Genomic DNA, 72089 nt, shown 5'->3' with positions numbered 1-72089 from the left:
GAAAACTATAGACAAGTACATGTAGTAAATTTAAACTTTAAGATCTGTTCATGGACTATCTTTGGAAGCTTGATGTCACCCTCTAAATTTTGTATACCATTTGGATCGTTATCTATAGTACAGATTAAAAGTGAAATGCAAGATAATGAGTTTAAATAATAACCTAACTGGGCCAACAACATTTCTGATCCATTGATCCCATTTCCACAATCCTTGGCAAATCTCTCACTAACATTACCACTGACTTTCTTTAGAACCTCATGAACCATATTGTTGTACTTCTTAATGTAGTGGATTAGACATAGTTTATTAATTTATTTTACTGATGTGTTTATTAAGTGATTTAATTTTTTTCTGGTCAACTGGGAGTCTGTTCTCTGAGGCATCTCTGAGGTTTCATTACTGCTGGGAATAATTAGGAATTCTTTAGCAGGTAACACGACTGTAACAAATTTTGGTTTTCAGTGCTTTGCACTTTGACATTCACTTAAACTAGCTTTGAACAGCTGCTGCCTGATTAAGTAATATTTTGAATCCACTTTGCTAGGAGAGATGCTATCTTTGCACAGAAACAGGTAACTGAATAAGAACAGTTGGATATAGTCAAGAGGTACATAATGGAAGGAAACATCGTCCATTTACTGGTCTGGGTACATTGAAATGTCTATTGTATAATTCTCTTCATTAAAAGAGATTATTTTTAACATTGTATCTATTTGATTGCTGTGGGCATGCTAGTTTCTGGGACTGGTTAATGGACACACGCAGCACTCAGGATCTTGGTGAGGTACGCGTCTGAATGCATGAAGGATATCATTAAGGTGAAACTTGTACAAGGTTTTTTTAGTTATGGCAGTCACAGTTCTGATACACACAGGAAATTTTAAGAAAATTATCTTTATAATTCTGTCTTTGATCTTCTTCCTATTTTTAATCTGGTATTTCTTCTGTGTTGCCTTGCTCCCAAGGAGAATACATGTGTGAAATCTGAAATCAGTTGCTTTAATAGGCTTTGAATTACAGTCCTCTTGAACGTTCATTATGTATGCATGCACAGGTGTGTGTGATTACATTTGGCAGACCAAATCTTGTGGACATAGGAGTTAAAGCTGGTAACGGATTCACAGTTAAATTTTCAGAGAAGCATTCATGTATGTCAGCTCTGCTTTTAGTTAGAATTTTAAGAACCAATATATTTCCATCTTGAATTCTGTTATCCTAGTTTTTGTTGAAAATAATGGTTTCTAGTGTAGGAACATACAGTAGTGTACATTAGTTTATTCTAATATTTTAGAATATATTACAAATTTTTATGATCTTTTGTGATGTTAAATCGAGTAATTTCTTTTTGAGCCTTAAAATCACTATTTACTTCAGCTTACTAGCAACTTTTGAAAGTAAATTTGCCTCATATTTATCAGTAGCCTAATTTAAGTGCAAATGATCACAGCAAGTCATTATGATTAGTGAAACTGCAACCTACCGTAGTTTCGGACAGGAGTATTTTTTGAATCTGACATGTTCACAGTCTGCAGAAGTTTAATAAGAATGTCACATTCAGTGAGTAACATCTAGTGTTTCTCCTCTAACTGCAACATTTTGGATTACATTACATAAAATTTTAAATTTATGCTTTATCACATACGGCATCCTGACTTGATTAATTTTCTTAGGGGATAGTGTCTTAACTAGACAAGAAGAACCCAGGAAGATTTAAAGATAACAGTGTAAATGAAAGCATCTGCCATGATCAGCACTGGCTCTGAATTCTATAATTACTCACCATTTGATCAAATAATTTCATAACTTCAGCAGTGCAAAATTTTCCTTGTAGCTTATGTGGAGGATTTTATTGGTTATGTGAAATTGGTTTTAAAAAGACAAAGCAGGGGAGAGATATTAATTTTTAGGTGCATTTTGTCTGCATGTAATAACTCTGCTGATAGTTCACTATTTCAAAGAGTTTTAGACAGCCTATAGTGCAGATTTTAGCAAAGAAATAAGCCTTGTACAAAGTATCCACCACAATTTCCTTTTAATTTACTGAATCAGTGACTTAGTATGAGGTTCAAAGTTGCACAAGACAGAATGCATCTTGTGTCATTCTCATTTTGATAAGAAACTGTCTGACATTTTGAGAAATGACCTACTCTATAATCACAATCAGAATATATAAAAGCACTGTGATACAGAATTGTTTTCTTATTCAGACTGGACTCCTGTTCATAAGCTATTAACTGAGCTGTGAATTTCAGCTGATAAAGTCAGGCTGAGGGTTTTTTGTGAACTTGTCTTGAGGTATTGTAGAGAGCCATATCAGCAGGATATTCAGGTGCACAGAATGTGAATTCTCTTGGGAAAAAGTGAATAAAATGAATAGCATAATTAACCCTGTAAGAAATGGTTTCCAGGGGTGATTCAGACATTTGATTTTCTTAGGGGGTGGTATTTAATATTGTTGTTATCTTAGAAACAACATACTACAGTAAAATATAGTTACAGCATATCTGTGCACATCAGTCAATATAAACAGCATATTAGTGAGCTAGCAGAAAAGTCAAAGAAAATTCAGTGTCTGGTATAAAGTTGAGATCTGAACTAACATCTATTTGATGCAGCCTAAGTACCTCCCTCCCAACTTCAGCAAAATTTGAATCAGCTGCTTGCTTCCTCAAGTATTTTGACAGTTGCATAATCCGATATAGTGGCCCAGTTACAGATCCGAAGGCCAGCGCAGCGCTCAAAGGTATAGGACACTGGGAACTGTTAGAGGCTGCTGCACGTCGGTAAAGGCATAGGTGCTCCTTTGCCTTCCTGGAGGTGGCTGGGAGGATGACACAACACTCTGTCCACAGGAGATCCATCGGATCTCTGTGCTAGGTGGCAGTCACTCTGTGTTCATTCCTGATTTCCACAATCCTTTTGGACATGCCATACTTCTATTTTTTTTTGATAGACTCTTTTTGTTTTCTAGAAATGAGAGAAATGTGTCTTTATTGTTTGCTCTTGCATGGGTACATTTGTACTTGGGAATCACTTCTTTGTATACAGATTATGTATCTGAATAGAGAAGACCATCATTTAGATAAGTGGCTACATTCTTTTCATTTTCTTACTTTCAGGTAACTTAAAAATTCTTGATGTCAGTCATATTAGGTTATATCTTTCTATTGTCTTACTACTTTTTTAAAATGCATATCATGACGTAAAACATTAGCAAACTTGTAGTTGTGAATAAAATTATTAAAGGAATTTTGGCAACGGACAAATTATTCAAACTAGTGGTTTTGTTAATATATTTATCCTAACAACTTACGTAAGAGTTAACTTTAGCATTATTAAACTATTTTAACTGATGAGGCTTTCTTAGAAGCAGTACTAAAACTGCAAAGCTGTATCAGCAGAATGCAGGAGTCAATCTTCCATCAGTATTTTGCTGATTTGACAAGAAATAATGCTGAATAGGTGGTGTTAGGAAGACCCACCATGACTCAGAAGGACAATTACACAATTTATATGACCTAAATAAAAGAAATGTGATGGCTCCTTAAACTGGAAAATTGCTTTAGAGTTAGTGTGTGAACTTCGCTTGCCAAATGTATGTAACCATTCTGGTTTTGGAAGATCTAGTTTAACTTCAATACATGTTAAAAAAAGTTTCATATTTATAATAAATGGCAAAATGAAAATATTTTCAAAGACATCAAAGGAAAGCTTGATTTTTATAATTTTTTTTTGCTTTAAAATGTAACTCAAATACCTGTTCTTCAGCCTTCTAAAAGAAGACACTCAAGTGCAGAGATCCTTCAGAGCACAAGATAGGGTCTATGTACCCTGTTTAAGTATCTATACAAAGGTGTGATTAAAAAAAATGGAAATTGTGGTAGAGTCCTGTAAGACATTTTTGTTTTAATAACTTAAACTTTTAAATATAGAAAATTCCTCCTCCTTTCTCTTCCACAATCTGGAGTAGACCAATCGAACTTTGCTATGCTTCCTGAACAGGATTGCTGTTCTCTTCCTTGTATCTGGCACACAGTTATGAATCTTTGTGCTGTTTGTTTTTTTTTTTGTTTTGGGGTTTTTTTGGGTTTTTTTTGTTTTGTTTTGTTTTTTTGTTTTGTTTTCATTCTACAGAATTAATTGAATACACTGTCAATTTTCCCCTGTGACATCCATTATGACTAAGAACTGTTATGGATATGATTGCTCTTTCTGAATTATCCTGGGAACTAGAGATGTATCATTAGCCATTAACTGGTGAGAGTAATAGTGTACCTCTAATTCACTTGCACTTCTGCAAAGTTTCCACAATATCATGTGGAAATTTTTGAAAAATACTGCTGAATTAAAGTAATTACAAATGGCACTTTATGTAGAACAAGACTAGGGAAATATTATCTATTAATTAGTAGAGAACGTGTTTATGACACATCAGGCAGTGATTTAGGAAGCAGAAAGGGGAAATCTGGACACAATAGAATTTTGAAATTCTTTAAGAAGAAGAAGAATTTTTTGAAAAGACAGGATTGCTTGCTCACCAAAAAAATTTTGCTAACATGCCCTCCTAATTCATTGGATGTTCCAATTTCCAGTGGTGAAATTAAAAATAAAAACTGTAAAGAATAGAGAAAAATTGCAAAAAGGAGTATTAGATGTAAATTCATTTATATAAAGCTTGCTGTAGGAAATGAATATGGATAACCAAAGTTGACGGGACTATAAAAAGGAAAAAAAAAAAAAATAAAAGAGGACATCTTAGCATATGAATTAAAAAAAACCAGAACAAAACAAAACCAAATCAAAACAACAAACTAAAACCAAATAAAAAAAAATGACAAAAACCAAACCCACAGTACATTGTTCATAATTGTTTATGCTGCTTATCAGAAATAAATGGTCAAATTTCAAATATAGTTATAAAAAATAATAGTACCAAGCAAATATTCTATTCTGCTTTTCTGGTGATCATATTTTTATCATGTTAGGATGATGGATTTTTCTTCCCATTTCCAGCCAAAAGCTATGCAGAAAAAATATAGGTAAGTATTCCTAAAATACTGAAGATTACGGTTTTATACTGTAAGAAAAGTATTTCCATAACTATGCATTTCTTCCAATATAGAGTGAATATTGAGTTTTAAAGGGCTATTTAGTCCAGTGTGGAAAGATGTCACTAGAACAAATGGCTATTAATGGGGTGGCACCCAAATTTATGTTAGACATTGTTTATGGAAGAACAATTAAGCAGCAGAACAAACTATCAAGGAAAATATTGGACCTTGCATTTGATATATTCAAATAAAAAATGGATTTTTTTTCTGGAACGTAAGTCAGCTGAGGACAAGTTATGCTTCAGTTAAATATAAATTACTGATTTCAGTAGCTGAGGCAACCATGTGAGATTCTTGAGTGTCAAGGTTTGTTGCCTCTCATAGCTTTTGTATTATCTGTGAAGGATGGAAAAATACTTGATTTGATGTTTTCAGTCTTCATGTCTATTTATTTAATCTCTGTATTTTCTCCAGTACCAGGTACATTTTAAAATATGATTTAAATATGTTTACTGACATATCTCTTAGATTTCTTTTTTTCCAATACAACCATGTTATCATTGCGTTTTACAAGCAGCTATAGGTAAAGCATAGAACAGACAAGCGTTCTACGAAACTCTAGACATGTTGGTTGTCCTGCAGTTTACATACAGGGCAGCACAATGGTTGAACGTGCAATTCATATGTGTTTTTCCAGGCCTCCCTAGTATCAGCACTGTGGGATTGATTAATGTCCCTAATTTTAACACAGCTGTTATCCAATTACATACACAAAGCCATAATATTCATTTTAAAATAATGCATTGATTATATTTGATATCCATTGATGTTGTAGATGTTAATAAAACTGCTGTTCTGCCCATGTAAATGACCAAGCATTGCCTGTAGGGCATTAAGCAAACCCGCTGAAGATTAAAAAGAAGCTTGTGTTGTTTCCATAAGCTTTGGATCAGTGTGGAAATCCATGCAGTAATGTGAAAAGAGATCAAGCTCAGGAAGACTTTGAACTTAATTCTTTCACACTGGACTCTACAGTATTTATCTAAGAACTGTTAATTATAACTACTCGTGTTATATTGCCTGAGGCTTTTAAATCATTGCTTAGTTTGGAAGAAATCTGAACTTCACACAGCATAAAATAAAAGGAAAACAAATTATTTTCCCCTCCTTCAGTTCTCCAATTCTGCACAAAAGGCCTAACCAAGAATGCATCATTTGTCCTTGGTGTGAATTTAAGAAACAAACAATTGCAGACTGTTAAGAAAACTCATCAATTAGGATTTTAGAGAACAGTCCAATGTACTCCTGCAGTTAGACAACGTAAGGACTACTTTCAATTTTCACTTATCTGAGCCGTCCTTATCCCCATGAATAATGCCAGTGAATTCAATGAATTGCAGAGCCAAATGCTATATTAGTAAGGAAGTATTACGGAGTAAAAGGCTCAGGAAAAAGTATCCCTAACTGAGCGACTGAAACTTTGCTACATTGTGAACCAACGCTCCTACTTGCTGCAGAATACATCAGCAATAAATAAGGTTTGAGGATGTAATTTATTTTGATCTCCTTCTGTCACGCGTTGTTGGAGTCTTTTATTTTATGTTGCTAGTGTTTTGAAATCGTGGCAGATGATTATCATTACAGTGCATCCTAAACCATGTGTTACTGAATATCTATAAATTTCTGTTCTAATACGTTCCTATCACCGCCGTTATGGTTGCAAAGATCTTAATGTCACTTTAGTTAATTGTAGAAGCTGAATGATGTTGTCTAACTTCCAGTGATGCAGAAGAAAATATGCACTTGCATGCTGCTATTATTCGAATTGAATTTTCAAGCCGAACAGCAAAAAGTCTTTAGTTCACAGCATTTTTACACATAAATTTAAATAAGGTGCTGAACTGTGACATCCAGAACAAAAAAATTATGTGAACAGGTTGATAAGCTTGTAATCTGAAATACACTGGGCATTCTGAGACTATAAAGCAATACAATATTATAACCAACCTTTTTATAGTATCGAAATGATAATTTTTTTTTCAGTCTTTGAAGTTACTTCTTGGTGCATTGGTGAACTCCTGATTTACTCAATGTTGTGAAGGGAACATGCCAAGCAAATTTTTCTACCTTGCAGCATTAGCCACCTATGTCAGTTTTAATCCTATTCTCTCATCATTTTTTGTTTTCTTTCCCAAGCACTGTGAACTGAAGGAATTATAAATAACTTTTAGATGTTATCTGTTATATTTGTGATGATTTTTGACAGTCAGGCTTTGTATAAACTGTGTGAGAAAATAAAATCTTTCCTTTATATTTGTCTTATCTCTTGGATACCTTTCATGGATGTGGTAAGCCTTACTCTCCTTTTGGTCACATCCAGAACTTGCTAGTGCTACTTTCAAATTACTTATCTCATAAACCAGCACTTCCTGGACACCAGCTCAATATTTCATATGAAATCTTGCTTTCCTGAGTTTTTTATCTTGTGTTTGATAGTCTTATTCACACAAGAAGTTTAAAAATGCCAAAACATACTTCCCATGTTGCCTTGGTTTTGTTCGACAGCGATCTGCCGGTAGGTGCTACTTTTGGCTGGATCAGAAGACAGAAACACTTATTTCTGTGTTGGCAAGGACAATACCTGAGGAAGTGGCTGTATGTGGACTAAGATACAAATACTAAGAGGATTCATATTTTCTGAGAGTAACAGTTACTCTAACACAGTTCAAACCAGGTTTTATTTATTTCGCTCTGCTTGAAAAATTGAGTGAATCATCAGTTCTGGATAGCAAACGTTGTTTATGATTTGACAGAATAATTTTCAGAGATTAAGTATAAGCAGTAAAATGAAAATGCTATTTAGGAAGTTAACTACAAATCCATGGAACTTACTTCCTGATGGTTTTTTTTTTTTTGGTGTCATTAGTCTATTCATCCAGTTTCCACAGCTGAAAAATATTTTGAGTGTCAGTACAAAGGCAAGTGTTGTTTGAGGACTAGCACTACTGTTTTCAGCTTGTACATTGCTTGCTTGCTATTGTAAACCTTGATCTCGTTTACATGTAAACCTCATTCACGACTGAGGTTTTTGCTAGTCAGAAGGGTTTATGCCTTCTGTTCACACCTGGAAGACAAAACTGGAGAGGTGGCTGACATATACAAGGGTGCCAGTTTGTATTTACATTTTCCTAGTTAATTAATCCTAACAACATAGGAGGAGGTACCTTCTCCTTGTCAAGACTAGCAGAAGTGTAACATTTTTTCAGTTTGTAAGTGACAGAAGCATTTCAAGACTTTATTTTGATTGCCAGTTAGTTTTTGTCAGGCAGTAGTAGGACACTCTTACTGACTTTGACACCTTCATGCTTTTGAATGATGTAAACTATTTTTTAATTGAGTGAACTCAATTAGTGTGCTTTGGTATGCTGAATGATTTTGCACTATTGCCTCTACAGCATTCTTTACCGTCATAGCTATGACTCAAAAGAGATGCTCAAGACAAAGTTTCCTCTCTGTGAAACAGAGTGTTTTTGAAAGGTCATTCTCCTTCGAAACAGTTTGTGTCTCTTTTCCATCATCTGTTAGATAAGGGATTTGTCAACCTTCCAGGTAGTCTGTGTAGCTCACCGTCTGTGATGTGTGTTTCTGAAGGAGATAAAGGTTGTAATGATACTTTTTATAATGATTCAATTGTTATTAATTTGGGATGTGGCTGATGATAGGTTTAAGTAATTCAACACAACTCCTAACTATTGCATTTTTAAAAATTCTTGCCAGAGTTATGGAACAGTACTAATTTTCCTAAGTAAAATGTACTTCATCACTGAAATAAATGCCAAAAAAAAAAAAAAAAAAAAAAAAATCCCCCAGGCCGTTATGAAAGTGCAGGCTTGCCCTGGTTTCAGCTGCAGTAATGTTTATTTTCTTTCTAGTAGCCCGTATAGCACTGTATTTAGTATGAGAATAATGTTGATAACACACTGATGGTTTTAGCTGTTGCCAGGCAGTTGTAGTACCTACACTAAGTCAAGGACTTTTCAGCTTCCCACACCCTGCCAGGTGCAGCAGAAGCTGGGAGAGCCCAGCCAGGACACTGACCCAGACTGGCCAAAGGGATGTTCCCTGCCATACAACCTCATGCTCCAGATAGAACTGGGGAAGCGAGCTGGGAGGCGGGATCACTGCTCAGAAATGAACTGGGCATCGGGTTTTTTTCACAGGTGGTGACCAATTGCATTTGTGCATCATTTGGTTGTTGTTGTTATTATTATTTTATTATTATTCTCTTTCTTTGTTATCCTATTAAACTGTCTTTATCTCAACCTACAAGGTTTTTTTCCATTCTCCTCCCCATCCCACTGGGGAGGAGGGGTGAGCAAGTGGTTGTGTGGTGCTTAGTTGCTGGCTAGGGTTAAACCACGACAAGAGGCCAAATATCTTAAGAGTGTAGAGACCAAGGAACGATTGTATATACTAAACAAAATTAGCATGGTAATGCTCCCATACGTAAGTTGTGTGCAGATCTGATCAGATTCACATGTAAAGTTTTGGCATAGACACTGGAAGGTTATCTATATATGGTAACAAAAACTCTACTACTCTTTTCCTCTAATCTACACCTGGAGAAGCAGCTGCTAGGTTGTTACTACTCCTGAAGTAATTTATACTATGTGTAAATAGTGCATAAGTTATGCAGGGTAATGAGGTCCTCTTCTGGCTCCATAATCAACTATGAAACTTTTTCACCTTTTTTACTTTATAATAATCTCAGTAGTCATCACTTTATGGAAAGAAGCCACTTCAAAAAAATGCTGTTAAGTTAGCCTTGGTTAGCTTCCTTGCTCACCTACACTTTTTTTTTTTCTTTAGAAAACAAGCAGTTCTGAAGTGTCTCTGAAAGGAAACCTAACTGGATCACACTTTCTGCCAGCTGGCAGTTTATCATCAAAAAGATTGTTCTTTGATGATGTATTTAACGTGATGCGTTGTCCAAATCCTGTCTCCTTAGTGACATACTGCTGCAATGCATCATACTGCCGTAATACATCAAAGCATTCCTCACTTTGATGATGTTGTGTAACCACCAATGTATTTTTGTGACCAAAAGAACAATGAATCTTCATTAAAGTAGATGTATAATTCTACTGTTTATGAACTGCTTGCAAATGCAGACGACACACAGTTATTACATATCTAGTTTTTATTTGAAAAACAAACTGCATAGTACTGTCAGTGGCTTTTATAATTTACTTAAATGTGCTATTCAAACTAGATTGGCATGATGATTAGAACACCTACTCCTACTCCTTTTTTAATATGGCAGATTTCTGTTAAATTCTGTTTGCCACATAGCTGGCTGAGATGTACTGCTGCGTTGAGCTGTGCCAGTCCACATTTTTTTCAGATGCTTTGTTCTCTGCTCTGTGTGCTAGTGAGAAAGCTGTGCTTACCTTAAAGTGAACATATTGTGTCTTTTATACTTTCTCCTGTGTTCTTACAGCAATCATAACTGGATAATTGCTGCTCCTTAGACATAGTGTTGTAAGAGATGTAATCACATCAAATCTGTTGAGTGATTCTGTAATTATGTTTCATTTATTGTCTTCACTGAGATGTAGTATGAATATGCATAATCTTACTTTCCTTGATTAGCTGTTTGACCAATGTTGTTTTATAATCAATAGCTAAAATGAGAAGAATTGGAAAGTTTTAAAAGACAAGGGACAATACATTCTTCTTTTAGAAATCAGTATTCCAGTGGGGAAGTAGAAGAAAATGGGATTACAAAGTTGTAATGAGTAGCTTGGTATATATTGCTGTGCAGCTAAAGAAAAAGAAGTGAAAATATACGATAGAGTAAAGAACTTAAAACACACATTTGCTAAAGCCATCTATCATCACAGCATGGTTTCTGAAAAAAAGAAAATAATAGTAATAAAAACCCCCTAAATAAAACCAACATACCTGAGTATGAGGAAGTGTAAGAAGAGGAGAGAAAGAAGTGACTCTTATAGCTGAACCCATCTCTGAGTTTCTGTCAGAAGCTTGAGTCTGGATTTTGTAAAGCCCTTAAATTGTTTAAAAGTTCCTGAATTAGACATTTCCTCTTTCTGTGCTGCTGAACTGTTCAGTCTGAAGTCTATCAGTAGAAATAACAATTTTCTCACAGGCTTTGGTGTTCTGTTTCCACTGAGTCTGTGCTAACCTACTTCTGCTGACCTCTGTTGCCATGAGGAATCTGAATTAGAAAGAATAAGGTAGTATTTTAATAAAATGTTAATATAAGAAGATGTAGGCTTAAGTTGCTTGACTCAGTGATTTTGGATTTAAAATTCTGTAGTCTAATAGTATTACCTATTAGCAAGTGAAAGTCAATCAAATTGATGGTGCTTGGAACACCCTCTATAGCATACATGGAAACCTGTATATGGAAATAATAAAATAGATAAAATAGCTACATACTTGCATTCTAGTTTGCACACTACAGCGATGTTCCCTGTTTACTGTTTATACAAAACAATATTCTTGGTCTACCAAGATTCTCTTGGTAATTTTTTCCAAGATGACGACTATCCTGCTTTGTTTCAGTTTCTGAAATGCTGTTTGCTGGTATTTATGAAACAGCATATTTAGTCTTAGTATGCTTTTAAGGCAATTTTTTCTAGATTTGTAGCTGAATTCAGACTATTTCTATGAGATCTAAAGTAGTTCTTAATCTAATATAATCATGGCATTTGAAACAATGTAGAAATTCTTTTACCAAACAACTCACATTATTAATAAGGATGATTACCACCTGTAGCCAGCTCGAAAAAACCTCACTTTAAGTCACTGGCAATCTATATAAAAGGATCATTAAATGAACCATGGGATGGGTACCTGTTTTAGTGCTCTATTTACACTGAAAGGAAAAGGAAAAGAAAAGGGATGAGGCAGTAGTGGTATTTTTAATCTATAGCACTTTAAATTGGCTTTACGTTCATTCAGGTTAGAAACGCTATTTTAGTTGCATGAGAGTATTACGCCTGTATTCCTCATCCCTCCAATCGGTAACTGAGATTGAGATTTGTATCCAATTAAACTTGGTTTCTAATACCTGAAGATGTAAGATCTTGGAATTAATATGTAGCATGTCATTGGAACAATGTGCAACCCACCTACTTTGAGAATTTCTCAATATTTTAATAGTGGGAAGAGAAGAGGAAATGGATTCCTGCTGTGGTAAATATCAGCTTTTTCTTCTTTCTTTCTTTCTTTCTTTCTTTCTTTCTTTCTTTCTTTCTTTCTTCTCATTGAAGATCATGTTATATTTCTTGTATTTCCCTTTTAAGTTTCTTGGTGAGTATGGAGTACAGGAATTAATTTAATTTAATTTGTCTTCTAAGCCTTGTTCCTATGTGTAAATTTCTATCATCATCTCCTTATGGTTCAGCTGCTTTCCTCATTGATCTCTTCCACTCTGCATATTTAAATAATCTTGTATTGTTTCCATTCACTTCCAGAACAATACTGTAGTCACTGACAGTTTTACTTTCCTAATGAGATTTTAGAGCATTTCTGCTTGACTTCACCCTTGTCTCTTTAAAATTATGTATACTCAATTCTGTCATTCACTAACTTCTGCGTAACAGAAAATATACTGTGTCTCAGTAGGACTTGAGTGGTTACAACATCTAATTGATCTTAGATACTTTATTAGATTTAAATAGTTAAATACATCCTGAAACAGGATATGTATTCTCTGTTAAATCCCCTATTTTCTTCAAAATCTGTATTAGTAATTTCATTATCTCAATTAATTCTTTTCATTAATGTCAATATATTTCCGATATTTCCTCTTTCAAATTCTAGTGTTCTCAACTTTTTCCTGAAATAATAGATATATTTATTCAGCTATACAACTTAGCAATGTTTCTGAGTTCCAGTCGCTGGAAAATGAAAGATAGTTAATGAATGATGTAAAAACATTAAGCTCCAGTACTGCTACAATAAAGGTCATATTGTGGAACAGTTATCTGCAAGCCAGTGAGCTATTTAAATCATATTTAATGGTAAGTAATCAGATCACATGGAGAATAGTCAGGGTATCACATACGGCTTCTGAAAGCTGTGCAGTTTTAACCTTGAACTTGAAGGCAGGAAAACAAGTTGTTCTGCTTGCTCTCTGTTGTTCAAAAGCAGAAATGTTGAAAGAAAACTTCATTACAATTTCTTCATCATATAGGTCATTAACAATGATAAACGCTGAACATTTAATAGGCTCATTATCTCTAAATAAGGAAAAGTTTGGATATTCATTCCTCAGGCTTCTAATTCCTTATCAGGGTTTTTACTGCAGTTTGTGGGAAGGATACTGTCACAGTCAGTTCTTGCAGTAGATTTAACGTTCCTCAATCTGGTCAAACAGTGGACATGGAACTTGCCGCCATGGTTCAAAACACAGTTTCTAGAGATGAACTCTGTTTCCAATAGAGGCCATAAGCAGCTAGAGTACGAACAGGAAAGAGCATGTATACTTCTCCTTAATATTCTCCCCAAATCTGCCAGTTTTCAGAGTGGGAATTTCTAGGTCTGTAAGCGAGAGGTTACATAGTGCCATTGGTAAATCAGTTCATTTATCCCTGAGTTAGGTTCAGTTCTGGGGATTTGTTAATGTTCATTCTGTCTATTTGTACCATAGCATCTTCCGCAGCTATTTCAGCTTTAAACGGAGCTCTGCTGATTTTCCTGTCTTTCTCCTCTTCTCCAGCTTCCACCCTTCCCTGGAAGTAAAAAGGACCAGTGTCAGATTCTCCCTAAAAGCCTTCACAGTTAATGTTGATGTAAATAATTAATTTAGCTTTTCTACAATGGTTTTGTGCTTTCTTAGTGTGTTTTTATACTCTGGTTGCCAGCTGACCCTACAGATTCCCTGTCTAGTTTGTTATTTGTGATGTATTGAAAGGATTAGTTTTGATTCCTTTAGAATAGTGACTTCCTAAATTCTCTTTTAGCCAGTCTCACCATGTTTTTACATTTCCTCTGCTGCACTTCATGATCTTCTGTTATCTTCATTCGCATACAACTGCAGTACTTCATCCCTGGAAGTGTTCAAGGCCAGGTTGGATGGGGCTTTGGGCAACCTGCTCTAGTGGAGGGTGTCCCTGCCCATGGCAGGGGGGTTGGAACTAGATGGTCTTTGAGGTCCCTTCCAGCCCAAACCTGTCTATGGCTCTATGATTCTATGATCCTATGATCCTATAGCTTTCATAATCCTGGTATTCTCCATCACTTAGCCTTTACTGAAGCTGTTTTCTAATAAGTGGAGTGCACACACACTGTGCTTCCACATGGTTGTCCTTCAGTAGTCTCTACACTCCTTCTAAGGATTTATTTCTCCTAACTCCCCTTTAACCTAATTTTTATAATGTTCCTTATTTCCCATGGTTTTCCTTTTTGAAGATTAGCACACTTGGTCTTTGCTCCTAGAATCTGCTGCATATAATAAGATTTTGTGATCACTGTTACAAAGCTGGAACTTCTGAATGAGAGATTTGAAAGTGCTATGAGATTTTTAACTAGATTCCACACATCACGTAGATCCAAGTCAAGACTCGCTAACCAGCTCTTCTTTGATACAATCCTCAATAACATTTACAAGTTTTATCTCTGTTATGATGGTATCCTGACATGATATTTGTCCAGATTACAGAACAGTGAAAATTACCTGTTGGAATTTATTTGCCTCCCTTGATGCCTCACTGATATCTCTAAGCATATTGCATATAGTGTGTGTGTGTGACATGGATGGTTCATTGATGATATCATCCCTGAATCATATTTTTCAAATTTAGGCTTGGAATTGTACACCATGCAGATTTTGTGTTAATCGACCAGTTGGTTAATTTGTTAATTTGATTTGATATTAAACTTTCTTTAAGACAGAGGATTACTGTTCCTATAGTTTGGGTTACTCTGTCTTTCCTGTATATTTTGTATTCTGCTCTCATACTGTTACATTGATTGTCTGACTTCCATGAGCTTCCGACATGTCTGGTATATTAATATCTTAATTTGGATCACACATTCCAATTTCTCCATCTTAGTTCTTAGGCTTCCAACATTTACAAAGTGGCAGACATACTATTGATCGGTTACATTTCTTGACACTCTTTTAAAATGGCAATCTGTTTGTTTCCTATTTCCATATTTGATTATTTCTATCCCCTGACCTATCCTTCTCTTGAGAATACAGAATTTTTGTGTCTTCATCTTTACAAATGTTATCTTAAACCCTTGTACTTCTGTGCCTGTCAGCGTTCCCTCACTCCTCAATGTAAAGTTCACCCTCAGCCCTGTTTATTTTGATCATCAGCACCCTGGTTCCTTACAGCTGAGATCAGGTCCTTTCCTTACATCAGAAGTGCCTTCGGTTCCTGAAAAATTGAATAATCCTCCTTACACGTTCTGAAACTGCATTTCCATCGCTCTTCCTGGACATGTGTGGCTACTAAGAACACTTCAGAGATGCTAGCAGAGACCTTGGTTGTCTTTTCCAGAACTCTGTATTTTGTGTCTGAAATTTGTCTCTTGCCTATTTCATTAATATACATGGAGAAAACAATTACAGGCCTCTCACCATTGTTTCCAAGCTGGTTCCTTTTGAGGTCTGTACCTTCTTGCCTGGTAGGTATATTTTCTTCTTTGGACTCGGAAACCCAGAAGCCTATTTGCCTGAGAAAGGCGTCTTCCACCAATGCAATCTCTTTTCTGTTTCCACACAGGCATTCTTAGTGCTGGATGTTCTCCAGTGGAGATGTCTGTGCCTTGTGTTTGTTCCCCCTTTGCTAGCCTCTGATGTTTCTGAACTGTCCTCTGAACCTCTTCACTTCTCCATTCCCTTCTTGAGCAGGACTGCATCTGCCAGTTGGATCTGATCAGCTCTGCTGCCTGGCCACTGCTTGGGCTGAGGCTGAAGGGATTTCCTTGACCCTCTGTGTCTGTCTGAGTTCTTTCAAATCAAACAGGGCTGAACTTCTCCCTCAGGGGACTGTGTGAAGTCGGTACCATTCATTTATGCACATACACCCTTCTCCTAGATGAGGTAGGTGTTGATTTTGATGCTTGACACAGTAACTTGCATGTTTAATCCTATTGATGTTTTCTCTTTCTTTGACTGGACGCAAGAGCATTTCTCAAACTTGTCTTCCATCTCCAGTGGTTCTGTTCACCTCTCCTCCTGATGTTCTCCTCTGGACTGAAAGTTGCAGAGCCATCTGGCTCCTATTACCTGTCACTGAACTCCCGTTGCAATGAAACTGCTACTTACCTGCTCATTTTATTTAGTCTCTGCGCATTCACTGAAGATCTCTTTGCTTTGGAGAAGTACAGAACATTTTTGTTCTGGGAGAAGGAGAATTTATATTGATAATTAATCACAGGCTTTGTGTATGATCGTATGATACAGTAACTTTTTTAAGGGCAGATTTTTGTTATATGAATGCCATTCACACAAATTGTCTTCATGTTCCACCTCATATACTAAAGCCTTACTCAGCGCGTGATCCATGAATGGTAATCTGCATGAGAAACTGCTGCAGAATTGGAGCCAGAGGAGAAAAGCAATGCATTTAAATTTATAATAAAAAGCAAAGTAACGTAATGGAATATGTTGCAGGGAACTTCGAGTCCCAACAGGTTTTACTCCACTTTTTTTTCTTCTAATTTGAAGATAGTTGCTGTCTTTAAGTTTTCACTTGTAACAAGTATTTGAAACTCACAACCTATAATGATGTTTCCTTCTGTTCATATAGGTGTTTTTAGTGATAACAGTTATTTTTAGAGTTTTAAATGTAGACATTTATTTGCATACACTTCTTAAGTCATAAATGCAGATTGCTTATGTGTCTAAGCAAATTAGGGATAATTACACACAATAAGAACATCATCTGTACATACTAATATCTGTTCTGAGTATCATGTCCATTCTTGCACAAATAACTAGTGGGTATCTGCCTCATTGTGGAGCATCCATATGGTCTCATTTTGCACCTACATAACAGCAAGAAGCAAGAATTTTCCAATTTGCAACTAGGAAACCATGATACTTGATGCAAAAAGTAAAAGACTGTTTTCCAACTGCATTTTTTCTATTGCTTTACATTTATATAAAGTGAATATGAAGTAAAAAAAAAAAAAGTGATATTACTGTATCTTTTTAAAAAATGCAAACACATAAATGACTATATAAGGTGCAACAATTGATATGGAATATAATGTAGGGTTTTGCTTTTACTTTGAGAATGTGGTTATATTAATTGCTATATGTGAGTACATTAATGTATATAATTACATCAAAGTATATGTTTTAATTAATGATGCAAACTCCTGGTAACTACAGTACCTGGTCACATTTGTGAATATTTCAACATATACTTTCTTGCCTTAGTGTTATTGTCTCATAAAAATCCTGACTGGAAATATGTAGGTCCTGGTAATATACTATATGCTGTCAGAGTTTGTGTTTGAAGGACAACAGAAACAATCCTAGGATCTAAACTTGTATATGAAAATCACATAGGGTGTGGTGGTGGGGGTTTTTTTTTTTTTTTGTTTTTGTTTTTTTTTTTTTAAGATATCCCTGTTTTCTGCTCAAGATTGTCAATCCCAATTGGCAGAATTGCTCATTCTGGCAATCATCATCAATGGGCAGCCAGGGTAGTTTCAACAGCATTTGCCATTTTTTAAAAATAATTGGAAAAGCCTTTTGCTATTGGCAAATGATGAGGAGGCATGTCTCCCCTCCCCACTGTTTCTGTTGCAAATGTTATGCATAAACAATCAAATTACTAAGATTTGTTTGCAACATTATTTTAACTAATTCATAAAACCAAAGAAGGAATACTTCTAAATATCACTTATGCGAAGAAATTTTATTCACTTAGATATAGTATGTAATGTTGAGATCTTTGACATTTAATGACATTAGAAATCCCTAAATCCTATTCAACTTCTACCAAGTGATTAACATCTATGCTAATTAAATGGACATAATGGTAATATACTCCTTGGTAGCATAGTCATTAAAATAATACAGTTTCTGTTGGCCTGTTCTCCTAATATTATTCAATTACAGACAATTTAATTTTCAAAAGGAAATTCTAGTCTACTAAATCATGCATTTATAGAAATTCTCTCCTAATGAGGACATGTAGAGGAACAGTATTCACTGAGACCTTTTATGTGTGTGCATATTCACATCAATATGGACTTTCTTCAAAGATATGTCTATGTAATATAGGAGTGATTATGCTTAAATGCATGTTGTGGGTTTGTTTAGTAAACAAAACCACCATGTTTGCATCTTTTTAAAAAAAAAAAAATTGTTTTCCTTTCAAGAATAAATGAATGAATAGGATTCATAAGGACTCTTTTGGAAAGCAAATACGATGTTTCCATACTTGAGGAATTTTATACAACTATTGGTGAATACTCATCCTGTGTGTAGGATAGAGAAGGACACAGCTTGATGCCCTGCGTCCTTTCCAGCATCTGACTGACAGAACTGAGCACCGTAAGGAAGTGCACTTATTCTTCTCGATTAGGATGTGCAAATTAAGTGCAGACAGTTGCAATGTATCCTCGTTCTTTGCAGTCTGCCTGACTGGAGCTGGAAGGAAGGTGCCTCCAGTTTCTAAAAGAACAGTTTACTTCCAGTGCCATTCCTTGAGTCTGTCTTTCGGATTTACTCTGCGCCTCATCTATTGTCTGGTGATGCCCTTTTCAATATCTGTTGCAGTATAAAACATGGTCAGAGTTACTGATTATCCAAAGTTGAATTCAGAATGGCCTTTCTGTTGACATTTCAAATTTCAGCATACTTCAACGCACTTTAGCTTTTAACAACTGCACTTGGAAACTCATCAAGTTAATGTAGAAGAGAAGATACATATTGAGTTGCACCAGTGATAAACCCATTGATTTCATGGCAGAACTGACTCAGACTTTTGTACATGCCAATTTTTTAAGGGTGAATTGCTGAAAAATTTTAAATGTATCCCTTCTGCCAGTATTCTCTATGCTAGGTTTTATGATGGCTTCCAATACATACATAAAAGTTATGTCTGCAAAGGAACTCATAGGCTATAATCAGTTACCTCAATTTTCTGCTTCTTTTCCTGTCGGTGTTGCCACACATATGTCAGCAGTTAAAGTTGCATGGAATTCTTTGAAAGAGAAAATAAATCCTTGATATGTCTGGTCATCGGCACTTAGCATTAGCAGCACCACTTTTGTAACCTTTCAGTTGCTTCATTCACCTGAAAAATCTGAAAGTTACAAAGCAGCAACCTTCCGACTGGGATTTATTTCTGTGAGTTTTTAGAAGGAACACTTTCTACAAACCTTATTATTTAATGAATAAATCTATGAAAGAGGCTTCAGATCATGGACGTTTCTAATGAAATAAAGTAAACTTAATTATCCCAATGGTCATTTGTAACAGCAAAGAGATGGTGAAGCTTCCTACAGGGATAAAAATGGAACTGACAGAGTGGAGGAGAAAGAAAGGAGAAAGAACTAGGATTTGAAACTCCCTGACCCAACCAATTCCCAATAGCTTTTTAGACACAGTTTGTGGTCCTTTCAAGTGCTCTGAGTTAATCACCATTTGCAGAAGTTAGAACAGGGCTCACTTAACACTCCAAACGAAGTCTTAAAAAATGGAGGAATTAGCAGGTAAACCTGGCTGCTGGGTAACGTGCTGTTACTGCAGGTTGCAGGGCCCTTTATACAATTCAGTCTATAAGGCACTCTGAAAAATAAGACAGGGAAAAAAATTATCAGCTGACAAAACCAGCAGCAATTGATTGAAGATATTTAACTTTTTATGCTCATTTTGAATTTTATTTAATAGGAACAGTTTTTTCAGTCTAAGACTATCGCCTAAGTTGTAATATAAATTACTTCGATTCCAAAGGGAAGGAAGAGCCCCAGTGAACTGTGTTTCGTTTTAAACAAAATTGTCTTTATCTTGTAGCTACAGTCTGGTAGACTGTGAATTTCATTTGACAACGGAGGACAAGAGAAGAGTGACTCTGAGTTTAGTTTTATTCTATGGTTACTTACGTACTGAAGTCATCCCTGACTCTTATTGACTCTCACCAGTTCAGGAGAAAACTTGATGTAGTGTCTTTCCCTTTAGGGAATGGTCTTGTGTAGGAACACAACAGTTCACTGATATTTGTTTCTTTCTTTTCTCACAAAACTAGCAAAGGCCCTGCTTTTAAAATCTAATTAATTTTAAAAAATGTAGACCTGCAGTGAAAAATACTTTTTTTTTTTTTTGTAGTTCAATTTGCCATCCTGCTGCTAGCAGTACTGTTATCAAAGTAGATGTTACTAATGATGTTTATTAGCACATTCACATGTGGATATGGACAGGAGTAGAAAAAGAGATTTTTCCAAGCAAAAAATAGGAATTTAATTTAGAATTTCAGACATTTGTGTGGAATATATATGTTACCTCTGTAATTTTTCTGAAATTGCATGTGTGTTTTCCTCTGTGTGACTTCATTGTGAAGTTCAGAACTGATCCCGAGTTCCTGCAAATGTAAACTCTGCTGTTTAAATTTATCGTCTTCCTGCTGGAGCTTCTTAATGTCCCTCTCCCTCTTGTGGTTCTTTAGATCCGTTCAGTCATTTATTTTGTCATTTGTTCAGTCATTTATTTTGTCATTTATTCAGTGGGAGTCTGGGCAAACTCAGTGACTTCTTAGGTGCATTCCTCTCCCTTGTACTTTAGTCCATTTTGTTACTATTTTGGGCAGAGCTTATTTGGTAAGTGTAAGTTTGAAATTGTGCCTGTGAATTGCCTTGTCTGCAGGGAAGAGATGATTCCGATTCTATTATAATTACTGAAACTTCTTGCTACAGAAGAAAGACTTGATCTGTTTAAAAGAAAGCCACAGCTACAAAACCACCACAAGGAGACAAGCATAAATTTCTAACGGCAAAAAAAAGCGCTTCTGGCTTTCATTGTGGGCGTCCTTTCTGCTCTACTTTAGACCAGGTGGAAGAACGAGGTGTGGGATAGCGGTGGAGAGCGGACGGAGGTCTGGCCGCTCCCTGCCTGCTGGAGCAGCAGCGGCTTTGATGGACTCCTCGTGGGCAACTCAAACTGGAGGTTGTTGAGCCCTCACCGTGTCGCAGCTCTTCGAATACAAAAGGTGTCTCACACAGCCTCCTCCACACCAAGCACAGCCTCTTCTCCTGCCCCTGCAGCCTCCTTCCAAGTATCGCTATTTCAAATATTATCATTTCCCCTGTTATTTACTTGTCTGTCTGTTTGTCTGTTGGAAAATTCTGTCTGTAGGTATGTGTAATGCTTTCAAGACAAGCCAAAATTTTTTATTGTTTTGGATACATTTAAGCCTTCTGTGTGCTGACAAGGGAGGAGCGAGGGGAAGCTGTGACTTAAAACAGCTGATACGAGTTACTTGAAATGAAAATACATTTGAACCAGGTTCTTATACATTGTTATGAACTTGGAATTGATTTTCTCAGTGGGAAGATACAGGAACATAGCCATGGAAGGCTTCCAAATCCTAAATCGGAAAGCTGAAATCCTTTATTTTTATTTGAAAAATCTGCAGGACTATGCAATTTAGAAAGGAAGGCTAAGATATCTGTAGTGGTAAATATGTAACATGGTACAACATAAACTTTGTTTTGTATTTTATTCTCTCAAAACAATTTTGAAACGTAAGGTGACCAAAGGAATATTTCATTTTGCAGATAAAGGTGGGGAGTGACTGCATTTTATGTCACGTTAGGGGAGAAAAAGGATTTTAATACGTTTATGATTTTGCTTGCAGCCTTAACCTCTGTATGTGTAACTTTGGAGAAATGTGTTGCATAGCTGCTTTTTCCTTCACATAGAACTGTGCAGTTTCAAAAACAGAGGGGAAAGTAATAAAATAAAATAAAATAAAATAAAATAAAATAAAATAAAATACTTGAAACTGTTTGGCTAGGTTGCAGCAAAAACCTGTTTCTTGATCCAAAGTGTACTGACTTCAGGAAGTTTTTTACCTTTTCCAGGCCTTTGTTATCAAGCCTTCCAGGAGGTTGCTTCTCTGCAGACTTCTAAGAACTCCACAAGAAGGGGCTACAGATAGTAGCCTGTGGTAAGTTGCTTTCTAAAAGTGTAAAATAAAGTAGGAGACCATTCGTTAAGGCAAAATAACTGGCATCTGCACTTTATATTCTTGAGTTTCATGTACTGACCTCCAAAATTGTGCCTTAGCTGTCAGAATAGCAATGTATAGAAATTTATTTCTATGGGAATTGGCAACTTAACATTTTCTCAAGAAAACTGGTTGCTTTAAAATATATTTTAATATATGCTTAACAATAGATGTATAACAGATATTTTATTTACATCCTGGCTACAGTAAACATCAAGAATCATATGCCCAGTTTTTAAGAAGACTGTAGTGAATATTTCTTTAAGAGTTTTTCATTGTGTAACATATTTTAGATTATTTATTTCTTTGTTTTTTGCTGTCATCTCAATTGACTTCGATGGTGATAAATAAACTAGCCCTTTATTTTTAAAAACAATCATATTCCAAGGCTTATGAGCTGAAGAGAAAAATTAGAATAAAACAAAAATAATTACATTTTTGTATGGAGCATTTCAGACTGGAAGAAAAGTATTTGTAAAGTTAAGAGCAGCTCGCATCGCTTGACTTAAGTCTCATTTATTACACTTTATTGTTCCTGAAGTTAATATTTACCATTTACTTTATATATATACATATTTCTATGTGTATTTTGTACATGGTTTTAACCATTTGAGTTTAGCTGCAGCACACTTTTGCATGAAGTATGTGGTGTTGAGTAATTTATAAAATGGTTTTTAAAGATTGGAAGCAGACTGCTGAACCAAATAATTGCTGTTAATGAAATTCATTATATTATTTTAATAACAATACAAAATATTTGTATTGCAGCCTAGAGCTTGGCATGACATCACTATAAAGCAAGATTGCTATCAGGAACAGCATTTATCAACAGGAACATTAAAATCTCATTTAAAATGTAAGCTCCTTCCTTTGTATCATCTGTTCTTTTTCCCAAAGTGTTATTCTTCTGGTTTATTATTCACCTTTTCACTGTTCAAATACTCAGTAGTTTCACATCCTATTTTTCATGTTTCCTCTTGATATTTTTCAGACAGTTGGTGCTGTAGTATCTTGGATCATTAAATGCATTAAATCCTCTTTGCTCAAAAAAGACAACCCATTGTAGGAAACAACTTGCATTCTCTTTTATTACCTAATTGCATTTGCAGAAACCATTTTGAAGAAGATATATTTTATCTTATTGTCTGCTCCTTCTTTTGATATACTTTATTTTTAGTTCATCAGAATGATTTCTATCGGTGTTTTTTCCCCCATTCACTACTTTGAAGTATAGCACCATATTTGGCTTTTCAAAAATTGTTTCCAAATCTCTAATTTTTTCAAAACAAAAGCCAAACTCCATAGCACTCCTTTCTTATGAGAAACAGAGCTTTACCTTGGATTCTAATGCATCTTAAATGCAAATTAAAATTTCTCTTCATTCACGAATGACCATTCAGCAACCTCCTCTAAATTCTTTTCTATATATTCCATCTTCTCTTCTGTCTTTGTTCTTCTTGCTGTTCACATTTTTTGACCTTAAAACGTAGACTAAATAATGCTGCCTAAATAGTTAACTTGCCTCTGCCTTTGAATGGGGAAAGACAATTCCTTAACGCTGACCTAATTTTATCCATTCATTAGAGAAAAATTATCAGGGTGAGGGTTATTACTAAATCTAACCAGAATGAAAGATGGGTAATGAGTATGCTGTAACATGCAAGGATGACTTTGCAGCATGCCACCAGTTCCTCCCAAAGCATTTATTTGATGGCACTAGGTGTGGTACCCAGATCATAAGAGCAAAATCATTGCAAGCATTTCATGATGAGCTAACTGGCAACCAAGATCTGAAGGCACAAAAGGAATAGGGGCTTCCTAAGGATTTTAAATCCATAGGAAAATAGTAGCTGGCATGTGTTGATAGCTGGGAAAACAGCTGGACAAAAAAAAAAAAACGACAACTCTGAAACAGCATCTGCAGATGCTGATTATCAGTTTAAGGTTGTGACAGTTCTTACTTTCAGTGTGAACTCTCATTTCGCCAAGTAACTGACAAGTTATAAACACTGATAAATGGAGTATGGAAATCCTAAAATATATTTTGTATTGCTCTTGGCTTCATCTGATAATCAGTTTTTGTTAAATTCCAAGCTCACTCAATACTTTCAGAATTCCTATTTTCAGCATGAAATACTATTTCATATGTGACGATGATAGCTGCTTGTTTACTGTGATTATACACACTGAAGAACAGCCGATTTGGTTGATGATTAAGTATTGAGGTATATTAAATCTTTCTGTCTGTTTTTAAAATTCAACTACCTCGTGCTGGAAGGAGAAAGATTACCAGCAGGTAAAGTTTTGTTCAAGTGATAATGATAGTACATCATATAAATAAGTGAATACAGATACAGAAGCCTTTGGTGCAATTGAATTGTGAAAGAGGATAAACAGTGAAATATCATCGTACTTAAATGGCTCTTGAATAAATGGGGTTTTTTTTGAACTGTTAAGTTATGTGGCCTTCCTGTATAACAGTGAACCTATGACATGGTTTTCTTATTGGTGCTCAGTCACCAGTCGTAAGTATAATACGCAAGCTGGTATGGAGTAAGGAGGATCTGGTTTTGAGCACTGTGGAATACTGTAGCACAGCACAGAAATTTTGGTATCCTTTGAGGCCTCAACTTTTTCCCTTGCCCTGTTGCTTCAGCTCCTATGTGCTGTTCTTCACATTGTTGCCAAGAAGGGTATAAGAGGATCTGTTTCCTCTTCTCTTGCATTGATTCTTCTATTGGAACCACTTATAGATGCTCCTTTTTAATACAAGACTAGGAGCCATGCCTACAGCAGTAGAGATCAGTCTATGACTTCATTCACCATTTATTCAAAGGTGGTGATACTCCACGACCAGTGTGAACTTAGCAGTATTCCTGGGAAGGGTGGGAGCATGCCAAGATGAGGAAAGAATGAAGGTCAAGTTCAGGGTTTTTGCAGAGTGTATAGATTAAATGACTAGAGGGAAATACTGAGCCTACAGAGTGAAAATATTCAGTTTACAGACCTGAGTCATTGCAAATATAGTTATGTTGTCTTCTTTATTTGTTAATCCATCATTTCTTACACTCAATTACAAAAAGAGAAAAATAAATACATGAAGGATGATGTAGTTTGGGCTAGCACAAAAATAACCCTTGTAACTGTGAGATAAGTGAAACACTGGGACCAGGCAGTTAAGGAGGTGAGATACCTTCCTCGCTGGTTGTTTTCAAGGTGATCATGTTCATTGCAGGTGAATGAACGTGAGATTCTTGCTTACCCTGACACTCCTAAAATTTGGCCCAAACCAAAAAACTTGGTGCAGTTGGGTTGCACAACTTTCTGGACTCACTTACTCTTTCTTTGCTCGCTATAACCTAGTAGGATGGATCCTTTCTTCTCATCTATATCCCTGCTTTCCTCTTTGCTGCCTAGCTGTACCCTGATTGACGAGACTGGAGTGTCCAGTACTGTTAGAAAAATGGTTAGCAGTCCATCACACACAAAGACTTAATCTTCAGTTTTCCTCTCACCTCCATGAAACAGGAGGGGAAGGAAAAAAGCCTCTGCAAACCATTTATGCATTTCACTTAAAGCAGTAGAAATACTGCATATAAGTTATTTCAAAGTAAAGGACATGTTGCACGATTCAAATAAAAGGAAATAAAATGAAAAAGTGTTTAGCGACTGATTATTTCAAAATTACAGCAAAAATGAGTGCAATAAATGAATGTTCAGATGTTAGGAACTGTCAAGTTCAGTATGTAAGCCTGAGCTGTGCACAATAAAATAAAATCATGCAGTGACATATTTTTCTTCCTACGTGCTTGAAATTTTCCCATAAGGAATTTCAGCGGTACAGAGTGTTTTCTCAGTTCCTTTGTTCCCCCTGCATTTAGAACACTTTGACAAAGATTTAAATAATGACTCCCTTTCCCAAATTCTGGAATTTTAAAGATATTACAGTATGTATTAAGATAGTCATGTGAAGAGTTACATATGCATGTATGAATTCCATTTTAATAATAGAATAAATGCAGTGAGCCACACAAACAGAAATCAAGAAAGGTGAAAAAAAAAAAAAGGCAAACATTTTCCTTCATTCAAATATTGTGATGTAACACTACAATCTAGATATAGATTAATATAATCTTTACTTCTGCTAATCAATTATTTCTTCTATTTTAAGAAATACTTTCTTGATAGCAGCCTAAACCAGGTGTTATTTTCTGAACTATTGCTTTATTAGTTAGATTTATTCCTAATCTTTCAGTTTTAGGATGTAGGTTATACATTGGCTATATAAACCTTTACAGCTAGTAAGAAAATTATTCAGTATAAAATCCATTAGAAAGAGATTACTTTATTCAGAACATGAAACTATCCCTCATTCGTGATTTCTACAAGGTTACCGGGCAGAATACTTAACTCAGATCTCCTCAGGTCAATCTCTCTCTCTTTAATACTAACCCGCAGCTATGAACATGTATTATTAGAGAAATGAAGTAATGGAAAATCACCCTGATGTGAAAGCATATTAGAAATCATAAGTGAATAGGTTTGCTTGGGGCATTTGAATAATGAAGCAATGCACTACTGAAAGTTGGCAACAATTCAGCTCCTTTAAGGCCCATAGATTACCTGGATTGTGGTTCAATTCACAGTATCTGACTAAATAGGTTTCATTTTCTATTGCTGCTGAGATTTATCACCAGATAATGATTTGCAAACATGGTTGTGAATTTATAGAATGTCTTATCCAGAATCAGATAAACGGTAGAACTAGGAAGATCTTATTAATTTGTTGATAGTTTTAGTTGCTATGTTAAGCTCAATTTTAAATCTGTATGAACTGCTTTGAATAACTAATCAAAGCTAATATGCTGTCCTTTAGCATATGAATGATTTTCAAAAGTAAATGTATTTTAAAAATACTTCTTAAAGTACTCTAAGAAATGGTTAGAAGTTTAAATGGATTTTGAGAACTTCTGTAAGTCTTGTCATGTACTGGATCCAAAATAACACAAAAACATATTGCATTTTTATGGTGTAAATGTACAACCTATACTAGTTTTGTTCATCATCTAAAAGAGAGATCTGCTTTTCTTGAAAGGTGATGGCAAAAAAGATGAGAGCAAGTTATTATTTGTGACAGTAATTTCTGCAAAAAATCAGCCCAGTCAGAGAAAAAGATAAAATTGGTGAACTGCAGATTAAAAACAAACAAACAAACAAACAAACCAACCAACCAACCAACCCCTAATTCCCAGTCACATTATGATTTTCAAAATGTCACATTAAATTGACAGTGCTACATGGAAAATTTAACTAAAGACATAAATAAATTGTATCAACTTTATTTGCCAGTGCTCTTGTGGTATTTAATATATTAATTGCATAACATTATGTACATATTGTACAAAAACTAAATGAAAAACAGTGAGTCACCTGACACTATAACTCCTCATGCAGAGGTTTTGAGACATGTGGAAAATGCAGCGTAAAGTAAGTTACATACAGAAAACTGTGTAGTGAAATTGAACTTAGAATCTGAGGAAATGAGGTATTTTACTTGCCTGGGAAATGAGTTTTCTGCGACTTGTTTAACAAATTTTGCCAAACAGGGTAAAATGAAGGCACTAATGATAGAGTTAATATCTATGTAAAACTACAGCTTCGCACAACACCCCTCCAATGCAATGCAAAGATTTTCATGATTTATAGTGATACTGGTAAAATTATTAGCTAAAATAAATCATGCTGTCTTCTAACAGATTTTGCCAAGCTGGGACAAATGAGGTGGATTTTCTGCTCCAGTGATACCTGTGCTCAAGATCCAAGAACAAAGGCACAGAACTTTCCAATGATACAGCGATACATCTGTTCAACTCAAGCAGGACATTTTTAAGGAACGTGAAAATAAAACGTGAGGCCCTGCTATCCTCCTCTGATAGGGAGAGACGTGAGAAGTGTATGTGGGATATTGTTCAAGGTGCCATGCAAAATCATCCTTCCATTCTTTTATTTGCTCCCCTCCCGTTGTTTCACAGGAAGTCCTCGCAGGTAAAGGATCCACTACTGAACTATTAAAATCAATGGGTGTTTTGACTTCTGCTTCGGTGAGAGTGGGAACAAGTTAAAAATGATTACAGAAGTCATGCAGTGAGCCTCTGACAGCAGTCGGTGGCTGCTCTCAAAACCAAATCAATCGCTGGGGAGAAAAGACGAGTTAATGTGCACAGCAGAGTCCAGCTGAAGACGTAGCAGCTGGAAGGAAGAAAGCATCACGGGCAGAAATGCAGTGTGTTGATATTTCTTTGATATTTTGGGGTATGAAATACTCTTAACATAATTATGGAAACAAAGTCACTTTTATGAGCTATGGAAAGTGAGGCTGACAGAAGAGATCATAGATTTTAAAATTCTGATGGTACGATGGGAATCAAGAACTGGCAGCTGTGACTACAGCTATGTGAATAGTTCATTTTCAGGCAAATTCTAGGCAATTTCCAGATTCCTATTTCTCATGAATCATCTGGCAATAGCAAAATAACTCCTCTTCTGCTTGACTTATGAAGTGAAATAGCTACTGAAATTGCTGTTGTTTCTGTGAAATAGCTCCTAAAATTGATGTTGTTTTTACACAACATAACCTTGGACCTGGAAAAAATAAAGGGGAGAACTATTAGATCACTGTATCCAGGTCTAACTGACTGTTGATGGGAATAAGCCCCTTCATTACTGTGAAGGGGCAGAGAGTCAGAAATGTTCTTTTCTGTTTAAATTTTATATTTCTGGAACATGGCTGAAAAACAAACCATTTTTGAAATCCAGCCAGAGAACCGAAGCTGCTTGCTTTAATATTCTTGAGAATATTGTAGGCCAGAAGGTAGGACAGCTTTGCCTGTGCCTTGAATTGGATTGCATATACCATGATTTAAGAAAAATACAATGAAATTGATCTGTCCAAGAGTTACCTTATGTAATCTCTACATTTGTGTGCTTCATGCGACTTGGAAGAATAGGTATACATGCTAAATGTTAGGTAAATTGCTCAGGCATTTTGGAATGCCGAAAATTCGATTCTGACCTTTGAAACGTTTAGCTTTATTCTACTTTTTTTTCCTCCCCTTACTTTTACCACAAAGATTTTGTGAAGCCAGAATAGTATAATAACTTTTTCTGCTTTCATTAGAATATGTTATCTTGTTAAAGAACTATTGAAGTGCCTATAAAGCAGGCATTATAATATGTAGCACTATTCTCTTGATTATCAAGTCACAATTGCATCAGATTGCATTGTACTGGGCTTATTTTGGAAATGGGTTGTGTGTTCCATAATTATTATTATTGTACATATTTCTAGAGCTTTTGTTCAACATGTTAGAACTGAATATATTAATCACTTGATGATTGTGCAGCTAATTTCTGCTCTTTGCTGTGTGATCTAAATCCAGAGTAGTTTCATTTGCTACTTTCTGACCAGAAAATAGCACACCAATATTTTTCCTATAATGCTCAGAGTACTGTAAGAGTCGTTTGATCTGCCATAATAGCTCTTCTATATTAGTATAATTGTAAATGTTCCCAGCCAAATGATGCTCTCATTTAAATGCAGGAGATCATAGAAAGGGTCTTAATGGTCCTGATGGTCCTGTGCAGCTTCTAGAACATTAAGAATGTCCTTGAAATACTGGGGAAGCTCATGCAAATCCTGGCTCTGTGCCTCTCTGCTGCAGTACATTGGATTTGTGAATGTGGCACTGAAAGTGTCTTGGTTTGTAAAGTCAGGACTTTGTTCCCATGGAGATAGCTTTAAAGGGGTAAGCAATTGTGTTTGATCCTCAAATGTATATTTACAGTAGTTAATTTGGTTATTTTTTCATTTAATGCCTATGTCCTGATCCAACCAGAAGGATAATATTGTTGTAACATTGCAATGTTCAGATACCAATATTCATTTAGAACTGTAAAACAAACTGTGCCTGAGAAAGAGCACAAAATGCTTATAATGAGAATAAAGATCTACCTCAGCTTTACCAGAAATTGGAGTTTGCAAGGGGAAGGAGAAAGGTGCCTTTTAATTGTGGGTTGTGTGTGTTTGGGGTTTGTTTGTTTGTTTGTTTGTTTGTTTGTTTTTTTAATTCTCCAGGACTGAAAGCAGCTGAAGACCATTTCAATATGTGAGCTAATTTAGACAAATCTCAGAGAGTAGAAGACAGGTCTGTGGCATCAGCCATAATCTGCTTCTAAAGTTAGTATCCTATGAGCTTGAGATTCAGCAATGCAATGTGGGTTAATGTGTTTGTGGCATCTATTTCCTATTGCTGTAAGCAGGGAAAATTGGTAGGAGCTGGATCTCTACTAAATACATTGAGGGACCGTGTTGCATTGTTGCCCGCCGTTCACTTGTGCTAGGAAAGTGCTGCCAGCTTGTTTCCAGAGTATTGGAAATGATAACGGCAGGGCGTGGGACCATGCTCAGTAAGAATCTGAAAAGAAGAAAGGGAAGGAATATAATGAAAAAACTATCCAAAACACAGAAGAACACCTGCCATGGGGAACGCCATCACATCTCCTTGGATACTTTCACATTCTAGTCTCCCTTCAGGAACTGCTGGTTTGGTACTGTGTAAGATGGATCCTGGACACCAGGTGTCTGCATGCAGAACAGTATGAGATTTTTCATATCTGACTCTTTTTTCTATCTAAATGTTGGTTTCAATTATAGCCAAACAAATTAACAACTCTGCTACTAAGTTTCAAATTAGCCATTAGTTTCAGTCTCTCCTGAAAAATCAGCCTTTCTCCAGTTTTATTGCTTTGCTATAGCAAACGACTCACAAATACTTTCTGAAATGTCATTAAAATGTGGGAGGAATTACAAGGTTACTTTGCATCCTAGGTAAGACAAAACCTGCTATCATGCATTAAAGGATACCTCTTTTGCCATCTGCGCAGCCTGACACTTCTGTGCAGTCTGATGCTTCATACAGCTAATTTTTCTGCAGTGAAGTGTGTAAACAGTTGAGTTAAATTCTGTTCAATGCCTGGGCTTCTATTCCATGTGATGTTATTTCTCCATCAGATTATCTCTGTCCTTTTTAGATTGTATAAATCACAGTTTATCAAAAAGGACAATGGAAAGACATTTTGTACAGAGGGTATTTGGTATGCAACAATAATCTTATGCAGACTAAATGCTGCATAATTCAAATTATATGTTTAGTCACAGGATGTTTCTGATTCAGATGAACAGAATGCAATGTACTCATGATGCTAAACAACTGGCAGACATTATAGACATTATTTGAATTGCAGAGTGAGGAGGAAAGTATGTGAGATGGGGAGGTGGAAAAATAATTGATATACACCAATCCTTAGCAGAAGGACTGACACAATGACTGTTGCTTCCAAAGACCAGCTAAAAAGAGTGTAATGCAAGGTAAAAATAATTTCATTAAAGCTAAAAGTTGGCTTTCAGTGAGGACAGAACAAGTTTATATCATGTAAGAATATGTTTTTATGTGATACCTGCAGATCTCGCATGCTTGTCTCTATGCAAAAGCACTGTCTTCTGTGGCAACAGTTTGTGGGCTTTAAAAAACCCTGTATACTGCTTCTGATAGCTACACACTTTGAATGCAAATTTTATTCTACTCCTAGCAATATTTTCAAATAAACCCTGGGAAGTGTACTGCCTTAAGGGAGCAATACTTACAATCTGAAGAAACCAATAAAAACAAAGAGAAAAGTGAAAAGTTAACAGGCAAGTAATTTAGTGAATAGTTTATTTCAGCTAACACAAGGAAGTTTTAGGAAAAGCCCAAATAAACAGTTGCAATGTGAAAAGAAACAGTACAAAATGGAAGATACTCATCTTGTCTACAGGCTTACTTGGCTTTTCCCAACTTCTTTTATTTTTCCCTTCAGCTGAAGAGATTTTGAAAGAATAAAATTATTGCTAACATTTTGTTCAGGAACTTATGCTTCTTTAGACCTAGTTGGCTGACTAAGATTTGGGCCCGCTGGATTCTTTGGGGCTGGAAATAAAAATGGATGCTTCTATCTTTCACAATTTTCTAATTTTAATTTTAAAAAAGAAAGTTGTTTCCCTGAAGAATTGAACAAAAGAAGGCTTTTCCACTGACTTCCCTTTCAAATATTCTCTAGCCAGTACATGTTTGACAGGTACCTTCTAGGACATGTTGTGTCTATTGATTTCTATTCAGTTTTTGGGATTTTTTTGGCTTTATCTCATCTGCATCCAGCAATACCAAGGCACAACTCTCTATCTATGTCCCATTTGAAGTGAAGACTACTACAGTTTGCATTGCCTACTTCTCTAAAGAGTTGAGCTATTATATCTTGAAAATTGAGTTGCTGGCTACTGAATTGCTGTGCCAGTTCAAAAACTACCTTCACATAATGCTTTTGCAATCTCAGGGTGTACCTCTCTTGTGTTAATCTATATCAGGCCTGGGTATATTATTACTAAAAAAGCATTATCTTTGGAGATTCCTGATGTGTGCCACCTCTTTTCTAATTCCCTGACCATGAGGCATAGCTAACGATGTGCTTGTTGTTTGTGTTAGAAAATTAGAGGTTTTTTTCCTGAGTGTTCTTCTTCCATTTATTTCAAGCTTTCTCCAGAAGGCTTCTGATGTGTAAGACCAATTGCTTGTGGTCCAAGGCCATTTACGGTGGCTTGAGGGGCCTTCAAGGGCATCATGCACAGACTGCTGTAAATCCTCACTTTTGCAGGAATCAGAAAGTTTGCAACGCTTGCTTTATAAAAAGGAATCTCAGAATTATGTTGAGCCTTTGAAATTACACATCTGATTTTCATCTTGTTAAGACAGAAGTTATGAGTGGAAAAAGAAGTCAGAAGAAACAGTTTTGTTGCCTCTGTTAACGCAGAGCATAGGTTTTCTGCTTATGATGTGGATTTCATTCTTGCGGGGCTGTTGCGTCCTTAACTTTTTCTGCTCACAGCTTATTGGCAAATGTGTCTGTGTGTGTCTAAATTTGGTAACATAGGTCATTGCTTATTTAAGTTTTACATTGGAAAGTGTCGAGGGGAACCGAATTTCTGAAATAGAGGTGAGGCAATATAGAGTGCTGGCAGTATCTATATCACTGTAAACAAGCCCCGTGGTGCAGCAAGCAGAGTGCACATTTCTTACTTGGAATAGCAATAAAAGACAACATTTCTCCAAGGTACACCTTGCATGGATGTCTCATGGACTAGGAGTTGGTGATTGCTTTACCACGGCACTTGAATGAAAGCCAAAATGAGGTGGTTCAAGTAAATTTCATTAATCTCTTTTATCCAACAGGAGATGAAGTATTTGTCAGAAGCTCTCTACTGATTTGTCACTGTAATATTTCAAGTTAATCTGAAGCTAATGGAAAAGAATGTCAACCCCTACATTTGACTGATAAATAGCATGCTACTTCACTACTAAAGATCATCAAAGTTTGCCCTCATGCCGAAAATAAACTCTTGGGGTATATTTGAATCAGGATTTTGAAAACATTTGGCAGAGATTATCAAGGTAACATCTTCAGTTGCAACAGACGTCCTTCTAAATGATGGGAGTTCTGGAGGTCACCTTGTTTAACTTAAGGGTTTATAATATTTTTTATCTTTTTTACTAAATAAGAAAAGTTATTTCTTTTTGACTGAATCCAAAACCTACTGGGGGAAAACAATTGTTTTTTGATGAAGCGTAATCTCTTGAGTCAGTGTTTTACAGGAATTATATATGGAAAAGAATAGTAGGGAACTCCATGAAATTATTGTGACAGCTGAAATCAAAATAGAAATAGCTTTGAAAAATATATTTTTGAAATATATATTTTCTTTTCAGAGCTGTGTGAACATACTGAGTGAAACACAGAGTTTCATGATTTTCAGCATGTAATCAGTGAACTGTTTTAATTCAGCACATATGATACCTTCATTCTTGTTTACAGAGAGATTACCTCTAACTAGACACAGTCTAATTAAAAAGCCTAATTAGCATTAGGGTTTCAGCAAAGCTTGTACAGTTTTTAATGTGTGCTTAATTTTGCCAAGTCACAGATGACTTTTTCTTTCATGATCCTAACATTATGAGCAAAAGTACTGGAAAGGTATAAGAAAATAAGAGGAGAAAAATGCACTATTTTTGGTATTTCTGGAACTCAAGGTTTTGCATTACAGTGCGGCCCGAGACAAGAACTGCAGATTTCTGAAGATCAGGTTTTCCCTCTGAGCTCAAAGGTGTTTCCTCTGGAGACAGGAGCTGCTTCAGGCTCCTCAGGTGAGGTGGCTCACCTGTGAGATAACAGATTTCTATCTGAACTTCCAGGAATTTTGGACGGGTCATATACCTCCGTGTACCTGCAGAGCCTTGCAAGGCAGAAGAAATGCTGATAAGAAACTCAGGTCTCCTTTCTCCTTGCCTGTGGGAGATGGGTAAATTACTCCCTGAAACGAGAGGAGCCACTGCCTCGATGTGCTCAGGGAGCAGCGAAGAGACGCAGCTCCCCTGCTTGCGGGTCTGTGCCCGGTCAGAGCGCCGGGGCCGGGGTTGCTGTGTACACCCCCACGCTCCGGCAAGATTTAGTCAAGAGTACTTTGACTATACTGGCCCCAGGGTTTCACTGTGCCACAGCAGGCAGCAGCCACTTTTGTGACAAGGAACCTTATTTCACTCTGGTTAGGTGTTTCTAAATTGCCCTGTACAAAGCCTGAAGTTTTGAATGCTAAGCCTGAAGTTTGGTTTCCAAATCTTCGCAACCGTCTCTGTCATCAGTACTGAAAAAAGAACAAGGTCACGATCTGCTTAAACAGTGCTATTCTTGACAGTAGCTGGTTGTTTTATACCCTGATTTGTAAAATGACTAAGAGCATCATTGTGTTATTTTTTATAACAAAAAGCGGCCTGAAGCACGTTCATCTGGTTTGCCTAACACGATCCACTACTCAGAGTTTGAACTGAATGGTGAGTTTGTGAATGTTCGGACCTTCATATGCAATTACTTTGGTACAGGAGAAAAGAAAAATATTATTCAGGGTACTGATCCCATTTCATATTTGAACACAGAATAAAGTCCTTTTGTTTAAGCATAAAGTACAAATGTTTACCTTGGAGCCTTGTATAATTTTAATTAAAACACAAAGTCATGCCTTTGAACCTCTACTGAGTTCTACCTCTGAGTCATATAAAATGAAATCTCAAAATTAAAATTTCTGTGAATAGTAGTTTGTTTTGCTCTGTTGCTAATCTTAATAAACACACCGTGGGTTAGTCTCATTTATTCTTTTCTGTCTGATCTTCTTAAAACTCATTCTGTGATCAGTTTTGGTCATGTTTCAGCACCTAGCTAATTCTGATTAGCATTACAATCCAGTACAATAAAAGCAGTTTAATCAGAAATTGCAAATGAACCTCAACCAAATCTAGTATAATCAGCTATTTTGCTGACATTGCTTCAGCAGCAGGATTGTCAAGCACAGAATGAATTAGCTATATGTATGAATGGCTTTAGGACATGTTTGATACTGATTTAGAGGAGAATTTGCATAAACAGCAGTTAAAACTTAATTAAAAGTAAAAACCCTGTAGTATGCTTCTAAGGGTGAGCAATTTTTGCTAAATTTAATGATGAGGAAGTCTGTCCTCAACTAATCCTTTCCACTTTCTCAGTGTGTCAAAAGCACAGACTCTTGCATTGATTATGTAGGCAGTTGTTATAGGTTCTAACTATCACAATACATTTACGGTGAGTCCAATCACTAAAGGTCCACGGTTCAGCACTTCATTGCTTTCTTTTTCTTTTTTTTTTTTTTTTTTTTTTATTTTAAAGTTGACAAGTTTACTTTGGCAGGGAGCATCTTCTCTTAATTAAAAATTACTTAGCACTGATGACCTATTACAATATCATATGTTTTATGATACTCTGGAGCCTGGCTGAGGAACAATAGGCAGAAATTTTAGTTTATTTAATGTGGCAGATTTAAAAACAAAGAAACAGAATGCTAAGCATTAAAGAAACCTAGCAAACTGGAATGATAGGGTCGTTTGAAAACACTAAATAGTGAGTCTGAATGACAAATTGTTTTCAAATAATCTGAACAAAAATTTGCCCTATTGAAATAATTTCCTTTTCCTTTCTCCCTGTTGAGCAAAAGAAACAAATAATTCCTTAGTAATATTAATGTTTTAGTTAGATCCGGAGTCCTGAATTTGGGCTGCCAGGGCAAAATATCCAAAAGTAAAATGCTGTCTGCAGATAAAGTCTTGTGACATTTATGGCAAAATTCCCAAGGGCTTTAGTAAATCCAAGTGCAAGTTAACCTTAATGAATCAAGATTAGCTAAATATGCAGGCAAGGGTCCCTTTCAGAGTTATATTCTCCATGGAGCTGGCAGAGAGAGGGAAGCAGAATGCCTACTGAGCGATAGGCTACATAAGTTTATATATAACATTAAGGAAAGTCAGTACAACTTGCACTAAACTCCCCCACCCAAATGCTCAAAGCCTCCCATTGCACTGTCATTATCGTACCAAAAATTTCACCAGAAGAAGTCTGAAAATATAATTTTATTATTGACAAAATTTTAATGAGATGGAGATTATATTTTAAATTGAGAAGTGTATTTTCCCAACAGTTAAGTTAATAAACAGACATTTAATAGAAATCCTAGAATTCTAAAATACAGTAATATTCAGCAATAAGCAGCCTATTCCAAAAAGAATATGATTTAATTATTTTTATAACACCATCTATACTGAAGGTAGTCTACACACATTTAAGCAGAAAAGGTTCCAGCTGTGCAGATGGATTTCAAGAATTACATGAAGTGAAATCCAGAATTGAACTAAAGAAAGAGCTGCATTTTTATGGCATAACCAAATTATTAGGCAATTGCATAATTAAATAGAGCCAAGAAAAAAAACCAACCAGCTTCCTTCTTCAGATCTAGAAGCTTATAACATCAAATATTGTTCTAACTACCTTGCCTGAATAAGAACAAAACAGATAAAAAGAACAAGAATAGGACCTAGGTTCTTTTGGCAGGGCGTTTAAGAAGGCTGTATATTATTATTCTTTAGTCTTTGCCACTACACTTGATCTCTTAGGCAAATAACACTAGAAGAGTACAAGTGCTAAATTTTTTTCCTACCTCCTTTAGTCTCCAACATAAATAAAATAAACAAAAAAATATCAAGAGGAAAAAAATCCTCAAATCAAATCATATGTTTATATCAGGACCAGGAGAAAATGAAGCCTCTATACAAGTAGAGCAGAGGCTATTGTGGCCATTTCCAGTACATGTAATAACAATTTGAAAACTGCACTTACACCAAGATTTGCATTTGACTTGCAAAACTTATTGTGTAATTCTTTTAGCAGCTCTTCCCTTTCATCTTTTTACTCTCGGTAAGTTTGGTTGTTTATGCACATTTTGTCTGTGTTCCAGTACTATATAGTTTGACTCAGTTAAATTCGGTATCACGTAGGTCTTGAAAATACAGGTGATGTAGGAGCTTAGTACCCACAACATTTTTCATTTTAAAGCAAGAAAATAGCCTGACTTTCAAATTCAGTCTTTTTGGACACTTCCTGATAACTTTTATATGTGTATGTTTCTTTTCTCTAAATACTCATCAGAAAAATAAGAATAATTATATCTTACTATCCAGAGAGAAGTGTATATAGAAACTTTCAATCACTGTATGATTTTCATGTTAGTTCTCCACTCAGCAATCAGAGTTGTGAAAACTGTAATAATTAAAAGCAGAAAATTTCTCTACTCTTTTGACCTAATACATTAACCAGAACTTAGTCATAGAATCATAGAATAGTTTGAGTTGGAAGGGACCTTGAAGATCATCTAGTTCCAACCCCCTGCCATGGGCAGGGACACCCTCCACTAGACCAGGTTGCCCAAAGCCCCATCCAACCTGGCCTTGAACACTTCCAGGCAGGGGGCATCTTCAACCTCTCTGGGCAACCTGTTCCAGTGCCTCACCACCCTCACAGTGAAGAATTCCTTCCTTATATCTACTCTAAGTCTAAATTACCCCTTGTCCTGTCACTCCATGCCCTTGTAAACAGCCCTTCTCCAGCTTTCTTGTAGGCCCCCTTTAGGTACTGGAAGGCCACAATTAGGTCTCCCATCTCACCCATCAGAATCTACCATCTTCTTCTAATTAGGACAAAAGGGTGGTGTTGAAATCTTAGTTATTTCACTTATTCTGGGTGGGATTTTTTTTCTAAGATACCTTTTCCTGGAGTTTTATCCTTCAGTGCTTCTCCTCACTTTCTCTAAGCTTTTCCTCATGGTCCATACCACCAGAATCTTTGTAATTCTACCTAGAATTTTGCTGTTTTCTCTCAGTTTTTTTCATTGTCTTTTTTCTTACAAGTCTTCTAGTGAAATACCTACACCCACGTGTGCTCTACAAATACTTTTGTTTGTAAAGCAGGCTGTGGGCTTTTCTGGTGGGGACTGGGGCGGGGGGGGGGTGGAGAATAGAAAGGAAGGAGATAAACCTATTGTGCCAGCTACCTATTATACCAAAAAGAGGCTAATTCCTTCTCTTTTATACTGAGCAAAGTGCAGCTGGTTAGCCTCCTGCTTTCCACATACACGTTTTCAATGAAGTTTGACACAAATGAAAGCAATATCTGTCGGTATGCTATTAACATAAAGCGGAGTACAAATCGTAATGTTGAAGTGTAGTACAGAGAGAAAAGAATACAATTGGGTACTGATTGACTCATCCACTTAAGCTATTAAAATTTGTGTGATCTTTTTTTCCATCTTTTAATGTCATTTTGCTAGATAATGGAACTCTGGACTTCATTCCTTCTTTGTTATATAATGCAGTCCAATCTCTTTGAGGTTTGAAACATTTTCTGCTAATAACAATGAACAGATAATTTTCCTTTTTGTATCTGTAGTATTTATAACTGAATGTTTTTATCTCAGTCTGAATCTTCCTGTCAGGCTTACTCTAGAGCAGAAGAACCGATACTTTGTCAGATAATCCCCACTGCTTCCTTTAAGGTACTGTTGCATGATTCTAAAGAGAAAGTTTGCTGTAATTGTTTAAGTCAATAACTTTACTCAATTTAGGAATGACTTCTTAAAACATTGCTGTTTACTAATTTTGGGAAACTCAAAATTTTCTGTGTGGTGGTGAATAACCTATTTGGTTTATTAGTATTTTGCTTTAATCATAGTTCAAGAGTATTTTGAATTTGAATTAAAAAAAAATCAAATATGCATATATATGTACATCATTATTAATAAGATATTCATACGAACATGTCCTTAACCCAAAATTATCCTGAATGCCTTTTCAATTTCATTTTTTTCACCTAGTTTACTTAAAAACTATTTGGCATTCTTATGACCACAAGAAATCTGATTTCTTTTAATCAGAGAGGTCAGGGTAGCTTTATAAATATACTTTTATGATCATTATGCCAACTATTTGTGTGATATTGATCATCACTACATGGTTCTATAGTAACTTCTCTTTAGATTATCAGAGAGAGAACCCAGAGAAAATATTATGTTCTTACTACAGGCATAAGTTTCTGAAAGATTAATGGATACTTAGTACCCATGAAACAAAACAGTTTAGGTTTTTTTGTTGTATTATATATTATGATATTTGTTTTACAAGTTTGCATCAGAAGTGTTCTAATATTGTTATAGGTTTATTTACAGAATTCTTTGACTACTTGATAGTTATTTGTAAAAAGATATGACAATGGAATGGAGGCTGTTGGTCCTCGGGAAGGAGAGAGGTCTACCTGTGGAATGTTTAATGTAAGAGTAGAGCCCAAGTAGAGCTTGTCAGGTTTGTTCTTTTCTGGAATATGCTTACCTTGCTTTTAGTTTTATTTTGGAACAGTTTGAATGCTTATAACATTTGCCTGCAAACTGCCAAATCTTTTCTCTGAGAGAAATGTGAAGGATAAAAAGCAAGGCTTTTCACACTGTGACTGAGAGACAAAGAGAAAGTGATTCTTCCAGATATTGCATTTTGATTCCACATCCAGCCCCTGTTGGTGGCCAGCACTGCAAAAAGAAGGGCACAAGGTGAGGGACAGCCTGTTAGACCCACCTTAGAGTACCTCATCATGAAATTGTCAGTCAGACTGTGGTCTCTAGCGCCCATTTTCATCTTAATTAGGTGGTTTTGAAATGAAATGCTATTCACATATTGAAGCTGGCTGAGGGCTGTCATTGTTAACTAGATCTGGACAAATGATGAAAAAAATAGTTTTGTTGAGTAATTTATTCAGGAAATGCTGTAAGAGTTTGTAAGAAAAACTATTGTGTTATTTGACTAGTTCTCTTGTTTAGAATTTTGTGGAAAGAAAAATAGATGTGAATATTTTGTCTTATCTATCATTTTTGTGATGAGAGTAAGTTTACCAGCCAAGTAGAAGAGCTAGTGAATCAGAAGATAGCTTTGAAACTTCTATAAAATCACTTGTGTGCCACTTTCAAATGATTGCAAAAACCAGTAACTGTGTCTGCAGCAAGACATTTTATCTTCATTAGCAATAAATCAACAAATCTAATTAAGAAAGTGTGTCACAACACAAATTTGACAAGAAAATGTAGTCAGCTTTCAGTTTTATAGAATCAGCATCTTTAAACACATATACATAAAGCAAGAAAGTAAATTGTTCAAGAAGTATTCTATAAAATGCCTTTGTAATTAGTGGAAAAGATTTGTCTGAGGAACTGAATTATTATTCAAACTGTGCAACTTTTATCAAAAGCACACTCCTAGGCACCTGAACTCCATTTTAAGATACATAACTAGACCTTCTGTGTTTGGCAAAATTTGTCTGGAATTTTGTTGGTTTTATGATGTTCTGCAAGACTACTTACCTGATATTTTAGGGAGGGAAGAACTTTATGAATAATATTTATGAAAATTGCAATCCTTACATCAGAAGAACTGAATGCTTCTTCTCCTAGGTTTAGGACACCAGATGAAACATGCCATATGACACAGCTTTCAGGATTGTACTGGTAAGACTGTATATGACTTGAGATATTTGCAGAGCAGTTTGGCCAAGTGTAGCTTGATAATTTTTTTTTTTTCAAATCATACAAAAAGACTCTTAAGTTGGCATAGCTAGATACTGTTCTTAACAGATAACTTATTTGAAAAATCTTAATAAAACCCATGAAAGTGCTGTCATATGCAATGGATAATTTTTTTTCTTTTCTACTTCTGACCACTAAAGTTAGAAAGTATTATTAGTAGTATTTTTTAAAATATTTGAGAATATTACTTTTTTATAACATGAGAAGTATATTTAAAAATCTTTGGTTTCTCTCCTACGGATTTATTATGTCATAATAAATGTATGCAGTCACAAATATCAAAAGGGATGTTGGGGGGACATTAGTGTATAATTACAAGCTTGCTATTCCTGAGGAAAAATACAAATGTTTAAGTTGTTTTTTTAATTAAATTTACTGTTGACTTATCGATTTTAATGTGGAGATTCTGAAATAGTTTCCATTTGTAAAATAAGGTCCACTGAGGAAAAAGCATTTAAAGAACTGTGAATTGTCTAAACCAGATAAGTAATTTATATGACTGTAATTCTTTTGTACTGACCACTTAAATCCAGGGGAAAATAGAAAGAACAAATAACTTTTGCTGTCTGATTGAATAAAAGCCCTTGATATTTGTGTTATTATGAACTGACTACACACTTATGCAAAGATCTGAGTGTAAAAATATATTTAAGAATTGTTTATGGAGGCTAATATTGTAAACTGACCTCTTTCTCAGAGAGCTTTTTTACTGAAATAGTCTCCTGACAAATAAAGTTGGCTGTGATTAGATAATTTATGCATATCTTAATTTCATTAATCATCTGAAAATAGTAATTTGAAGCTCCGAACAGGGATTTGCTATTAATCTAATCAGGTGGCAAGTAAATGCACTAAGTCCATAAATTTCCTGGAAAGGTGGTTATTATTACAGCAGACTGAATTATTTATGGGAAATGGAACATCTGATGGATGCACCTGTGGGTTTTGGGTTTTTTTTTTCCATTTGCAAGCTGATACTGACTGTTACAAATTTGTTTCTTATTTCCATGTATCTATTGAACAGATTAAGGCACCAGTTAAGCATGCACCTATGTACCCTACTTTACATTCTTAAATAATCCAAGGGGACACCTGTTTTACTACCCTGCTGAATGTGGACTGATTTTCTTAAAGTTAATCACACATTTAAGTACTTGGCCAAGCGGAAGCATAAGGTTGACATTTTCAAAGCGTATGAAGGCATTGGAGGCTGATACAGGCATTCGCACTGGATTGTGAGATGCCATGAGGTGCACAGAAGAGAGCTAGAGACCCCCAAGATGCTACCTCCATGGTGCCCCATGTTCCATTATGCAGAGTCAAGACAGCACTAATCCCTTTCCTATATATTACATCAGGCTCGGAAGCAACAAAACCACTTTGCTGTTTCCCTGTTGTAATTGTTTTGTTACCAGTTTCCACAATCTCTCCTCATACATAGTAGTTGAGCAGAAGGATACTGTGAAGTGACTAACACAATGTACAGCAAAAGGCTTCTTAGTGCAGATTCAGCTCTCACTGATGTGAACAAACTCATCTCCATCTTATGGTCTCAGGCTTCTCTTCTCAGAATTTATTTTTTTCCCTTACCCCGATAAGTATGCATGTCTTTTTTGCCTCTCCATTTTTCTTCTTATCTAATTGCTGTACTAGTAGAGATTGCTTTATCTAACTAGGACACAATACCTTCAATTTGAGATATTTTGCATAAATATAGTTGTTTTGTTTGCATACTCATTTTATTCACCATGCAAGAGAACATGAACCCTCACGCTTTCATCTGTACCATGTACTTACCTGAATTTTTTAGCTGTTCCTTTAGAACACATGAACATATTAACTTTGGCTTCATTGGGTGCACAGTGGACAAACATTTTTTAGCAGCACCAAAATATGAAGCAGAGGAGTCTGAGGTGTACAGGTTCATTGTTTTGTGGGACAAAATAGGATTAAACAATACAAGTTTACGCAGAGAATTGTAGAAGTTTTTGCCATTTACAATGCAAAGCAGTGCTGGACTTTATACCTTTTACTCAGAAATGACAGAATCATAGAATGGTTTGGGTTGAAGGGACATCAAAGATCATCTAGTTCCTACCACCCCTGCCATGGGCAGGGACACCCTCCACTAGACCAGGTTGCCCAAAGCCCCATCCAACCTGGCCTTGAACACTTCCAGGCAGGAGGCATCTACAACCTCTCTGGGCAGCCTGGTCCAGTGCCTCACCACTGAATTTCTTCCTCATATCTAATCTAAATCTACTCTCCTTCAGCTTAAAGCCATTACCCCTTGGCCTGACACTCCATGCCCTTGTGAACAGTCCCTCACCATCTTTCCTGTAGGCCCCTTCAGGTACCGGAAGGCCACAATTAGATCTCCCCAGAGCCTTCTCTTCTCCAGGCTGAACAATCCCAACTCTCCCAGCCTGTCCTCATAGCAGAGGGGCTCCAGCCTATGGAGATCAGCTTCGTGGCCCTCCTCTGGACTCGCTCCAACAGCTCAATGTCTCTCCTGTACTGGGGCCCCCAGAGCTGGATGCAGTACTCCAGGTGGGGTCTCACAAGAGCGGAGTAGAGGGGCAGGATCCCCTCCCTCGACCTGCTGGTCACACCTCTTTTGATGCAGCCCAGGACAGGGTTGGCTTTCTGGGCTGCAAGCACACACTGCTGGCTCATGTTGAGCTTCTCATCAGTCAATACCCCCAAGTCCTTCTCCTCGGGGCTGCTTTCAATCCATTCTCTGCCCAGCCTGTAGTTGTGCTTAGGTTTGCCCTGACCCATCTCCAGGACCTTGCCCTTGGCTTTGTTGAACTTCTTGAGGTTCAGATGGGCCCACCTCTCCAGCCTGTCAAGGTCCCTCTGGATGGCATCCCTTCCCTCCAGTGTGTCGACCACACCACACAGCTTGGTGTCATTGGCAAACTTGCTGAGGGTGCACTCGATCACACTGTCCATGTTGCTGACGAAGATGTTAAGCGGTGCCGGTCCCAGTACCGACCCCTCAGGAACGCCACTCATCACTGGTCTCCACTTGGACATATCCTAGAACATATTACTAAAAAGGAGAGAATTTTTGTGATACTGGGCTCACTAAGATGGTCCCACAATTTTGGTCTTAAGGAATGAGAGTTGCCCACCATTCCTCCAAACACAATACTGAGGAGCTTCCACGCTGCCTTCCCCTTATACAACTGAGCATATCTTGTGTGCTGAAAGTATAACTTCAGCAGAACTAAACTCTCAGTACAGTTAGTGAAGGTAACATATTCAGCACTATTTCAGATGATGGGGACTATTACAATTTCAATATCCTCCTAATTAGGAATTTATTAGGAAACAATTAAATTGATCATCTCTGAATTTACTGTCTCATATGTTGTTTTGGCACTGCTAATAAATAATTTTTTATTGTAAGTAATTTTGCTGCCAGAACAAGAAATATGTTGTTTAGAAAACAGCTTACCAACACAGAAGAATAAAAGGCTTTTAAATATAGAGATTAACAGATGCTAAAGGGTTAATGCTTTAACAGAATTTAAAAAATCTTATTTTGAAAAACTGTCATGAATCTTGATGCCAAGCATTTCATGTACCTTTGAATGCAGTTGGCATAAGAAAAATTTAGTTTTTAAATGCAGCTGAAGTCTTTGTCTTCAAGGATACCAAAAAACATGGAGACAAAGTCTTACAGTAAAGAAAAAGTGTCAGACAAATCATCTTTGTAAAGAATGTAAAGCCTTTAGGTTTGAACTTTTATGAATTTTTATTACCAAATTTATCTTTTGGAATTATTGAAAATTATTTACTGAATTTCATTTAAACCTAGTCTCTCAAATTATTCACTGTCTTTATTAATGGCAGACCAAAAGTACTATTTTGATGATGTGACTGATGTAACTAGTATATATCTTTGATCATGACAGTTATTTAAACACCAGAACAGAAGCTTAAAACATTTAGAGAGGAAAAAGCTGGATATATCTATGGGTTTGCATTTATTTAAATGCCCCTTACTTTGCATCACGGTCATTAGTTGTGGATAAAGTGACCATAACAACATCTTTGTACACTGAGCTCTAGCTTGTTACTAACTTCTAGTGCTTCAGGCAAGGATGAGGAAATTTAATCCAACCAAGTTGGTTAATGATCTCTATAGATTAGGAAACTGTGCTGGCACACATCCTTTTCAAGGACTGTAAATGCAACTCTTTTAGGACCCTCATAGCTACTATGATGTTATTCCTTAACTAGTACCATGGTGTTAAAAGGATGACTTGTATAATCTGGGTATTACAGAAAACTGACCTTTCTTCAAAGCTTTTATACCTGAAATCGGAAATTTAGGATTAGAAGAAAATTTTTTTGCAGTTTATTCTTTCATATAAATTCTTTCATAACTTTAACTTGAAGCCACATTTTTCTAGATGTGTATATTTTTGAGTTTTAGTATCATCTTGCTGACCCTTTTTTCACTTCGGAAGATTATTTTCTTTGAGGTAGCCAGTGCAGCATAGGTATTTCCTATATCGCCTAATTGGAAGCGCTCAGTAACAGCGTTATGTTTTCTTTTATTCTGGTCTATCCATCTACACATTCACAATAATGTTTTGTTTGCCTTTTTTACTGCCACTGTGCTTTGTGTTGCTGGTTAAAATGATTTTCGGTAATAACCTTCAAATTGTTTTCCTGATCAGTGTGCTAAATTATTGGGCCATTTGCCACATATTGTATAGCTTGTTTTCTTGCTCCAAACCTAATTATTTTGCATCTTTCTGTACAACAAAACGCCTTTACCATCTGCTATGCTGTTTGTGTAAACAATCAAAATCTGACTTAGTTTGTACCATTCAACCTTATTTGTTGTATCTTCTAATCCTTGTATCATCTGCAATCTTGAACATAATGACCTTATTTCCATGTATCTCTTGAACAGATTAAGGTACCAGAAAGTAACAGTGTCCTGAAACCAAACTGCTACTTTTAGGCTTCATTTTTACAATTAGGAAGGCCGTGTTGATGTTGGTTACTTTTTTTTTTTTTTTTCCTCTTCTCATCATTTAGGAACTAGGTTTCCAATCGTTACCATAATGTACTTATTCCATAAACCTTAAGCTGAACTATTACTCTCTGGGTTCAAATCCTAGCAAATATGCTTTGTATATCTGCATGTGTGTTTTACTTTACTTATCATGATCAAAGATCAGTGTAAGAAAATTATGAATGGGTCCTCCCCCTTACTTCTGACATCCTTCTTTTCTCTCCAACATTTTGCATCAAGACAGTGAAGTTTAAAACTGTTTACCTCTCTTGCTTGCATATTTGCCACGTGTGTCTTACACATGATTGTAATAGGGTACCAATGGTGTTCCTTAAGATACTTGGACTCCATAAGTCCATGGCCAACAACACATGCTCAGTGGGGTGTATTTTAAATACTCTATTAATCTATTTTAATGATTCTATTTATTCTATGTCACGTGTGCATTGCAGACATAAGGAATGTTATAAAATATTTATTCTCCAAAACAAAAAAGACATAAATACAAACTAGACCTTGTACTAGCCTGAAGTTTCCAAGAGCCATTTCAGATATTAGAGTAAGCAATTTAGTATAGTTCCGAGTAAACTGTGACATTTTCTACACTACATTAGAAAGAACACACTTTTACATTCTCATTCAAATACATTGGAGAAGAGAGATATTACAATGTCATCCTGTGGTGCTTACAGATGAAGTGGAAATCATGTCACCAACGCACTTAATCTGTCGCCAAATTATGTTTCTTTATACTCTCTGTGCTGTTCCAGTAAGGCAAAAACTCCTTTTTTTTGGTTTTTTTTTTTTGGTTTTTTTTGTTGATGGATGTAGGCTTATAGTTCACCTTGTTTGAGAAAAGAAAGCCCTAGTTCATGTGGGTTTGGTAACAGAAATTTCATGTTAGCCAATCAGGTAGCCCTTGCTTGCATCCTGTGCTCTAGGTCTGCCTGTTCTATAACCCAGATCAATATTTCCCATTCTATATTTGAAATGACTGAAGATTTGAGGAGCTGTTACCTATTGATGAAGTTATACATGAAGTTGTTATATAGGAATTTAGAAATACTTGTAGTTTATCAGTAAATAATTTTATCCATACTCTTAGCTTTGTTTTTAACTCTGTTGAAAACAGCTAATTATATACTGTTCATCAACGTACCTAATGCATTGTCACTGACATAATTAGTTCCCCTTCTGGTTCACCTTTCCCTACATTCCTCTGAATTATATGATGTCTTTATATGATGACAGATGTAGTTGTTTAGATTTTTTACATTCAAAGTTAAAGAAACGAAAAAGCAATAATACTTAAATCTGCCATTGGCAGATCCAAAAGTCAATACACTGTGAAGGATGTCAAGTTGAAGAGAGAAGACAAGTAGTTACGATGTCAAATTTAATGAATCTAGTACAAAAAAAGAAGTTGCTGGCTACCTGAGCAGTGCCCCTGGAAAAAGTGAATTACTCTTAACCAATATAAGGAAGAACTCAGTGTACTCAAACAGATATAAGACAACAAAGATGAAAATTCTTAGATAAGAGGAATTATGCTTTATTGGATGATAAACCATCTACTTAAAGTGAGATATGTGTAGTGGAAAAGAGAATATGTGCACACAATACAAGAGAATTACCAGTTATAGAAGAAGAAAGAATTGATCTGGGTACCAGTCCTGAAATCTTCTGCCACCAACAAATGACAAAGGAATATTGTTTCATTTTCACTTCATTCAAGGCATATGGAGAATGAATCACTTAAGGTGTTAATCATGGGCCCTAAAAGAAGAGCTTCAGAGTACTCCGGCAAATTAACTGACCATATCGTCATTTTAAGCACTGGAATAGTTTGATGTAAGATGGAATATTACTGTGCCTAACACTAGAATACGCCTGAGAGCTTTGCAGTTTTGTGGGGTAAGTCAGAATCTTACTGGGAAAAAGCCCAAGTATTTAAAAGAAGAATCATAGAATCATAAAATCATAGAACCATAGAATGGTTTGGGTTGAAGGGACATCAAAGATCATCTAGTTCCTACCACCCCTGCCATGGGCAGGGACACCCTCCACTAGACCAGGTTGCCCAAAGCCCCATCCAACCTGGCCTTGAACACTTCCAGGCAGGAGGCATCTACAACCTCTCTGGGCAGCCTGGTCCAGTGCCTCACCACCCTCATAGTGAAGAATTTCTTCCTCATAACTAATCTAAATCTACCCTCCTTCAGCTTAAAACCATTACTCCGTGGCCTGACACTCCATGCCCTTGTAAACAGTCCCTCTCCAGCTTTCCTCTAGGCCCCCTTCAGGTACTGGAAGGCTGCTCTAAGGTGTCCCTGGAGCCTTTTCTTCTCCAGGCTGAACAACCTTGCTCAGCCTGTCCTCATAGGAGAGGTGCTCCAGCCTATGGAGATCAGCTTCGTGGCCCTCCTCTGGACTCGCTCTAACAGCTCCATGTCTCTCTTGTACTGGGGCCCCCAGAGCTGGACGCAGTACTCCAGGTGGGGTCTCACAAGAGCGGAGTAGAGGGGGAGAATCACGTCCTTTGACCTGCTGGTCACACCTCTCTTGATGCAGCCCAGGATGTGGTTGGCTTTCTGGGCTGCAAGCGCACACTGCCAGCTCATGTTGAGCTTCTCATCAACAAACACCCTCAAGTCCTTCTCCTCAAGGCTGCTCTCAACCCATTCTCCATAGCAAGAAGGAAAAATATAAAAGGAAGTTGCACTATTTTTAAGAATAAATACTTATTTGCCTTGGGAAGAAGACAACAATTTTTTTACACATTACCTTTGATTCTGTATATCACAGCATGTTTGGATCTGGTGCTCCTCTATGTCCACTAATCCCTAACACTGTAGTCCTGTTCATGGCTGTGTCCTGTGCATCCTAAACATTTAGTCATGGTGATTATGACAGAAAATAGAAACTGATTCTTTTCAGTTTTAACAAAATGTTATTGGAACTGAATGGTCAAATTTTTAGTTGTGGTATTATTATTATTATTATGTGGTATCATGGTAACATTACTAATGTAATTGCAAGGGTAATTTGCTGATATGCATATTTAAATAACATTTAACTGATTTTCGGTAACAGGCAAGTATTCTACTTTTCTACTGATGCGGAGCTATGTTTTTGCTCACATTTGCCTGTGGGGTCAAAATATCACTGATGGGTCTATTTTTTGTCATTGACAGCTCTTTATAAGCTACCAGAAACTTCTGTATATCCTCAACAGTCCAGCATAAAGCCATTTACAAAGAAGCATAACTCTTGCAGAGAGGATTCCTGGGAGTTTCTTTCCATGGGGCAGTATTTTGAAAAAAACCTGCTTTTTAATATATACCTGAGGCAGAAACATATTCTTCAGAAAATCATGAAGTGTTATTATTCTACTTCTTACATGTTGTGCTTTTCCCTTGATGTTTGCATTGATTAACCCTCTTGCATTGCAGGAAATCTTAGCTAAATCTTTCAATTTTATTTTTTTTATTTTATTTTTTTTTGCCTTAGGGATGGAACTTATCACAAGGATAAATTATATGTGATAAGAAATGTTCCATTTCTTTATCTTTTGATACCTAGCCAAAACAATAAAAGGCTGTTTCTGAATATATATATGTATATATATAAATAAAGTGGTTGGGATTTTATCAGCCTGCTTCTCAGCTACCTCAGAAAAGAAAATACCTCAGACTACAAAAATAGTGGAAAAACCCCCAAACAATCCTCTAAAAGCCTCAACAGTTCTCTTAAACCCCCTCCAAAAAACCCTTAACATCCCCCAGCCTTCAAGAACTCTACAGAGCCAATGTTCAAAGGTCTAATAGCAATTAGATATTTAATGCTAAGTTGATGGGAATTAGTTGTGTGTCTGCATTCTGTGCTTAACATTTAACTCTCATGTAGGACTTTCTTGGATGTGGTCTCTACCCCTTTGCTGTGCTTCTGTTTCAGAGCTCTTATTGGCAAGTGATCATGAAAAGTGTTTCTGATATTCTCTAGGGCTCTCTTTGTTATAACTCGATGCTACTTTAAAGTTGATGTGGTGAGGCTGAGATCTTTTTCAGATCCTACCCCAGCTTTTTAAAGTACCTTGGGATGGGAGGTGCTATTGATTCCAGTAAGTGAAGAAATGCACGTGCTAGCAAATATCTGCAATGAATAGGCTTACGCTTTTGCCAAAAAATGTTAAATTTATGCTTTCAAATTTAAGAACAAAAAACAAACATAAATTTAAGTTGATGTCTCATTGTGGAGCTCCGATGCATTAGTGTGACTCACAAAAGACAGTGGTATTGGAGTTACATTGCAGTCTTCATGTCAACCATGTAAGTAAAAATAAAAATGATGGTGCTTCTAAAATTAGAATTGTCTACGGTTTAAAGAAATCTAGTTAAATACTAACCAGTGTTCTAAGGTTTTAATTGTTTTTTTGCAGGGAAAACACCAAAGCTGTGTAAATCATGTAGAATAAATGTAAGATAAGGGAATTGGTACATACAAAAACCAAAATGCCAAGCAACGAATAACACTGTTAACAAACAGGGTCACAGCATTGTGAAAAAACAGAAAACAAAATTTGTGCAGAGAGGTATTTCAGAGAAGAATAGTGAAGCATTTGTCTTTTGAAACCAGCCAAGGACAGTAAAAGAGATTGCTTCATAATAGTTCAAAGCATATCCCATAACTTTGAAGCAGGAAAAGCAAAGGCCATTTTACGAAAATTGTCAGGTATCCTGTGTAATAGCCTGGTCAGGGCCAGTTCTGATTTCCTGGACGTGAATGCTTTTGTGAATAGTGAGCCTTCTACAGAAATTTTGAGAAAATTCACAAAGTATTAAAAGGAAGACATGGTAACCACCTGTGTCTGCTGGTCCAGAAGAGTCACTTTAAAAAATCACAGCGTGCAAGTGATATGTGCCAGAATTGCATTTTGATTCTACTGTAGTATCAAGATAAAATACGACACCAGAGATGAGGCAAAGTGTAAGTGCCACCTACGTACAGCAGAAAACAATCTGGAGTTTCTAGAATATACAACCTGTCAGTTTCTACGCAACTTTAGCCTGAAGGTTCAGCTTCAAAGATGACTTGAGGAACTGCAAAATATTTTGCCCTTTCTCTTTCTTCACTGTGTTTGAGTGAGTAAATCCCTATTATCTTTGGTGTTCTTTCTTGTTTTGTTCCTTCACTTACAGTTACTCCTAAAGGAAAAATCATTAGTTCTCAAATGTGCCCAGGACTCTTCAATTTCCAGGTCACTGTGTTTGTTCCACAGTGCTTATCTGTTCCTTGCTTACTGCAAATCTCTTCAATAAGTCCCCCAACAGATGGAGACCTTGGAACTTGACCAAAAAAAAATCACTATTCTGATGGCTCTGTAGCACAGATTTCTCCAAACTGCTTCATCTGTCTCACTATTTTGGGAACTGTTTATGGGAGAACACTGGTTTCCATTTCTGAGCCCCTTTTTTGGAACCAATTTGGTCCTAAACCCACATTCAGAGCAGTGCACACACTTCAGCAACTCATCTTCCAGACCTGTGGGAGCGATCACCAGTTCCCTCCAGGGGCTTTTGCTTACTATAGTGCTTGAGAACATTTGAGATGGTGCAGCCTGAAAAAGTGAGGAAAGGAAAAGGTCTTGAGCAAATTGGCCAATGTGCCCCAGACCAGGGAAACAGCTAAGTCAGGCATTGCTAGGGAGTTTCAAAAGTCAGGACTAGGACTGTGACAGTACTCTGAGAACATCCCCAGGATGTGCTATACATTGATAATCCTCTCTCTTTTTTTCACTTTTAGTTCTATTAAATATGATATTATGGATCAATATTATAATATTAGAACTGCTAACAGTTTCCTCTATATTGAGAAAGATTACCTGACAGAACAAAAATATAGCTGCTGTTCACTCTCTGAAATGTAGATGCTCATATTTTTAATTAGATATAGTATGAAAGCTTCAAAATTTTTGTTTAAGTTTCAAATTATTTCATCCAGTTCTTATTTTTTTTTCCTTCTGAATATTTCAATGAATATCTTTCCAGGATTTGACATGTATTTCCCAAATATATATGTGGTAACACAATACTCAGAAGTTTCTGTTTTGATAGTACTGAATCATACTTCAGGTTTCAAAACTGTACAGTGCTAGGCCACAATAATACATTTGATTTTTTAAGTATATTTGTTTTATTTACATGCATGTATGAGGTCCATTGAGTTAGACGCCTGAATGACAACCCCTTTCTCAAAAATGCATATGGATTTTCAGAAGGAAGCTTCTCTCTTTCGGAAATTAATGACAGCAACTGCTACTAAACCTCGTGTTCTTTCTACAGATCGTTAGACCATAGCAGAGGCCGGAGCTCCATAGGCAAAAGTCTGTACGTGCCTTAGTTATCTCCATGGTCACTACAAGTTTATCACATATTGTCCTGAGAGAAGTAACTACTGAGCGCTGCCATTATTCATGGCTATCCTTGGTCTTTACGTACTCAGAGGGGAAAAGAGACACCATGTTTTTCTTGTGGATGTGTTATGTTACTTTGATGCAAAATGGTTTTGTAAACTTCTTCTGGTTTTGGTATATTTGAAAGATTTATATCAGAGCTCTCCAGTGAAGGACAGGGAAGACAACTCCAAAAGATAACTGTGATCAATATGCAAAATTATCATTGTTTAACTACTCTAGCTTCTGATGGAGTGAAATGAAATTCCCTCTTAGACCATAAAATCATCGCTGCATTGTATTTTAGCTGAGTACAATATACAGAAAAAAAATCAGTTAAAAATTATCTTTTCATGGATTCATAAATACTACAGAAGCAAGAGAAATGTCGTTGTTTACTTAGGGGAGATTTTATAAATTTTTACATGTAAAGTGGAAATGACTTGATACCCTTCATGATCATTAAAGTCTTCCCTTTCACCTGCCCCACATTCTGCAGATTGTTCTTTGTATATGGCTCAAAAAATACCAAGTAGTCTTTTTTTTTTTTTTTTTCTTTTAATTCAGGGAGCCTGCTGTTGTTTTGGAGTAGTATGCTCTACATATTATAGTCACTATAAGGAAGAAATATACATATGTTTCTTTCAAAAGTGCATGTAGGGGAGTGAGAAATAAGAGCGATCTCTATAGAGTTTTTAAAAATAATATTTACAGTTACATTGACTTTAGGAAAAATATATTCACAGTAATTCTTGGAAAATTTTATTCATTTTTACTTTTCACTTTATTTTAGTCATATTTTACTTTATTTTTTTTTCAGTACAGAGAAGAAAATAAACTGCTTTGCAATTTATGGAAAAGGCAAGTTTAATAGATGACTGAGTAGAATTCAGATTAGTGTACACACTTTTCTGGCAACAAATATTTCCTGACAACATTCTAATACTTTAGGAACTTCTTTTCTCTGAGCCAAGAAACCAAATGACAATTTTGCTTCTGAAGATAAAAATTGAATTATGTCATATATGTTTAATAATTAATGTATTCTGTATACTAGTGGATTAGAATAATTCAAATGCTATATGAGATCCAAATGTGATTTTTGTTACGATTGAATGAGTCAGCAATAAGCACCTTGTCAGTAATATGCAGAGCCTACTGATATTTAGAATTGCTTTTTGCTCAGCCATATTTTATGTTTACATAGCCTCAGAGGTAAAATAAACATGAAAAAAACATCTGTGCAAATAAATTCAGTATCACTAAATGACTTACTCTCAAATGATGCCAGAAAGAAGACTCATGGGAAAGTGTTAACAAACAGTAATGTCACATCACAGCTTTTATAACTTTGTCTCAGCATGGCATGCCACAGAGCAAGCTGTCTGCTAGTTTCATTAAATTATTTGGAAATTGCTTTGTGTAATGCACTAAGATACATTTTCAGAAAATATTATGTTGTCGTTAAAGTTGAAAACTGTTTTTATTGATTCAGTCGGCCTACAACGTGTTACTTTTAGGGAATGGTGAGCTATGAGAAATACTGGAGTGCCTGTACCTTGCTAACCTGACTTCATCAATGCTTCCACACAAATGTTGAGCAACTGAACTAGCTGTCATTCTAAAAGCTTCCTTTGAAATGAAAAAGAAAGGCTGAGAAGAAGAACAGAATGTTGTAAATTTAAGGACAAAATGCAGGCTGTTAATAATGTTGATGTTAATTCTAAAACCATCCTTCCATGTATATTTAAGACTTTGTATTACCACAAAACTTTCATATCTCATACTCTCAGTGTGAATCTTTGAATAATTCATTCCTTTTTGTAATTTATCACCTGTTATTACTGATATCAGATCTGCAATTGCAGATCTTTGATGTCTTCTAGTGTCCGCTGAATTTACACTCAAGTTCATCATTCATTTCAGTGGACTTAGCGCAGCCTTCCAGTACCTAAAGGAAGCCTACAAGAAACTAGATGATCTTTAAGGTCCCTTCCAACCCAAACCATTCTATGATTCTATGACTTTTTATCCTGAATCATTTCACTGTTATGGCTTAGTCTTTCTTAGTGTGTCTTTCAAACTCATTTCACTTCTGATGTATCTAGAAACTCTGAAATCCCTCTGAGTAGGAATGACAAGGATGTGTTGACTTATTCGAAGGTTTAGACTTGTCTAAAACCACAAATATGATATAGTAAGCAAAAGAAATCACAATGAGAACTAATTTTCTAGCTCTTACTACTTTCTATATAATCAGATTTCCATAGAAGCAATTTTTAAGTAGAACTCTTGTGTCAAGGAAATTTCAGTTCCTGTTCTGTCTTTTGATGAAAAGTGTGTTGACTTTAAGACAAGATGGATAATATAACTTTGTCAAATCTTCTCGATGAACACATTTGTGTTGGGTTTGCATGGCAAGGTTTTGGTAGTGGGGGGGGGTCTACAGGGGTGGCTTCTGTGAGAAGCTGCTAGAAGCTCCCCCTGTGTCTGATAGAGCCAATGCCAGCTGGCTCCAAGATGGACCCGCCACTGGCCAAGGCCAAGCCAATCAGCACCTCTGTGATAACATACTTAAGAAGGGAAAAAAACAGTTAGAGAGAGCTTTGCAGCCAGAGAGAGGAGTGAGAAGATGTAAGAAACTCTGCAGACACCAAGGTCAGTGCAGATGGAGGGGGAGGAGGAGCTCCAGGCGCCGGGGCAGAGGTCCCCCTGCAGCCCGTGGTGAAGACCATGGTGAAGTAGGCTGTCCCCCTGCAGCCCATGGAGGAATGATGAGGGGGTGTAGAGATTCCACCTGCAGCCTGTGGAGGACCCCACACCGGAGCAGGTGGAGGTACCTGAAGGCCCGTGGGAAGCCCACGCTGGAGCAGGCTCCTGGCAGGACCTGTGGACCCGTGGAGAGAGGAGCCCACGCCAGAGCAGGTTTGCTGGCAGGACTTGCGACCTCGTGGGGGACCCCACGCTGGAGCAGTCTGCTCCTGAAGGTCTGCACCCCACGGAAGAGACCACATTGGAGCAGTTCGTGAAGGACCGTAGCCCGTGGGAGAGACTCCATGTTGGAGCAGGGGAACTATTAAGAGGAGTCCTCCCCCTGAGGATGAAGAAGCGGCAGAAACACCGTGAGATGAACTGACCGTAACCCCCATTCCCCGTCCCCCTGTGCTGCTGAGGTGGGGCGGAGGTTGAAGGCGGGAGTGAAGTTGAGCCCGGGAAGATGGGAGGGGTGGGGGGAGGTGTTTTAAGAGTTGATTTTATTTCTCATTCCTCTACTCTGTTTTGCTTAGTAATAAATTAGATGAATTTCCTCTCTAAGTTCAGTCTGTTTTGCTCGTGACAACAATTAGTGAGTGATCTCTCCCTGTCCTTATCTCGACCTACAAGCATTTCGTTATGCCTTTTCTCCCCTGTCTAGTGAATGAGGGGAGTGAGAGAGCGGCTCTGGTGGGCACCTGGCCCCCAGCCAGGGTCAACCCACCACAACATTGAATGTCCCTTGTAGAACTATTAGTGTCATCTATGTTAGACAAAGCACATATGTCGCTGCAAGCAGCTTCTCAACCTCATTACTCTATAAGAGATGTGTACTGTGTAAGACATGTACTGCATCATCCTCAGGAGCACTTCAGCTGGGTGTTTAAGCTACATGTCTGATATGTGATGACAAAGGCCGCTGTTTCTTGAAGTACCAAGCTTACCAGATAACCTCAGACTGGTTTTTCCATATGTGCTGAGGAATTTGATTTAGATTTTAGATATCCATAATATCTGCAGGATTTCATTTGAAACATAAAAATCAAATGTGTTGTAAGCACAGGCCATGTGTGCTCCTATGCAATTACATAACCAGTTTGCAGAAGTGGCAGCAATATTTGATTTGTTCTGGGAAGCAACTGGAAGTTTGCCAGAGTGTGTGACACTCGTGTTCCATTACTTATTTGAATACGCAGTAATACTGAGTCAATTTTGCAAACTCCAGTGTTGGGTAAGAAAAATCTTAAAGTATTATTAACTTTTCTGTTGTACCTGTAAAATCAAAGGCCTGAGTAGACTCATGCATGGTATTAACACTTATGGTAATGTATGATGAGGAAAAAGTAAGCAAATATTGTTTTTCAGATCACGAAAGGATTGTTTAAAGGCACCACTGGGTAGATGCACAGGCAGTTGGATACTTCCATCCCTCTTCACTTCAAATCATTTGCTAGAGGTGAAGACAATGTGGTAACTGGAAAAACAAGTCTTTTGGGTATTTTAGCATGGCTTCTACTATCTACAGTGTAACTCTATAGCAGCACAGGAAAGACCAGAGTCTTGACTCTATCTTATTTCAAGAATCTGCTCATCCCTGTAGCTGGGGTAGTGCCTTACTGAAGAAGTATAGATCCAAAACTCACTGAAATCATTGTGCGAACTGGGCTTCCCACCTTCAGCCTCACCAGCTCCTGAAGTTTGGGAGAGGCTGTACAACACTGCAGGGTTTCTTTGTGGGACAGAACTGCCTTGTCACACACTGAGAAGTGGATTTCTGTTAAAATTTATGGTATGTTTTTCAATATCCATTGCTTTGAATCTTAATTTTAGACAACCTTTTAGTGCTGTGTTTTTTTACTTGGGTTAGTTCAAGTGCTTCGGTTATGATTATTGAATTAGCCTTATGATAAAGCATAACCTGTTCAGCTATGGAAATATAGATGCAATCTCATTTCCTCTGTTTATAAAAGGCAAAGATGTGTTTGTATTTTCATTATAGACGTGAAAGCATGTGTATTTATCAATTTCAACCATGATAGCTATTAAAACCATTTCTTTGTCCTACATTAGGTTGTGCTGCTGTACCTTTTTTGGACCACTTGCCATGGCAGTTTCTTGACAGTGACAAGGCACTTTGCCAAAGTCTAATAGGTTGCTCTATACATGGTCAAGGTTGTGTATTGACTTGTTTTCATTTGAAAGCAAGTAAAAAAGAGGCTTGACAAAGAATGTGAGAAAATATACTTTGGAAGAGTGAAAGAAAGTAAGTTAGCATGTCTTCATAAATCTTAGACTCCCCAAATCTTAATATGATCACCTGCCCCAGTAAAGAAAACATATTATTGGTGTTTTATATCTTGTAAAATGACATGGTTGGGTTTTTTATGCATTCTTTATATAAATATAAGTAAATAAAATAAAGGTGTATAACAGTCTTAAGTAGTCACAGCTAATTTTACCATAAGCAAACCAATACTCATTTATCATAAATAACTCATTTCGAAGTCATGTTTTCCTCTAAGAAAAGTTTGTGGTTTGTTTTTTGTTGGGTTTTGTTTGTTTTTTTTTTTTTCTTGAATAGTAGAATACCTTTTGACCTCTGAAATGCCTTCTTTGATTTGATAAGCATTTATAATGTTCTTTCTTCATATGGATAGGTAAGAAGGAAGTTATAACACCTTTTCTTGCAGTAGGAAATCACTTAATGACTAGTCTAATTCCACTTTGAAGGATGAATCTGCTTAGTATCCTTTAGAAATATGAGACTAAGTATGGTTATCTGCACACTCATAGGTAGGCTTGTTGAGGCACAGACAGTGTCTTGTCTGAAGAGATTTCATGCACTGGCTTCAGAGTTGTCATTAGGACTCAGGTGTTTGGACCCTTCTAGCTTACTTGTAAGTCCATTGCTAACCGTTCTGTACTACAAGCATTATGAGGTTGTTATCTACTGCCTTGTTAAAAGGAGGTGATCAATGACTGCAAGAGAAAAATCTTTCTCCTTTGTCACATATCTGTCACTTATATTTCCTTTCATAACCTAAATGATCAGCAAACATTGAATATGGGTTGCTGTTCGACCACATTCCACAGGTAGCTGAGAAAAAGCAGCACCATTAGATTAGAGGAAAGCAGTCGAGATCATTTCTGTATGCTGGAAAATTTGTGTTTTGCCTGTCTTTAGAGTGAGTCTGGAATCATCTAGCATGGAAATGGTGCTGGAAGGAGGAGATGTGTTAAATGAGGAAAAATGAAAAACTGAATAAACAAAATAGTCCAAGATCTGTAGAAAATTTTACTTGACAAGTAAAGATACAAGCTTTTGAGTATTTGACATAGCAATGACTAGCTAAAGACGCAATAAATTTATCTACTTATATTCACTAACTTGTTGCTGATAGTGATGTATTGGTTGTAATTATGAAGTAGTGCCTTTTTTACCAATTGTTCTTTTTTAACCAAATTCAATGACATATGAAAGACATTTTATGCAACTCTAAAATACTATTGGAAATGAATTCAAATACCTTATGTTATTTTGAGTTAGAAGTGATACAGACCTTTTAAATGTAAGAGTAACATTTATATTAAGAAGCTTCTTCATAAGTAGGCCACATAAGACTTCTGCTTGATATGTGTAACGTATTAATAATACAGTAGTTTTAATTAGGTATAATGCAGAAGAAGGTTAGGTCACACATTTTAATATTAAGTTGGAAGAAGCTCATTTAAAGCTAGGGGTCATTTTCATATGTTAATAAAATTCTTTTTGCAGGCTAGATGTCAAGCTTTTAGCAGAATATCACTATTTTTGGTCATTACTGGAGAGTTTAATGAATATTTATTTTCCACTGCTTACATTAATATTATGAAAATTGATGTATTCTCTCATAATGTGGATGCTAGAGGATAGGAAACCAGATTTATGGTTTCAAATAGATGCCTAGATGTAGAATAGCATATGTAGACAAAATTTGTTGCATAAAAACTCTCATTTTACTGAGGCACTGCTTTGGTAACACTTTTTAAAAATATAACTGACTAGAGGATACCTGATTTGTAAATAAAATAGGGCATGTAAGTGGTTAAGATTAATCTTTTTGTGAACTGAAAAACAACAGACTTTCAAATCTTATAAAGGATACAGTAAAAACATACACAGTGGTCTGCAGGAGGAAATAGCTGCCATGCAATTTCAGTTTGCAATAATGGAAATGTCTGAAGGATCATTAATTTGTTTTTCTTTCTAATATTCAGGAAGAAAAATAGTATTAACAACCCTCAAAGAATAAGACCACATTTTTATTTACAGAAGGACTGGGTCACAAGACCCGGTAACTAGTCCTGCCTCCTTCACACCCATCTTCAGAGCTGAGGAAATACTGCAACTTTCTGCTAGTCAGGCAGATCTCGTCTCCATGTATCAGGATTGATTTTCTGTGGAATTAGTATTATGATGAGAGATGGAGGGTTTTTTTCTTTTTGACCCCTAAATGTTATTGGTATCTGAAATTCACAGGTAGGCATTATTTTTCTCCCTATGTCTTTGTAAAAGAAGATACAGTCGAAAGATATCCATTCTGTAACTGGAAATATGTACATTGTTATCTTAATCCAGAAATGCTGGGGGTATTTTTTAAAAAAAATTTTTTTTAAGAGGACTTATTTGGTCATTGGTATTATCTCATATTAAAGAAAATCGTTAAAGTAATCACCCTGGTCTGAGAAAGTATCCCTGGTCAGGTCTGCATGCGAGCATTCACTTGACTATTACTCAGAATAAGGAAACCTCTAAATTGTTATATTCTTGAACTGTGCCCTACAGTAAAATATGATTAGATGTCATCAGCAATGCCTGATATGGGAAGTAAATCTGTAAATTATGGTGGGTCTGTGATAATTGTTATGAATAGTAACCATACCAAAAGTTTTTTGATTGACTAAATGAAAGAACTGTTAATAATATGATTTCAGCCATCTGATCTATTTTGTCTGCTAAGTTACTGATCTCTAAATATTAGGTACCTGAATCACCCACCAAACCTTCAAAAAGTATTTTTAAGGGCAATAAGGTAGTTGAATATCTTTCCATCTTTTTATGAAAAATGAAATACTTTCAGCTGATATAAAATGATGGCTCTGGAGTACGAAAGCTTTGAGGTACAGGGCAAGAGTAAAGGAAATGTAAATGTAAGCTTTGTTCAGCATGAGCCAGAGAATCTTAGAGACGATATGAAGGATACATTAACATCTCAGGGGATCGATGATTCAGTCTTGAGGTCCATTCAATCTGTAGTCATTTTAATGGAGTTATACTTTTGTAGTTCCAGTCAAAAAGTACAAGATAAATCCTAATATAATTGTGTTTTATGATTGGATTTACTAGCTTGTCAACTTTTATCTTTTCTGTGGAGTAAAAGTAATTTACCTTTGGTAGCAAATTTTTTCTCCTCTAACAGCTGATGTCAGTCTTTAATTAAAGCACTTCTTTCTTTTATCAACTGCTAAAAATCTCATACTCCTATCTGTGCCATTTCTTATTTATGTACTGCTTTTGAATCATGATTTTGCATCTTAACTAAGAAGGAGGAAGATACAATTATTTAATGTATTAAACATTAAGATCTTAACTTTATATTATTGGATGTTACCTTGCCTGTACTTAAGAGGTATTTTAGGGAATATGTATTTTAGCTTCAAAGCAATAACATTTCAGGACCAAGAAGAAGGGATTTAATTTATCTTAGCATCTATATTTTTGAAGATTATTTAACTCATTGTCCCCATAATTTCTAATCTGAGCCATTCTCAAATGTGTGTAGTAAAAGTGCCACAATCTCGCTTTGTACTATAGACTATACCATTATTCAATTGCTTACACTGTTAATAGCTTTTTCCTACATCTGTCTAAATTTTCCTAGCCTCAAGATATTGCTCTTCATCTGTCATTTCTTGAGACTGTGACTGAGACTTTTATCACGTAAACTGTCACTGTGAGGGCGTTTGTAGACTGTTGAAAACATGTAATACACCCTTAGTATTCACATTCTAAATTACATAAATTCAGCTCCCTCAGTCTCTCATCACAGGATTTATCCTCCAGCCTTTGTGTAAGCCTCACTTCCTTTGTAATTTCTCTAGTTTTTTTTATTTTCCTAGTACCTTTTGAGGATAGCAATGTATCACCAAAGAGATGAGTAACCTATAGCTTGGCCCAACAGAAAAATGCTAGGACTAAATTAAGGCAGTAAATAAATACTCATATATTCCAAAGGACACTTTCCCATGTTGTTTCCCATGAGTCTAATAATGACTAGTTCATTGGAACTTATTTACACACACTTCTATGTTTTAATGAAGTTATATCTTGAAATGTTGTTCCAGGTTTATAAGTATTACACAGAAGTTTGAAAGTACATTTGATGATGTTAAAGTAGCTCTTCATCATAATAAATAGCTTTTCAGCCATGGTAGTAATTGGAATTGCTTTCAGATTATTCAACTGCTGGGAAGTTGAATTGATCTGGTATATTGCATCTTTCATGTTTCATTAATGTTTTTTAAAATGTATCAGAAGAGTGTCTAGGTTTCTGCATTTTACATAAGAAAATACAAAACTAAGGCAAAACGTGTTTAGATTTTTTAAAGTCCTTCAGCTTTAAAGAAAATGCAGATGATATGCATTACTGAAGTTTGGCAAATTTTATGCAAATTTTATGCTGCTCCTCCAAATAAGATAGAAGCTGTTGGATTTTGACTTCCACTTTAAGTTTCCAATGCTAACTGTGCTTTGCATCTGTCTACTTTAGTCTCCTCCACAATCTATTCAAAACCTCCAACATGCAACTATTAATGTTCTGACACATACACGCACAAAAGCACAGAAACAAATATGAGATGAAGAATGGAAAAGCAGCAAAGTAATATTTATTGCAGAAGTGTAAACATAGAAACGTGTTTGTTTGCTCCGGTGGCAGACTTGCATTGTTTCATAGAGTCAACAGTAACTTATCCTAAGTACCCATTAAATATATTCATGTAGTGAAAAACCACACGTGGTGTGCAGTATTACTGTTGCTGCAACTGAATACAGCACTTCCAGTGCTGGGTTAAGTGCAAATTTCTAAAAACATTACTTTGGGAAAGAAATACAAAATAAACCAAACATCTTTGGGCTCATCACAGAGTTTAGAACCAGTTCAGAGCCGATTTTGGGAGCTCTACCAAGGTATTTGCAGGGTTATATGCACAAGCACACCTTGGCTGTGGTCCACTACCGCAGAACGATTGGCATCCAGTGTGTAGGGGAAAGGCAACAGGAGCTCATGGGATAGCCTCTGGCTGCTGAGGTCAATAGATATTAAGAATGAAAGTGTTATTGAGATCAAATAATCTCACCTACACAATGCAGGCTCTTCTGCTTTTTTGAATTAAATTCTTGTTTTGAATCCAACAGTGCTGTTGAAACAGAATCCATCCGCTGCCACTCTGATAGAAATACTTTTTGCATAAACATTATTCTGATCTTGATTTTAAAATTTTGAGGGGAAAATAGATTTACCTTTGATAAACCAGCTGTTTCACTGATAAATTACACTCACACATTTATTTTGTCGTATTGCTAATCTGAATGTTGTTAGTGTCTGGTTCCAGATGCCGGATTTTGTTACACCTTTTTTACACGCACGCACCCCTTCCCCCTCCCCTCTGTTAATTATTGTGTTAAACAAATTGCACTGTTGTCTTATGTTAGTATTATTTTCTTTACCTCTCATCATTCTTACTACCCATCTCTGAAAAAAACTTACGCGCTACATGAAGGTATTTGCAACATATTTTAGTTATTCTTTTAGCAGTGGAAAATCCTGAAAGCGTTAAAGGCAATACTGCCAGCCTCACCGTGTAAAGGTGAGTTGCATTTATTTGTTTTTCTGATGGAACAGTCAAAGAGCAGAAGTTTGAGCAGCTTGCAAGGTCGCCGTTCCAGAAATTTTCACCCTGACTCTTCTCTGAACCTCTTTTGTGCTCATGAGCAAATGACTTGAGCATCACCAGGTTTTCAAGGGGCACCAGAAGAATTCCCCACAGCCACGCTAGTGGCATTTAGTGTAGACAGCCACACAGTGGGTGGATGGATTGAATGGAGCGTAGCATGTATGGTTATTTCAAAATAAAATTATGTTCCTGACTCTTCAGGTCCTTGGCAAAGGTTAAGTTGTAGACGCATTATTGTTTTGTATGTACAGTTCTGTAGAAGAGAAAGTTAACTATCCTGATTATAATATTGTGTCATTAAGTTAGCATCTGAGTGCCTAAAATAGAGCGGTATTTGACAATTCCTCTGGGCTTTCACAGAGGCACCGTGTTCTCTCCTGATTGCAGAGAACTCTGAATTAGTTCTCAATATGTCTTGTCAGCATAGCTGTCCTTTTTTAAAGTTACCATATATGCGCATGGATTTTATTTTTTCATAACTACAGAATAAAATTTATGCACAAAGGAAAAACTAGCGAATGCAACATTGTAAATGATAAACTATTTCAATTACTTCCCATTAAAATTCAGGAGGCAATGTAATGAATTTTCTATGAGTAAGAACTTACACCTACTGACATTAGACTAGATTTGGATTTGTATGCAGATGCTCTGACCATGTTAATGGCAACGCTTTCTCAGTCTGCCAGGATCTTTAAGTTTGTACAGAAATTAGTTTGATGCTCATGACATTTCTTCCTATATTATTCCACTGTAGTTAAGAATGCATAACTGCTTCTATCCTAACCTATTTTCAGCTAGTGATAAAATTCTACTTAATGTACAATAAAATCACTGAAAATATCAAGAACATCAAAGACTAAAAATTTGATTTTTTTATCTAAAATAAATTTTGAGATTGTTTATCATTAAGACTCTAAAATCCAAAAAAGTGTTAAAGCCCTGTGTACATTCCTATATTACAGAAAATGGATTAAATCAATTAAATGGGTTCTCATGAACTAGTGTAGAGTTTAACATAGGTTAACAATTCCACTTTGTGCTGGTTTTGGCTGGGGTAGAGTTAATTTTCTTCAGAGTAGCTGGTATGGAGCTATGTTTTGGATTTGTGCTGAAACCTGTGCTGACAACCCAGGGATGTTTTCGTTCCTGCTGAGCAGTGCTTACACAGAGCCAAGGGCTTTTCTGCCTCTCACCCCACCCCACCAGCGAGGAGGCTGGGGGGGCACAAGGAGTTGGGAGGGGACACGGCCAGAACTGCTGACCCCAACTGACCAAAAGGATATTCCATAGCACATGACATCATGCTCAGCATGTAAAGCTGAGGGAATAAGGAGGAAGGGGGAGATGTTGGGAGTGATGGCATTTGTCTTCCCAAGTCACCGTTACGCGTGATGGAGCCCTGCTTCCCTGGGGATGGCTGAACACCTGCCTGCCCATGGGGAGTGCTGAATGAATTCCTTGCTTTGCTTTGTTTGCATGTGCGGCTTTTGCTTTACTTATTAAACTGTCTTTATCTCAACCCACGAGTTTTCTCACTTTCACTTTTCCAATTCTCTCCCCCATCCAGCCGGGGGGCAGTGAGTGAGCAGTTGCGTGGTGCTTAGCTGCCGGCTGGGGCAAAACCAGAACACACATATATGTTATAGCAACGCACAGAAGTGGCAATTCTGTTTTCCTTTGTTTCTGTGTTACCCGCATTACGTCTCTTCTTTCAGGTTTCCTATATTTTCAGACATGTCATTGCCACACAGGGGCATGGACGCACACAAGGCTTTTGCATTAGTATTATCCCTCTTTCTTCTGGGAAGTATCTATGCATTTAAGCTTCACAAAAATAATGAAAAAAATATTATTAAAACATTAGAATCCATATGGCAGACATTTGATAAGTAGAGGCATTCAAGAGGAAAAAAACCTGAAGACTTTAATGGTGGAAATCTGGTGGAATTAAATTCTTAAGTCTGTGAATGTCAAAACTGTGTGAAAACACAAAGTTTTGGTGAGGATCAGCTGAATCACGACTATTCCCATGGTTGTATGGTAGAGACAAAGCAGAGAAGGAAGAAAAACAAATGCGCATTGTCTCCTCTGCTAATGTTTTTTTTTCGTCTCCAAAGTATTGGAGCCTAGACACCTCAAGCTGCTGGCATCTGTGACTTCCCAGCTGGATCTCTAGCACACCTAAAATATGACACACGGGTTGTTAAAGAATGTTCTTTCTTTAATAATTTCCACTTTATCCAATTTCTGTGATCATTTTTGTACTGTAAGTAAAGGTAGCAGATATATACTTATGTTCCCTAACAAATACATATATGTATATATAACAGCACATGAGCAAAGTATTATAGGGAGGTGTATAAACTTAGAATGTTTTCTTCTTGATCCCACCTAATATTACAGGTAAATCTAAAAATTTTTCACAAGTTTCCAGGAAATACTAGCTATTTTTAAAGTGGTAGACTTAGAAAATCAGAGTCCAAAGAAGTGATTTAAAATACATTTTGAAAAACTCAGAACCAGTTCCTTTTTAAATATGTACGTATAATAACTTGCTATTGCATAATATGGGCAGAAGATCTTGAAAATTACATCTTCTCTGAGGGTTGCCTGAGCAACTCAACAATTACAGTATAGTTTTAAATAAATAAACAGTTCATCTTAGCTTTGATATTTACTTATGTAGATGCTGATGTTCTGGCCATTTTCAAGACAAAATTAATCTGAGTGAATGATAGCACAGGAATAGAAGATTCAGTGAATATGTCTTTGTATACATTGCCTGTTACGAATTTAATACCACAACAGTACCAATAAATGATTTAATTGATATACAAGTTAACTACTGGACTGGGTGGTTAAAGCAGTTAAGACTAAAATGCATCATATCCTTATTAAGAACTTGTTCTAAATCTAGTTTTCCTTTTGAAACTATTTGAGGTAGAAATAATAATGTGAGATATTGTTTAAAAGTGGTGTATACTGTGTCACTGGAATATCTAAATTGTTTCCTTGGCCATTAAAAAATCAAACTGAACCAGCTGAAGGACAAAAAGAACTCATCTTAATGGCCCCACCTGTAAAACTGAGGGGAACACTATATGTACAAAGATGCAGTACAAAGTTATAGGCATCTTATACTTAAAGGACTATTTGAAAACACATCCATTCAGAGAAATGCTCTGTTTTCTGTTCTACCTTCTGATCAAAGCACTGACACCAAACATAGCCCTGGGGCATAGCTTTCATTTAGCAATACCTGAACGATCCTCCAGCAATCCGTGTAACACTTGTGAATGTAATGGGTAAAGACCAACAACTGTCATTCACCGTACTTTCTTAACTTAGGTCTCCTGTCAGCACTTGAAAATACTCAAAGACACATTCAAATTAATTGAAGGGTCAAAACATAACCTTCCAGGATCTCTTTCAGTCACTTGACAGGATACAGGTTCAGATCATATAGTGACATAGAAATTATATATTATTATTACTGGATTTATTGCCTTCTACAACATGAATGATAGGCTGGAAAATACATTAATATTTCAGTTGAAGGTGATAGTTTCTGCTTCCTAGCTGGAAACCAATATGAGCATGCAATGAGGTCCTTAATAGTTTGATTTCAGAAAAAGGCATTAAGTAATAAACCAAAATTGTATATAAAACATAGGGTACAAATAGAAATATGAAGTTCCCTTACTCCTTAAAATGAGAACTGCCAATAATGCTTGTCTGATGAATAAGGATAATATCACTGACTTGTCAATTCAGACAATATTGATTTAACAGTCTCTGTATCTTTCCTCGTAATTGCTTTTGGATCATCAGCTTGTTTACATTTACTGTATGTAATCAGTGGACCTCATGATTTACAGCCAGTAGAAAGTGGGTAGATGTAGAATTGTCCTTCAGACCAAAGTAAAAGCATATTTTACTTGACACAAATAGGCATGTAGCTCTTAAAAATGTCAGTTTATGACCTAAAGTCTGTTCAAATATTTGCTTCCATAATCTGTTACCTACAAAACCTGGAACAAGTAGATTCATGATAAGATTTACAGATTAAAAGTGAGAAAAGACCAGAAAAAGGGCTGATGAACTTAGTGAGATTATATTTGAATTACTACCCATTTTTATTTTTATAAAAATACAAATTTACACCCAGGCAGTGGAATTGCCGTTATACCAGTGTAAACTTGCTCCGCACTGGTCGCGATATCTTACCTATAGTTCTCATGGGAAGCTACATTTATTGGTTCTCTAAATCTGGATGACTTTGCAATACCAAATGGTTCTTCAAACCTTTTATAGTTCCTACACCATCTTGAGAAATATTTTCATTTTACAGTCTCACTTTGAGAATCAGCTGCCACAGGATATAACGTGTAATATTGAGTTGTTGCCATTTCAGCAATTTCTTATGTAGCCTGTGCAAAAGAATCAGATTTCACCAATGCAAAGGAAGTCCTTCAACCTTCATGGTTAAGAGACTTGATGTACGTGAATACTTGTGATTTTAACTTGATTTTCTCTCATTTAAAATCATACCTAACTGCCATAAAATACCTGTCTGAAAAAGCATGGCATCAAGCAAAGATAATAATAATAATAATAATAAAGGATACATCTCACAACTTCCATCAGAAAAATACACAGAGTTGATGCAATCCACTCACTTGTGCTTTAATAGCACTGATGTGTCTTAATTAATTTTTTAATTGTTTACTGATATTACAGATATAACTGTGCCTGCATTACCATTTTAATGGTTGAATCTGGTCATAGATGCTGTATTATTATCGATGGTTCTCAGCAGAGTTAGATTGGTTTATTTTGTCTTTTCTACCTAAATTTTTAACTTTTCTTCAGGGAAAAAACAGGGGTTGGCTTAGTTTAAACTCTGCCTCACTTTGAAAAGCTGCCATTGTGGAGATCTGTTATAGCAACCACTACATAGATAAAAAACTGTTGTCGTGAGGTAGCAGGGTTTCCTGCTGAAGTTGTAGGAGGCAGGAATTTAGTTAGTGCTTGAGAAAAATCAGAGGAAAAAAAGATCTCAAGGAGGAGTCATAGGTAACAATAAGTTTCAAGCTGAAAAGATCAGGAAAAAGAAAAAAGATAAAAGAATGGGTGAAACAAATGTTTTATTGAAAAATAAACCAGTGAGAATAAGTTAGAGAATGGCAATTTTTCTTCAGTGAAACATGACACATGGATTTTGACTGGGGTGTTACCGAAAATATGTCTATTTACTTGACCTACTTTCCATTATTTGACTTTGCAAAGGAACATACTTATGTTCTTACATGTAATATAGCTTCACAAAGTTACCGCAATGTCTATGATAATGTGACAACTGATTCTCAGTGGGCAGAATTGTATTTTTATGCAGTTTTGGATCAAACTCTCGTCATTGAGAGACGATTTTCCTTGTTATGCACCCGAATGTGTAGATATAGGCCACAGAAATGACTGAGCACTGTAAAAAGAAATAATTTATTTTACATCTTTGGTATCTTATATAAAATCTTTTCGCTAGGCTGTATAGAGAGCATTTAAAGGGACACCTTGTAAAAATTTCTGAGATAAGTTGATTCTTTCGACCATCTCTAACAGCTGCTTCTTAGTTTAACTTAACTTTCCTTTCCCAGAGGACTATTTCAATGTGATTTTTATTTTTTCTATACAACAGTTAAAATGGTCTGAATGAGGAGATGGAGATATTACACTGCATGGTAATTAGAATAGGTTGGGATTTTTCTGACTATTAACAATATAATTAATAATATAAAAATTAATAATATCAAATATATATGTATATCTCACACTAATTTCCATGAAGATTTTATTGAGACAAAAATATCATAATTAGCAATCTAAAAGTTAATTCTAGAGTGTCTAAGAGTACCCCCAGGAGAAGGATAAAATAGTCAAAAAAATGAGAGATTGGAAAAGGTAAGTTTTACCCCTCCACCTCCTGCTATTCTCAAGGGTATGTGTATCAGACCCCTATCCCACAGCCAGTACACTGTCTTTAAGTGGCTGGTCCTACTGCACCAAGCACCATTCCCCACAACGAGTGACTACATGAGTTTGACTATATTGCAAAACGTATTCCTAGAGGTTTAGTTCCTGCTTTTTTTACTGATGCTGAAGGGGATAAAACCCCATTCAGAGGCATCAATTTGGTCTTTGTGGAAATTTTGCCCCGATCACTGAGAAAGCCTGAAATCATAGCTTGTACTGTGTCACCTTTAATCATCCTCCACTGAGGATGGGAACATTAGGTACGCTATTTATGCTGAGAAATGGTTGACTCTGAAGAGGGAGTACTTTGTACTTACAATTCAGTCAGGTGCACCCCCTAAAAATGAGAGGAGTCATGATGACCTTGGAGCCAAACCCCGTTGCCTTACCACTAAAAAGTAGGTGACTGAACTGGTCAGAGAACACCCTTAAGACACAGGACGTTCACCTGCCGTTTTCTCTACCAAGCTACTCTTTAATTCAGCCATGGTTCTTCAGCTGGACCTTTTGTCACTCAGTCAAAAAGTACGCTAAGTAAGTAAGAGGATGAGCTCTAGCAGAAACTTTAAGTGATTGAGGCAGTCACTGGGATGCAAAGAAATCTTTTGGACCTCTTTTCAGTTTATCGGACATTGGTAGATGTGTTCTGCTTTCAGCACATTTAAAGTTTTTGAATTCAACTTTAGGTGGAATCGGAAATGTTCACAGGATGACAAAACGGTTACTGCTGCTCAGTTGTCAATAGTTTTTGTTCTAGTCAGCCTCCAGTGGTTCATACATCAGGACTATCAAAAGCACTGTTTGTATGAATTGAATGATTACTGATGGTCAAGGCACTGGGAGCCAAATGAAGAAAGCAATTGGGCAGATCTTCAGGATTTCTCAATAGTCCAGAAATTTCATAATGGTTTTTATACGTTACTTTACCTTCAAGCACTTTGTGTGCAGAGCTGCCCAAATTTATGAAAATTGATATAAATAATATTTTTCTGTAATAGATTTTGTTTTTCCATATCCCATTCTTTAAAAAACTTAAATTGTTCGGTGATTTTAAAATCAAAGAATGCCTGTTTCTACACCTCTCCCTGCCCCGGGGGAGGTAAATGCTCACATTAATTCAATTGTTGGCATTTCATACGTTTTACACTGGATCTGGGAGAGGTTACGAGTATCTGAGCAGCTTCAGTAATAGATTCTGACATTTCTGACTTCTAGCCAACAAGAGTTAGAAAGAAGTCGCTGCTATCTCTGCAACAGAGCCGGCTGTACGCTGCACAAAGTACGTATACCAAGGCTTCTGTTTCAATGTGAGACTTAATACGAGACATGACTGGAGGGCAGGAACATATGGTTGCTCCATGAAGTCATTTATAGGAGGCACTTCTTTTTCCTTGCACATCTGTGGCACTATCAGACAGTCTTTTTTTGTCTAATTTACTCAGCCAGAAGAATTCATTACCTGCATAATATGAACCCAACCATGTCTTTCTACCTCCCAGAAGAGCAAGCTCTGACACTCTGGATGACAAGCACAAAAAGAGCAGACTATTTTTCCCCCCCATGATAATTCTATGGTGTTCCTAGCAGAATTGTCCATTAAGGATAACCATTTTAGTAAAAAAAATTACATACCAAAGAGAATCTCTTTTGAATGAAATTTTTGTTGGGAAGTGAGCCCCAATGAACACACCTATTTTTTTAATTCTTGTCACCTTTGAAAAGAAACAATAATTGTAAAATACAATACAAATTACAAAATTAGAATACAAAATATTGCATTATAATTAAAATATATTTCTTTAAATTCACTTACTATTTTACAGTTACAGTGGAGATGATCAGTGAAATAAGACCTTTACTCTTACAGTTGAATTCTTTTCTTTTGGTTCCAGTGAAGGCACTTGAACCTTCTACAAATAAGTGAAACATCTTCCATCAGAAACTTGAATTCCAGGGGATTGTTAAAAAAAGAAAAAAAATTCTTTTTATGGTAAGAGTGATTGTAAGTGAAAATATGACCTCTGAGAGCCGACACGTGACCATGCAAACTGTTTTGGCCAGAAAAGCTTTATCAAAAATTGAAATAGTATTAAAATCATGGTCAAAATGTTAGATACCCAAACCAATATTTTCTCAAGTTATGGAGAATGAAGAATAAAAACTAAAGTTCAAACCTTTCCAAAGGAAGAAGAGATTTCTTCTCCTTTCTCCTTTTCCTTTCTTTTGTTTTCTAAATACAAGCACACTTTAAAAATTATTCTAATCATTAGTGGTGCTCATATGCAGATGTAAACTTTCCTGCTCATAGCTCATCGGCAAAGATTTATCAGAGACAGTGTCCTTTGTGTTTCAGTAAAATATTAACCTTGCCTTTGGTAAGATTTTAGCCTGTGACTGTTAAAATAGTTAATGATATTCT

General features: G+C 36.3%; 1 long non-coding RNA gene across 1 annotated transcript; it reads right to left on the bottom strand.

Moving 5' to 3' along the window:
* Nucleotides 1–19598: 19598 nt before the first annotated feature.
* LOC129206045 (uncharacterized) lies at nt 19599–71382 on the bottom strand. Its single transcript, XR_008576961.1, has 3 exons — nt 71303–71382; nt 22125–22231; nt 19599–19845 (listed from the first exon to the last, which is right to left on the bottom strand). It is a non-coding gene; the product is annotated as an uncharacterized LOC129206045 (long non-coding RNA).
* Between the last annotated feature and the right edge of the window lie 707 nt (nt 71383–72089).

The sequence above is a fragment of the Grus americana genome, chromosome 4, assembly GCF_028858705.1.
Source record: "Grus americana isolate bGruAme1 chromosome 4, bGruAme1.mat, whole genome shotgun sequence".
In the NCBI taxonomy this organism is placed as follows: Eukaryota; Metazoa; Chordata; class Aves; order Gruiformes; family Gruidae; genus Grus; species Grus americana.
This window is presented reverse-complemented; position numbering and strand designations above follow the sequence as displayed.